At 41.2% G+C, this 57,808-nt stretch overlaps 3 protein-coding genes across 3 annotated transcripts; all 3 read left to right on the top strand.

Annotated features, from left to right (window-relative positions):
* The first annotated feature begins 10,822 nt into the window (after nt 1-10,822).
* LOC135744104 (tripartite motif-containing protein 16-like) lies at nt 10,823-14,205 on the top strand. The gene is made up of 5 exons (XM_065262077.2): nt 10,823-11,596; nt 11,832-11,927; nt 12,137-12,370; nt 12,463-12,664; nt 13,212-14,205. The coding sequence occupies exons 1-5, from the start codon at nt 11,006-11,008 to the stop codon at nt 13,733-13,735; spliced, it is 1,647 nt and encodes a 548-aa protein (XP_065118149.1). The 5' UTR covers nt 10,823-11,005; the 3' UTR covers nt 13,736-14,205.
* Nucleotides 14,206-24,612: 10,407 nt separating this feature from the next.
* On the top strand, nt 24,613-28,681 carry LOC135744102 (tripartite motif-containing protein 16-like). The gene is made up of 5 exons (XM_065262075.2): nt 24,613-25,302; nt 25,538-25,633; nt 25,843-26,076; nt 26,169-26,370; nt 26,904-28,681. Exons 1-5 carry the CDS (start codon nt 24,712-24,714, stop codon nt 27,431-27,433), a joined length of 1,653 nt encoding a protein of 550 aa, XP_065118147.1. The 5' UTR covers nt 24,613-24,711; the 3' UTR covers nt 27,434-28,681.
* Nucleotides 28,682-33,974: 5,293 nt separating this feature from the next.
* Nucleotides 33,975-50,962, top strand: LOC135744133 (E3 ubiquitin-protein ligase TRIM47-like). The gene is made up of 5 exons (XM_065262103.1): nt 33,975-34,722; nt 34,954-35,049; nt 42,324-42,557; nt 42,663-42,714; nt 50,146-50,962. The coding sequence occupies exons 1-5, from the start codon at nt 34,132-34,134 to the stop codon at nt 50,667-50,669; spliced, it is 1,497 nt and encodes a 498-aa protein (XP_065118175.1). The 5' UTR covers nt 33,975-34,131; the 3' UTR covers nt 50,670-50,962.
* Nucleotides 50,963-57,808: the final 6,846 nt, after the last annotated feature.

The raw sequence follows: 57,808 nt of genomic DNA, 5'->3' as shown, positions 1-57,808 counted from the left end.
GAATATCCGCCAGATGCTTGTACCCTTTCTTCAGTCGAGCAATGGGGTAGGTGTGATCTGCCAGAGCCAAGCATGGGGAGGTAAAGGCGTCTGCAATACGAAAGGTCTTCTTAGGACTGAAAGAGGTGGAGATACTGAATGAGACAGAGGATCCCTTCAGAGTTTGAACCTCATGTCTGATTGTGCGGAGAGCCAGGTCCTCAGGCTTTCTTTGTAGGCCTAGTTTGTGAGCAGCCTCGGCGAGGAGCATTGTTCGCTCGGAGCCGTCGTCCAGAACAGCGTATGTGTCTAGTGTCTTGTCTCTGTTGCGCAGAAGTACCCTGACGACTTTCAGCAGAACACGTGAATGCACCGATGGTCTGTCCAGGTAGAGTATGTCTGTTCCAGAGCTTACCAGGCAGCTCTCTGTCTTCGGTGGTTCTACCCTGGGACGCATGTTGGCATCGTGCAGTATCCTTAGCTGCCTCTCCTGACACAAGTCGCAGAGCCTCTTGAGGTCACACTGGGCTGCCTGATGGGCTTGCCCACATTTCCAGCATCTCTTGACTCTTATCCACTCTCTGATTTCCTCTCTGCTAAGTTTCTGAATTTCAGGGCACTTATTCAGGAAGTGGTCGTTGTTCTCACAATAAGGGCAATACGGGTTCGCCTTGCCTTTCTTTGTTGGTTTAAATGAGCTGTGACTCTCTTGCTTCCCCGTCTGACCAGGTACACGACCCTCTGCACCATGAAGTACGGTAGCTGCCGGCCGGCTGCGCCGCTTCTCTGCTTGGTAGCCTGTGGGCCCTCTGGCGGTATGGACATCAGAGAGGTTGTCATAGCCTTGACACCAGGACTCATGTCTTAGCCATTCTGCTAAATCTCGTAAAGTATGAGTATGCCCAGGACCATACAACATCTGTCGTCTGAAGTTTGCTCTCATCTCCGCAGGAAGCTTAGTGAGAAGCCGAGCCACATGAGAGCCACATCTTAGCTCCACATCACCGTCTGGTCCCAACGTCTGTAGCATGCCCACCAGTGACTGCACATTCAGTGAGAACTTTTCAAAGGCAGTTACGTCTCCTCTCTTGATCTCAGGCGTGTCCATGATGGATGCAATCCTCTTTAAGGCTACATGATGTGGTTGGCCAAACTTCTCTGTCAGGGCTGCCATTGTGTCTGTGTAAGGCAGGGGTGAGTTAATAAAGGAGTCGGCGATGAGACAGGCATCCTCAAGTTTCACATGATCCACAAGTATCTGGTACTTATAGAGCTCAGGGGCATCAGCAGGTAGCAGGTTTGTAAGAGCCAGTTTGAGCCTGGAGAACTCCATCGGGTCCTTATGGACGAAGAGGGGGATCCTTGGCGCTGGTCCCTGGTATTGTACTCGACCCAGTGACATGGATCCAGGTGAGTATGGTAGGCCTGATGAGCAGTGAGGGTGGCTCGTGTCGGCCTGGGCAGGAAACTGAGCATAGGATCGAACTCCAGTGTTGGGTGTAGGTGAGTGATATTCTGACCTTTGAGAATGAGGCTGAGCATAACCTGGAGCCCTGCTTTCTTTGTACTGAGGAGAGTCTTGTGGGGCAGAGTGCTGGCGAGCATGAGCTGGGGTGCTAAGTACTGTTTGATTTCTCATGAGCTGTAGCTCTTTCATCATCCTGTCTATGATGGCGATGACTCTGTGCTCCTCTTGGTCCCTTCTGGGCATAGGAGGGTACTCAGCAGTGGGCCATGGCGGAGGCGGTGGATCTTTATAGTACTCATCTTCATCCATAGCTGAGTAGTCATCCGTCATTGCAGGAGGGGGAATGGGCCACCGATCTGTGTACGATTTCTGCTGTTCTAATCTCTGAGCTTTGGTAGAGGTGGTCCATTGTTGTGGCGTCTGCCTCCTGACCTCTGTTGAATTGTCATAACAGTCCTGCTGACTTCCTTCATACCACTGACTGTAGTCTCTTTCATCATCAGTGTGATGCGCTTCAATACGGGGCGTAGAGGTTTGTGGTTGTGACAATGATAGGCTCGTGCCTCTAAGGCTCTCATCCGAGCCAGGGACGAACTCATTTCTTGTGCCAGGGGTTGCAGTCCCTCTTACATGAGACCGTGGGATCCACTCAGCCCCTCCAGGTGTGAAGGGGGGCATACTGTGTGGTGCTGGGCTAGACCTCGTTGGTGGCTTTACTCCAGTGACATAATCTTGTAAGTATGTTGGTTGTCTTATATGCCGTTTAGGCCTGACTGGCGTGGCCCATGATGCTTCATCACTCGGCTGCATTGTCCCAGCACAGCTGTTATCCGGCTCGAAGGACCATAAAATGTAGCGAAGGCTGACCTGAAGTGTAGGGGCGAGTTGCGTATGGATATAACAGTGTACCAGGGTGTCGGTCAGAACACAACAGACAGAGAGATTAATCAACTTGAGCCTTTTATTCGGCACACCAGAGAACATGTATCAGAGGGGAGAGCCAACATTCACTATGTAAGAGGAAGCACACAGCAGAATTCTGAATGAGAGCACAACTTAAAGAAGAGCAGAGCAGGCGTTGATGTGGGTCATGATAATGGTTGCAGTGGTCCTTTAACAGGGCAGTGCACAGGCTGAGGGATGCTCCTTTAATAGAGGTAAGTCAGAGCTGTATTCATGGGCTTTGTTGCATGGCATGTAGTAATGGAGATGAATGAGTGGCTGTATTTGAGAGTTTTCCCAGATTAATGCAGGTAGAGGTGTGAGATGTGGTTTCCCTGCAACACATAATCACAGGATTCCCAGAGTAACACTACTGCACTTAAACATTCATTACATTAAGAAATATCTATAGCTTCTCCCCTCATATATTATAAAAATAGCATATAAACAGACGTGTCTCAGATGACACATTTACATCATTATCAGTATTTATACATCATGTGTAATATAACTGACATTATTAAGCATGAACACATTGATGAACATTAATATAAAGTGAGTTCAATACAGCTTAATATGACTGTTTAGCTGATACCACGTGAGCACTAATAATGACGGACATTTAGAGTGAAAACATATACACATCGAACTAGTGTTGTCACGATACCAAAATTCTTGGTTCGATACCGATACTATGTCAATGGTTTCGATTCCGATACTTTTTCGATACTTTTCCTGAAAAGGGAGAAACACTCTCAAATCTCATTGCTGTAATATAAAATTAAAAACGGGACAACATTCTTATCATATAACACACTAATAAATGAACAGCAGATATATTAAACATTTAAGCAAAATATAAAATATATCATATCAAAATTTAAAAAATTAATTAGAGCAATGGCATTCAAGGTAAAAAAAGAATAATTTTACCAGCATTATCTTAGTTTTTCTCTAGTGAGCGTTAGCATAGTAAAAAAAGATAAACAAGTACTTAAACAAATGCATTGCTTATTATAGTGTAAATGTGAAAATATACCTCACTGAACGACATGAGGGTTAATAAATGACGTGTTTTTATGAACTTAAAGCACAACAGTATCTGGGTTCATTTACTTTTTACCACAGTAAAAGTATTTTCTTGTCAGCTAAAATGCTGTCTAATTTCCCAAGTCTGATAACTGTGAGGCGATTGTATTAACTTGGATCATTACAGGCAAAACGTGACAACACGCATATCAACAACAAAAGTCTAGAATTAATACTTTGGGATGATTATCAATCTCTCGTCGGCGTGTCGGTCCTTTAGTGCTTTGCTAGCGCCGTTAGCACGCGGCTCTGTAGCAACGCATATTTGGCTTACTTCACTTGTGTCCTTCGGGTTCGCATGTTTTTTGACTCGCATCCGAAAAAACCTCCACACAGCAATGCTGCTTGGCTTTCTTGTACTGTTAAACCGGAGCGAACGAGATGATGAGAGGAGGCGGAGCACTGCATTCACGTGCACTGTGTGTGCGGCGCCGTTTAAAAGAAAAAGAGAGAGAGCGAGAATGCGCAGCTGGTGTTTGCAGAGTTACATAAAAAACAACTCGCAGCTCGTCTAGGAGTATCGATTCCGCGGGACACGAGTATTGGAATCGTTTTAAAATTTCCGTATCGATATGTATCGAAATATCGATAATTTTGACAACACTACATCGAACTGTACTCACTCTGATCACACGCACATGAACACACAGCATCACAATCTGGTGCTTGTCTCAACAGCAAACCGATTCAGGTGTCCAGAATTCTTAACACAGCGAGACAAACATGCATTAATATGCAGCACCGTTTAGAACTAGCGCTCTTCCGCCGATGCGCCGTATGAGCGATCATCACTATCAAAATAAAAGTCCTCTTCCGTCTGAGTCTTTTGCACAATCGGTTTACTTGAACTGAGGCGCTAAAGCGATCTGTCACACTAATTTTCTAGCGCCAAAACGGTATTGTCTGAATTACGTAATAAAATGGACAAAACCTGAGAGCTGAGAATTTAAAATGTCATTTATATAGATCAGTGAGTGGTGGCCTATTACAGCGGGAATATCATAAATTTTTCAAACAAAACAATGCAGTAGCCAGCATTTTTTTGTGATTTTCATAAAAGTTTCACAAGACGCCTTCCAGGAAAATTTTCTTCTAAGAATATATAAACATAGAAATATATCAAATGAAAGAACAGACCCTCTGCTTTCAAACAAACAATAAACAAACAAAACAGGGAAAACAGTTTCATCCTATCTGTATTTTTTCTCTGCTTATAAACTCTTACATATGAGTATTTTCTCTAAAAATAAAAATTTTAGCTGAAATAATTCCATTTTTGTGAAGGGATTTTGTTAGAGATCAGATTCAGAGTGAATATCAAAAAATACATAGATTTTAAAATGAGTAAATAAAGTTTTGTGTTCAGTTTTTCATAAAGTGGGTAATCTAGTGGCACCATCTTGTGGAGAATCGCGGGATTTACAGATTAACATAACAATTCTTCAGAAACACGTTTTTTATGCAAATGTTTTTTTCTTTGACGAGATAACTTGTCAATGGCGGAGAAAAAGTTAAAGGTCCCGTTCTTTCTGTGTTTTTGAAGCATTGATTGTGTTTACAGTGCACAATATAACGTGTTCATGTTTCATTGTAAAAAATGTGGTATTTTCACACAATTTACTTATCTGTATACCGTAGGGCAGTGTTCTTCAATCCCAATCCTGGAGAGCCGGTGTCCTGCAGAGTTTAGCTCCAACCTTAATCAAACAAACCTACCTGTGATTTTCTAGTGATCATGAAGACATTGATTAGCTTGCAGGTGTGTTTGATTAAGGTTGGAGCTAAACTGTGCAGGACACCGGCTCTCCAGGGTTGGGAGTGAAGAACACTGCCGTAGGGTGACCATACGTGCCATTCTTCCCGGAAGCATCCCGTCCAGGATTTCGGTGCATCTTCCGGAAGTCGTATTTGTTGACTGCATACGCCATTCAGTTAAAAATATAAGATATACAATCGTAGTTTCATTCTTACCTTAAAATGTAACGGTTGCTTTACTGTAATAATAATAATAATCCTCTATGACGTATGCGGTCGACAAATACGAGTTCCAAAAGACGCACCCGAAATCCTGGACAGGACGGGTCTGGGAAGAATGGCACGGATGGTCAACCCTAGTATACCGCTGTTTTCACTGTCCTAAAAACGAGCTGATGTCTTCCTTGTTCTGTGAAGTCCCACCTTCAGAAATACGTAAAGAGTTCTGATTGTGTAGTTTGTTTAGTGTGTTGTGATTAAACAGCAGCTTAGCTTCCCGTTAGCGTAGCTGATGACTGAGTATTCCTGTGAGCAGAGTTTAGTCAAAAAAACGTTCTACTGACGTCATTAAAGCCGGAAGTAGAGGACTGCAGTCCAAACCGGCCGTTCGCTGTAGGCTTTAAAAGGGGACTTCTGTTAAAGAAAATATATTGCCTGACAGTGAACTTTGAGGTTTATAGTTTTACAGATATTATTTATGCTATTATAGCAACATTACACACTAACTAGGGTTTGAAAAATTGGATCAGAAAGAACGTGACCTTTAAATGTCTGTCTCACCTCAACAGTCAGGGCCGCCCTGCTGACACCTTCACTTAAGTCTGTTGCCGTCCTTCCAGCAAATAATTCATTTGTCTTGACACATTTGGGGGCATCTTTAATTTTATTCTTTAACTTATTGAATTTCGTTGCACATCATCACATTGCTGCAGTTGTAAAGCTAGAACTTGATTCTGATTGGCCAATGCTCAGTGAACGCGTCACCGGGCCTGACTGCGTAAGTTGTACGTAAGTTATTCCTATTCATAAATATTAAAATCACAGGCATTGGCGTTTCTTACTCATATTAATGACATGTTTTCAGTCATATTTTCTGACTCAAGACAGTTTACCCATTTACTTAATAAAATGATTATGATATTCAGAGAATTTCACAATATTGATCATTAACGCACCGGCCCAACCGAACAGCGTCCCACCGGAAATCTCCCGTTTAATAAAAATGAAAGTAAGCTTTTAGAAATTATTTTACTTTGAATTCTAATTTCTATTATAAAATATAATAAAATGATGCTATAAATAACACAAAACACTTTGTTACCATTTTTTTGAGACATGTTCCCTTGTAATACTGTGATTTTTTTTAAAGGAGCTACCTTGCGGTTTCATGTAAATACTGTCCCTTGTGAAAAATTAGCGTACTTAAGTGTATTGAAAGCATACTTTTTGTGTGCTTAAAATAATAAAAGTATACTTTTTGAGAAGTGCACTTGCTGATAATATAATATAATATAAATTAAAGACCACTTAAGCGTAATTAAATGGAATACACTTTAATGACACTATTTATTAACACACTTAAGTGCACTTTTTACAACTGCACTTTGTAAGAATATGTATTTAATTTTAACTTATATTAAGTACACTTTCATCATAATATTTATAAACACACTTAAGTGCACTTTTAAAAATGTACTTTTTAATAATGTCTAATTAAGCTTAATTTAAAGAAAGTACACTTTCATCATAATATTTATAAACACACTTAAGTGCACTTTTAAAAATGCACTTTGTAATAATATCTAATTAATTTGAACTTATAGTAAGTACACTTTCATTATAATATTTATAAACACACTTCAGTGCACTTTTAAAAATGCACTTTGTAATAATATCTAATTAATTTCAACTTTTAGTAAGTACACTTTCATAATAATATTTCACTAACACACTTAAGGACACTTTTTAAAAATGCACTTTGTAATAATATCTAATTAATTTTAAATTATAGTAAGTACACTTTCATTATAATATTTATAAACACACTTAAGTGCACTTTTAAAAAATGCACTTTGTAATAATATCTAATTAATTTTAACTTTTAGTAAGTACACTTTCATAATAATATTTCACTAACACACTTAAGGACACTTTTTAAAAATGCACTTTGTAATAATATCTAATTAATTTTAAATTATAGTAAGTACACTTTCAACATAATATTTATAAACACACTTAAGTGCACTTTTAAAAAATGCACTTTTTAATACTGTCTAATTAAGCTTAACTTATAGTAAGTACACTTTCATCACAATATTTCTTAACATACCTAATTACACTTTTTAAAAATGCACTTTGTCTAATTTAGTTTTACTTAAATGTAACCCTGGTTAAATAATTAAATATTATTATTTTAAAAGTGTGCTTAAATATAATAGAGACTATTCATACATCTACATTTATTTTATAAATGAGGAAATACATGTGAATAATTCAATCTGAATTATAAATCTGAAATGAGTAAACCAATCGGAGTGTTTAATTGTAAGCTCCGCCCCTTTTTTGCTTTCGGATCGCGTCTCAGTTCAGAGGAGAGATGCAGAGCGACAGAGACACTCGATCTAACGCGAGAGTGTTTAATTTGATTAAATATGACTCTTTAGTTCATATAAACTGAAGAGATCAGAATTTTACTTGCATATATTCAATGATACAGCGTGATTGTGTGGATTGAGCACTTTTTGAGCTTTCATTTTGACCTGGTGAGTTTGTTATAATTACCAATGTTATAATTAGCCATAAAAACGAATGTCAACACTTTAAATGTCATATCATTTTATTTGTTTAATCCATACGAGACAAAATAGTGTTATATTGTGATGTTATATGGGTTGGATTGTTCATTGCAGTGTGATTATGTAAAACCACATGGTGCGTTGTGTTCACTGCTGTTCGCTGACGCCATTTTGGTTGCACGTGCCTGTGAAAGACAAAAAGAGAGAGAAACACGTGAATGGACAGGAATTTGTCTAAATTGTCATTTATTATGATGATGGCACTTATGTATGTATTTTATTTGTTTCCTGTATTATGTATAATTTTAATCATTATTGATACACAATATTGAATGTTTTTTCCTTTCGTATGAACATTCCATGAGCTGGATTTTCCTAATTGATGGCGAGCCTCCCATTTCGACCTGATTGGATCACGAATCTAGAGGAAAGGACAATTTTCTATTTTAAATATTTTTCTTCAGACAAGTAAGAGGATACATTTCAGAAACTGTTTCCTTATTTTGTTTGTTTACTTTATTGAACTGAAACATTTCAGAAGCACAATTCTGATAATTTAAGACTGATCAATACTCCAATTGATAAGAACTTTGAACTTGAATACTGATTTCAGTGTGTTACATATATAATTTGTACCATCTTTGTACATTGATTGTGACTGTGATTTCTGTAAATGAGAAGTAATTTAGAGCGTGCACCCATAGTATATATAGTTAATTGTATTTTCATTGTTGTTACTATTTTTTGTGATTAAGCAAAGAAATAGAAAGGTTTCTCAATACTCAAAGTAAAATAATTTATTAATCAACTTACCTTCTGTCTCTGCTTGTTGCTCACTATCACTGCTACCTCCTCCTTCGTACCGTGCACCCTTCTGATCTTATTATTATGCCTGGTCCATAAGTAAGTGAGTTAATACCCGCTACATAAAGAAAGTACACTTTCATGGCAATATTTCTAAACACATTTAATAAATTATCATTAGACTGATGTGACCTACCAAAGACTTGTTAATTTAAAGTTCATGCAGTTCTTTTTTAGTTGTCTGTTAAAATGTAAAAAAATTATAACTTTGAGTTTATTTTTTTCTAAGGGATGTAATTATTCAATATTGATAGTTGTTTGTTTGATTCCAATTTAACAATATTAAAATGAGTTTTTTTTTGTTTGGACATATACAACTCATAATTAATTTATTAAATGTACTTTTGCAAAACAAAAAATCTGATTCATAATTTGACTACCAAACTGTTTTATTGTCAGTGTAAGCATTGTGGTTTTTGTTTGTTTGCAATGCATTAAACTGAAATGAATACATATTTAATTAACTAGATTTGTTTTTCAGTATTTTGAGAAGTACATAAATTTCACATACAATAGAAGTAGTTAAAGTACATACTGTAGAAAGATGCAATGAAATCACTTCACTGCACTGAAATCCCAGTTCAACTGATTGCATTTAATTTTATATATTGGAATTTATTTGGCAAACTTGTATTTGAAACATTACATTAAATGAGTAATTAAATGTACTGTTAATATACATTAACTTATTTTTAATTTCACATTAATTGCTTGACAGTAGATTGAACAGTGCACTTTAAGTATATTCTAAAAACACTAGAAGCAATTATGAAAGTAGATATAAAGTTGTAATAAAGTACCAATTAAGTTGTTCCAAAAAATCACTCTTAATGGCAACTTATTACATTTTATTTCAACTTAATATATGAGATATGTGAAATTAATTACACTTAATGTGCATTCAGTGCGCCGAAAAGATTGCATTTAATTCACACTTAAGAGTATTGTTAACAGACATTAAATTGCATTTTAAATCACATTAATTTCATGTCATTATATTGTGTAGTGCACTTTAAGTATATTTTAAAAACACTAGAAGCAATTATGAAAGTAGATATAAAGTTGTAATAAAGTACCAATTAAGTTGTTCAAAAAAATCACTCTTAATGGCAACTTGTTACATTTTATTTCAACTTAATATATGATATATGTTAAATTAATTACACTTAATGTGCATTCAGTGCGCCGAAAAGATTGCATTTAATTCACACTTAAGTGTATATACTTAAAGTGTATTATTTATGTAATAAGTACACTTTATAAAAGTACACTTAAGCACACTTTTTTTTCACAAGGGGTGGTATACAATGAAGGTAAGGTGATAAAGGCTCTTCTGGCTAAATGTTGATCATTTGTGTTGTTATGTTGCCCTCTTTTAATAATCTACAAACCTCCCACCTATAACACTTTGACCCAGATTCACAGACAAGACTTCAGCAAACTCCAGACTAAAATGTTTGTGCCGTCTTAACTGAAAACAACTTACACTGACTGACCTTAAAATATTTCACTGTCATTGTTTTGTGTCGTACTGCACACCAGTAGACTCCTGTTTTTATCTGAGACACATTTAAACTAAAAACTACTTAAATGTCATCATTAACTAAAACTTATTCCTGACTTAATCTCTGTCTGTAAAACCAGCTCATGTCTTTTTAAATATTATAGCAGCTTATGTTTGTTTTAATGCATTCATTTAAAATGTGTATAATCAATTATCTGTAGTTTAAACTTCTATTTATTTTTCTTTTCTAAATGTGAATTGTTTGTGTAAATAATGTAAACTAACTCACCACTAGAGGACAAACACTCACACTGACTTGAATTTTGAATCAGTTTAGTGACAAACATCAGAGGGATTTGATCTGTTATTCTCTTATTTCACCACAAAATTCACTCATATTTATGGCAGAGCATTTTCACAAAGGTTTGGCTACTCGAGACTGCGACTTTCTGTATGAGACTGACATCTAGTGGACTTGTTTATTATATGACTGACAGCTGTTTGCACACGTTTCATAAACACAACCAGGAAATGATTTGAGTTCAGAGAAACTGAAACTGTTGGGCTGTTGTGTGTTTAGTTTTATTGTTTGTAAGTAAATACGGTGAAATGGCAGAAGCGAGTATTTCAGTGATTCAGGATCAGTTCATGTGTTCAGTCTGTCTGGATTTACTGAAGGATCCAGTGACCATTCCCTGTGGACACAGTTACTGTATGAGCTGTATTACAAACTGCTGGAATCAAGATGATCAGAAGAGAAACTACAGCTGCCCTCAGTGCAGACAGACCTTCAATACAAGACCTGATTTAAATAAAAACACCATGCTGGCTGAAGTGGTGGAGATGCTGAAGAAGACAAAACTACAAGCTGATCGTCCTGATCACAGTTATGCTGAAGCTGGAGATGTGAAGTGTGACGTCTGTACTGAGAGAAAACACAAAGCTGTCAAGTCCTGTCTGGTGTGTCTTGAATCTTACTGTCAAACTCATCTTGAACAACATGAAGCTTTTCACACAGGAAAGAAACACAAAGTGATTGATGTGACAGGAAGACTTCAGCAGATGATCTGCCCTCAACATGACAAACTTTTAGAGATTTACTGTAAAACTGATCAGCTCTGTATATGTTATCTGTGTATGGTGGGGAAACACAAAAATCATGATACTATACCAGCTAAAGAAGAGAGGACTGAGAAACAGGTAAGAGATGTGATCTGTGATAAATGTTTCATTATATTGACACCAAAGCTACATTACTAAAGATCTTTATATCTTAAGGGTAACACATACATCACATTCCTTTGATTTATAAAGTTAAGGACATTGTGAAGATGCCATTTTTGACCTACTGTATCGCCCAGTGCTGAATTTTAACTTGTAAAAAATCACTCTATTGTACATTTATCTGTTTCATTATTATTTCCACATCCAACAGAAAGAAGTGAAGGAGATGCAGAGAAAATACCAGCAGAGAATCCAGGAGAGTCAGAAGAAGCTTCAGGAGCTGAGAGATGCTGTGAAGACTCATAAGGTGAGTTTTGATCAGAAGAACAACTGCTGTCTGCTGTTTCAGATCTGTTTCAGACTCAGTTAGGACTCTCATCCAATCAGTCAGTGAGGAGTTCAGTGCTGGATGACTTTCACTGAAGTTCACTGTGGGTAACAGACTGTGTGATGTACCAGTAAGAGCTGAGTGAATGCTGCTGATTCTAATGCTCCTCTCTCTGTGTGTCCTAACAGCGCTCTGCACAGACAGCAGTGGACGACACTGAGAGGATCTTTACTCAACTGATCCAAACCATTGAGCGAAGACGATCTGAGGTGACACAGCTGATCAGAGATCAGGAAAAGACTGCAGTGAGTGAAGCTGAAGGACTCTTGAAGCGACTGGAGCAGGAGATTGATGATCTGAGGAGGAGAGACGCTGAGCTGGAGCAGCTTTCACACACAGATGATCACATCCATTTCCTCCAGGTAACAGAGATCAGAGATCTTTAGGAAGTGAAGAGCATGTTTTACTCAGATGATATTTTCAGTGTCATGAGTTTATGTTTGTGTTTGTGTAGAGTTTCCAGTCTCTCTCTGTTCCTCCTGGATCTACAGACTCACTCAGCATCACTGTCAGCTCTCTCATCTCTTTTGATGATGTAGGAAAATCTGTGTCTCATCTGAGAGAGAAACTGGAGGATTTCTGTAGAGAAGAGAGAGAGAAGATATTTGATAAAAGTAAAGCACCTGAACCTGAGACCAGGGAGCAGTTCCTAAAATGTGAGTCTCAATAAACAACAAACAAACACACTGATGCTGATAAAGACATGAACAGTGATAATCTTAATTTCAGTCTTTTTAAACTCCTCTATAATGATACTCATGAATCAAACTGAATGTGCAGAATAAACAGAAAATAAATAACTGTGCTCGCCCACAATGAAACATAACTGTGAGATCAAATAGCAGTTCATAAATCAAGTTTCTCATGTAATATTTAAATTTCTGAAGCCATTAAGTTTTTCAATAAACAAAAATGATCCACACTTAAATTAAATTATGATAAAATATATTTTAAAGTGTACAACTACAGAACAGATGGACTTTGACAATGTTCACACATTCACAAACCTTTTACACACACAGGATTATGATGAATATAACAGTAAAACAATCAGATTAGATTCTGTCTATACTGTAAATGATCTCTGTTCACTTCTTAACACATTGACAGTCCTCAAAAACTAAATAAGACTTGAAGTTTTATTTTAATTATTGAAATGTATAATTTTACATTTAAATGATGTTTTTGATTTGTCTTCATCAGATTATCATCACTTCACTGCAGATCCAAACACAGCACATAAACTTCTCCGTCTGTCTGAGGGGAACAGAGTGATTACTAACACTAACACAGTTCAGCCGTATCCTGATCATCCAGACAGATTTGCTGTTTGTTATCAGGTGTTGTGTAGTGAGAGTTTGAGTGGACGCTGTTACTGGGAGGTTGAGTGGAGTGGTGATGTGTTAATATCAGTGTCATATAAGAGCATCAGCAGGAAGGGAGGTGATGAGTGTTTGTTTGGATTTAATGATCAGTCCTGGAGTTTGCGCTGCTCTGACTCCAGATGTTCATTCTGGCACAATAACATTGAGACTAAACTCCCTGTAGTGTTCAGATCTTCTAGAATAGGAGTTTATGTGGATCACAGTTCAGGATCTCTGTCCTTCTACAGCGTCTCTGACACAATGACCCTCATCCACAGAGTCAACACCACATTCACTAAACCTCTCTATCCTGGGTTTTGGGTTTATTATGGATCAGTGAAACTGTGTGATCTAACAATATAGATGATACAGAGAGTCTACAAATAATTTTGTCATATTATAAGTCTGAACATGATGAATCAACAACAAAGAAATAATAAGTCTTTCATTTTCTAATTAGTAATTTTAAATAACTGATTGTAATGTTATATTTTAATAATTGTATTTTGTCCTGTCAAACAGAGGTAGCTGTATAGTAGTTATTCACAGTTAATATTATTCATCTACAGCCGTTTATTCTTTTATGTGTACAAACAGCTATAAATAAAATGTTATACAAGACACTAAAATGTATGAGTTTGAATTCGAAATTAATCTCGATTCAAATTTCACATTTAGTTTGACATTAGTTTAATCCAAAATGTACAATGCTGAATATACAACTGTGGATTTATAGTAAACATTTCTAACAATATGTTTAAAGACAATCACTAAAGTTAATAAATGTCTGAATTGCACATTACTTAAAAATAATTACAATAAAACCATTATGAAAATCTGACTTTTTCTATGTTAAGTGCTATAATTCAGGGCTGGACTGGAACAAAAAAAATCAGCCCTGGACTTCATCCAAACCGGCCCACTATGCACGCACGCACGCACGCACGCACGCACACACACAGAGACACACAGAGAGACACACAGAGAGACACACAGAGAGACACACAGAGAGACACACAGAGACACACAGAGACACACAGAGACACACAGACACACACACAGACACACACACGTCTACATACATTATTCTGCATGTAAAATTACTGAATAAATTACTTCCATGTCCCAGAAACCTCCTGTGCAGTGTCTCATCTGTGTTCATGATCTGATGATGGACTGTAACTTCATAAACCTTTTCTGGATTTGTGACAGTTTCATCATGAGGAATCTCTCCAGGCCTGGTTGTCTTCCTCCTCCTTTTTGATGGTAATGCAGACTCAACTTCCAGCTCTATCTCTTTGTCTTGTCCCTGCAATTTTTCATTTGCCCACAGAACAAATTTCTCTGCGGCTGCATTGACCGAGACAAAGTCTCTTGACATGCTTTTCAGGCTTTCATGTATTGCCATAACCATTCTGTGGGCAGACAAAATATCCATCAGTTGTGTTTGGAGGTATTTGGACAGTGGTGATGTCTGCTGAAACAGGTTTGTGTAACACAGTCTCACCCCATTTCGTCAATATTTGACGACACTTGACCATTCGTCAATATGTGACGCGGAGGGTATACCTTTCGCGTCATTTTTTGACGAACTGGGGACTTCAATACTATTACGTCCGTTGCATTCTCTTCTCCTATTTTCGTACCAATTTCGCGTCGGTTTAGGGTTAGATTACGCAAAATTAAACCGTGTACGCGAAATTAAACAGTGTACGCGAAATTAAACAGTTGTCACCTGGCGTTGGGGTTAGAAACAGTTGTCACCTGGCGTTGGGGTTAGAGTTAGGTTTGGGTAGGGATGTCATTATGTAAATCTTACCCTAAACCGACGCGAAATTGGTAAGAAAATAGGAGAAGAAAATGCAACGGACGTAATAGTATTGAAGTCCCCAGTTCGTCAAAAAATGACGCGAAAGGTATACCCTCCGCGTCACATATTGACGAATGGTCAAGTGTCGTCAAATATTGACGAAATGGGGTGAGACTGGGTCAGTATCATCTCATACATAAGCAGAGCCTCAACAAATCCTCGTGCTTTAACACGAGCAGTGGTTTTCATGGTCATATCCTCTTGTATCGCTGTCAATGCAAGGATGACATCCACATAGAGACAATTATCTGGATTTCAAATGATCCAAACACTTTTTGGAGAGCATTATCTTTGGCCAACAACCTTGTCACGCCAATTGGTGAGAGTCGCCTCTGGTGCTTGCCCTGGCTCTCACTTTCCCACACATTCATCCTTTTTGTATGACTCGCGAAAGAACACAGCAATAACATTAAGAACTGCAAACAGTGAACCACTTCTATTTCATCCCTACTGACCGCCAGAGGCGGTGCTTAAGCACTGAATGATCCATCTCGCGCATGCGCAGGTCGAGTGTTTATACCAACAAAGTCACCCGTGACCCCTGATGCCCACGGAGAGTCTATAACTTCCGGTGACATCAGAGGATCTGTTCCTTTTCATCTTCTCGCTTCGCAGGTTGTTTTTTCCGCGCTAGCAAAAGACTAGGATATTGTGTTTCATTCGTTGCTGGTGGCCTTGTGGCATTGTATTGTCGGAGCAGCGAGTTGCTCGCCCTCCAAAGGCCGCAACGGAATCCACCGACAGGTGAGTTACAAACTTTTTACATAACTGCTCGTTTGGTGCATTTGTTGGTGACGGCTGTGTTTTCGCTCCCTCTCCCGACATTTGTAATCTAACGTTAACAGTTACCTTTATATTATTGATTCATCTGCGATTTATTGTTGTAACACGGACGCGTTTTTGGTTGATTGTTCAGCTGCGCTCGTGTAGTTACTTCGTGCCAACTCGGTTGTGCCGGTTTATTTTGTTAAACGTCTTTTTGCGCTTTAACTGCGCTTTGTGTATTTAGTACCAACTCGGTTGTGTCGGTTTTTCGTTTAAACGTTCGGCGCTTAACTGCGCTTGTGTATTCGTGCCAACTCGGTTGTGCCAGTTTTTTGTTAATCGTTCGGCGCTTAACTGCGCTTTGTGTATTTTGCAACAACTCGGTTGTGCCAGTTTTTTGTTAATCGTTTCGGCGCTTAACTGCGCTTTGTGTATTCGTGCCAACTCGGTTGTGCCGGTTTTTGTTAATAGCGCTTACCCTTAACTGGCTTCACAACGTTTGCGGTGACGGTTGTGCTTTCGCTCCCGGCACCGGTACTGCGTTTAGTGTCTTATTTTTTCGTTGCCCTAAGCTGGTGGAGGCAGTGCTTTCGCTCCCGTTCCCAGCATATTTGTGCCTCAGGGACTAGATTGGTGGCAGTGTTCCCGCTGAAGCTAATCTTTTTTCTTTTTTGCTACATTTGTTGGTGAAGGTTGTGCTTTCGCTCCCTCTCCCGGCATCTGTACTGCATTCTGTGTCTATTTTTTCGTTGGGATAGTTTACCCTTAGCTGGTGAAGGCAGTGTTTTCGCTCCCGCTCCCAGCATAGGTGTGCCCCTGTGACTAATTGGTGGCAGCGTTTCCGCCGAGGCTACCTTTTTTTCTCAGTTGCCAGCATGGTTGGCAACCACTCCTGCTCGGCCTGTATGGCTCCTCTGCAGCTTGAGGATGGCCATGATTTATGTCCCTCATGTCTTGGCTTTGAACATTTAAAGGAGGGTCTTTCTGACGACCCCTGCATGAACTGTGGTATCATGCCTCGGGCAGTGAGGGCAGCTAGACTGGCTGAGGTGGAGCAACTGTCGGGCTCTACTTCGTCGATTGGACATTTGACCCCAGCCCAGCGACTGGTTCCAGATCAGACTGGGCAGTCTAAACGTCAGGCTGCTGAGGCCGCAGGCCCCACTCCTGCAAAAAAGGCCAAGGGACCCCGGCTTGCCTCTAAAGTGGACCAACTAACAGCGGAGCTCAATACTATGAAGTCCCTCTTCCTGGCTTTCCAGTCCGGGACTGGAGCAGAGCCGCCAGATGATTTTGTCCCTTCGGCAGCCTCCTTGGAGTCGGAGGACGATGTGCTTTCCATGGCAGCTTCAGCTGGCCAGTTTAATGAATATGAGCCAGAGGTACTTCCACAGATGGGAGCCTCCCAACCTTCTGCGGCCGGCTCCCGGTCTTCAACCCATAGCTCTACTGGTGGTGTTGAGGACTGCTCTATGGGAGCCATCATTCGTATGGCTCTTGCTCGTCTCCAGTTGGACGTCCCGCAAACTCAGCCGGCTCCGGCCAGTGCTTTTTTCAGGCGTGTCCCAGCCTCCGTCAGCTTTACTGCGCCCCCATCGGAGGAGTATTTGAGGGAGTTGCAGGCATGTTGGAGGGATTCTAAGGCCCTCTCTCATGCAACGTCCGATGGCCGGACCCTGGCAGCCATGCAGGACGCACAGAAGTTCGGATTGGACCGCATGCCAGCAGTTGAGCCGACAATAGCGGCTCTTATCATCTCACCTGATGAGGCTTTGAGGCCGGATGCTAGGTGCCCTCGCCCCCAGTGCCGGGTTACAGATGACCTGCTCTGTAAGGCCTATGATGCAGCGGCTCGCATGGGACGCATCGGTAACTCCATGTCCCACCTGATGCTCGCTTTGTCAACTTCCCTGCAGGAGACTGAGTTGGATGCCTCTGTCCACAGCTTTAGCGATGCTTCACTACAAGCATTCGCATTGATGTCTAGGGAATTGGGGCGGTTGATGTCTACTCTTGTGCAGGCTCGCCGCCAGGTATGGTTGGCACAATCTCCTCTCACTGAGGCCTGTAGGAGAACCCTCCGCAGTGTTCCGGTGGAACCAGGGGAGCTGTTTGGTTCCGCAGCTCTGGAAGCGCTTGAGCGCACGGTCCAAGCCGGACGGACTCGACAGCAGCTGTCCGGGCTTCAGAGAAGCGTTCCGCCTCCTAGCAGGCCTAGAGGTCCTCCAGCTGTCCCACAGCGCAGCTCTCGTCCACAGGCTCACCCCAGGGGCTACCTAAGGTCTCTGCGCCCACGTCCACAGCCTGCTCAGCAGCAGGCACCGACCTTTCGGGTGCCTGACCGGCTGCCCTCAGGACAACCTCAGTCCTTTCCGACCCGTCGTGCCTCTGGAACCTTTAGAGGCCGGGGACCCCGGCGCTGAAGCCCGGGGGTCGGCCGTCGGCTGTTTTTCCCAGCAGCAGCTCAGCTATTGGGCTGCCTCCACCAGGGACCCATGGGTGCTCTCAACCTTAACCCACGGGTACAAACTTCAGTTCCGACGCCGGCCCCCAGCCCATGGCCGGGTCAAGATGACCATCATAAACGACCCGGCAAAAGCCCAAGCCCTCACCCAGGAGTTGTCCGCCCTCCTGGACAAGGGTGCCATCGAGCCAGTAGATCCCCTATTGCACCCCGGGGGGTTCTACTCAACTTACTTTCTGGTAGCAAAGAAAGATGGCGGACTCCGTCCTATCCTCGACCTGAGGGGTCTCAACAGGTTCCTGAAGGTTCTGAGGTTCCACATGCTGACCACTGCAGAGGTTCTACGTACAATTGCCAAAGGAGAGTGGTTTACGTCAGTAGACCTGAAGGATGCCTACTTCCACATCCCTATAGCTCCACACCATCGGCAGTTTCTGCGGTTTGCCTTTCAAGGGCGCCATTTCCAGTTCCGAGTGCTCCCATTCGGTCTCTCCCTCTCCCCTCGGGTGTTCACCAGGTGTGTGACCGCAGCCCTTTCGCACTTGCAGTCGCGGGGCATGAAGATTCTCCCATATCTGGACGACTGGCTCATCTGTGCGCCATCCCAGTCTCAAGTGGCACTGGACACGTCGTGTCTTCTCTCCCATGTGGCCCGCCTGGGCCTCCGGGTGAATTTTACAAAGAGTTGCCTGGTTCCATCGCAGGGCACGCTTTTTCTCGGTATGACTCTAGATGCAATCACCATGAAGGCTCGCCCATCACCACAGCGGGTGGACGACATCCTCCACCTCCTCCTCCTGTTTCGGGAGGGCAGGCAGTTACGCTATGTGGAGTTTTTGCGCCTCCTAGGGAAGCTGACGGCTGCCGCTACCGTGATTCCTCTAGGACTGCTGTCGCTGCGTCCCCTCCAGAGGTGGTTGCACGGCTTTCATCTAGATGTCCAGTGGCACCGACACAGGAAACTCAAGGTGTCACGTCGTTGCCTTCTTGCTCTGGCCCCATGGAGAGTAAGGTCATTTCTCCTGCAGGGCATGCCCTTGGGTTCCATTGCATCTCGTCGGGAAATCCTCACAACAGATGCTTCTCTCTCGGGGTGGGGTGCTGTGTGGCAGAATCGAACAACTCAGGGGCTGTGGTCTGTCCGGGAGCGCTCACAGCACATCAATGTTCTGGAACTGCGGGCTGTGCACAGGGCATTGCAGGCCTTTCTTCCCTTCCTGGGAGGCCGGCATGTGCTTGTGCGATCAGACAATGTCTCAGCTGTGTCTCACATAAACCACCAAGGAGGCACCAGGTCTGCACCGCTGCTGCAGGCGTCCCAGGACCTCCTGCTGTGGGCAGGGCCACACCTGGCCAGCCTGAGGGCGATGTATTTGCCTGGGGAGCAGAATCAGGCGGCAGACTTACTCTCCCGTTGCAAGCCTCCGCCGGGAGAGTGGCGGCTTCATCCGGATGTGGTCCTCAGCATCTGGGACATCTTCGGCAGGGCAGGGGTGGATCTCTTTGCCTCAGAGGAATCGACCCATTGCCCCCTCTGGTTCTCCTGGACGGAGAAGAGCAGCCCTCTGGGCCAGGATGCTCTCGCACACGATTGGCCAGAGGGTCTCCTCTATGCTTTTCCGCCAATCCCTCTGATTCTTCCAACACTGCAGAGAGTCCTCCAGCAGGGTCACAGGCTACTGTTGGTAGCCCCCTTCTGGCCGGGAAGAACATGGTTTCCACTGTTGTACAGTCTCTGCAAAGGTTCACCGTGGCGCCTCCCAGACAGGAGGGATCTCCTGTCTCAGTTACAGGGCCGAATCTGGCATCCCGATCCTCATCGCCTGCAGCTGTGGGTCTGGTCACTGCAGGGCCCGACCCGCTGCTGACTGAGTGTTCAGATGGCGTCTGCAATACCATATTGAATGCAAGGGCGCCTTCTACCCGGGCGCAGTATGAGAACAGGTGGCAGCTGTTTACTACATGGTGCTCAGACAGGGATGTGGACCCTGTGCACTGTTCAGTTCCAAAGATTCTAGAGTTCCTCCAGTCACTCTTGGATGGCGGCCGGTCCCCGGCTACCTTGAGGGTATATGTGGCAGCTATTTCCTCTCGACATGCTCGGGTGGACAACGACACTGTGGGGTGTCACAGATTGGTGTCTCTTTTTCTGAAGGGTGCATGGCGGTTACGCCCCCCACGAGCACAGCGCGCCCCAGCCTGGGATCTGCACCTGGTGCTCGATTCTCTATGCTCACCTCCCTTTGAACCCCTGGCTCAGGCAGAGCTGAAGTGGGTCTCTATTAAGACTGCCTTTCTCCTTGCTATCACGTCAGCGAAGCGTGTTGGGGAACTTCATGCGCTCTCTGTGAGTAACTCATGTTTGCGGTGGAACTCCGATGGCTCAGGGGTTACCCTGTGGCCGAATACAGCTTTTCTTCCGAAGGTTTTGTCTTCATCCAACCTTAACCAACCTATCCACCTGGCGCAATTTACTCCCCCAGAAGGGGAGGATAGATTACAGCGGCTGTGTCCCGTACGGGCTCTCAAAACCTACGTGGTCGCGACTGCGAGTATAAGGCAGTCAGACCAGCTCTTCCTCTGCTATGGTGGTCCTAGAAGGGGCTGTGCTCTCTCCAAACAGCGGTTGTCTCATTGGGTGGTGGATGTAATCACCCAGGCATATAAACGAGGTGGTCACCCCCTGCCATCCGGGGTGAGGTGCCACTCTACCAGGGCGGTCTCAACTTCATGGGCGGCCCTGCGCGGCGTGCCCCTGGAGCGCATCTGTGAGGCGGCATCATGGGCATCCCCAAGTACCTTCTCCAGGTTCTACCGGGTGAATGTCGCCACCCCCCCATCCACTGGAGGTGGTCCTGTTGCCGGACTCTGTGCTCTCCTCTCAATAAGGTATGTGCTAAATTCCTCGTGACTTTTTTGGTATATGTCATCCAGTGCTTAAGCACCGCCTCTGGCGGTCAGTAGGGATGAAATAGAACGAGAGTTACGTATGTAACTACGGTTCTATGAATCCCGGATGACCGCCAGAGCGTTCTGTCACTCAGAATCACTGTGTACTCGCGAGAAGATTCTGTAGGAACAGATCCTCTGATGTCACCGGAAGTTATAGACTCTCCGTGGGCATCAGGGGTCACGGGTGACTTTGTTGGTATAAACACTCGACCTGCGCATGCGCGAGATGGATCATTCAGTGCTTAAGCACCGCCTCTGGCGGTCATCCGGGATTCATAGAACCGTAGTTACATACGTAACTCTCGTTTCTATTACTGTTTGGGTTATGTCAGTCAGAACTAGGTTGAGTACATGCGTATAACACCAAACATGCACTTCATTTGGTGCCACTTTGGACATCTGAGTAGAAAAGCCTTTGTATTGGCCTTGCATATTATGTGCACCATCTGTAGTATGTCTGATGCACTTGCTCAGATCCAAATTGAGCTTCTCATATAAACTCTTAAATATGAGTATTTTCTCTAAAAATAAAAATTTTAGCTGAAATAATTGCATTTTTGTGAAGGGATTTTGTTAGAGATCAGATTCAGAGTGAATATCAAAAATACATAGATTTTAAAATGAGTAAATAAAGTTTTGTGTTCAGTTTTTCATAAAGTGGGTAATCTAGTGGCGCCATCTTGTGGAGAATCGCGGGATTTACAGATTAACATAACAATTCTTCAGAAACACGTTTTTTATGCAAATGTTTTTTTCTTTGACGAGATAACTTGTCAATGGCGGAGAAAAAGTTAAAGGTCCCGTTCTTTCTGTGTTTTGGAGCTTTGATTGTGTTTACAGTGCACAATATAACTTGTTCATGTTTCATTGTAAAAAATGTGGTATTTTCGCACAATTTACTAATCTGTGTACCGTAGGGCAGTGTTCTTCACTCCCAATCCTGGAGAGCCGGTGTCCTGCAGACTTTAGCTCCAACCTTAATCAAACAAACCTACCTGTGATTTTCTAGTGATCATGAAGACATTGATTAGCTTGCAGGTGTGTTTGATTAAGGTTGGAGCTAAACTGTGCAGGACACCGGCTCTCCAGGGTTGGGAGTGAAGAACACTGCCGTAGGGTGACCATACGTGCCATTATTCCCGGAAACATCCCGTCCAGGATTTCGGTGCATCTTCCGGAAGTCGTATTTGTTGACTGCATACGCCATTCAGTTAAAAATATAAGATATACAATCGTAGTTTCATTCTTACCTTAAAATGTAACGGTTGCTTTACTGTAATAATAATAATAATCCTCTATGACGTATGCGGTCGACAAATACGAGTTCCAAAAGACGCACCCGAAATCCTGGACAGGACGGGTCTGGGAAGAATGGCACGTATGGTCACCCTAGTATACCGCTGTTTTCACTGTCCTAAAAACGAGCTGATGTCTTCCTTGTTCTGTGAAGGCCCACCTTCAGAAATACGTAAAGAGTTCTGATTGTGTAGTTTGTTTAGTGTGTTCTGATTAAACAGCAGCTTAGCTTCCCGTTAGCGTAGCTGATGACTGAGTATTCCTGTGAGCAGAGTTTAGTCAAAAAACTGTTCTACTGACGTCATTAAAGCCGGAAGTAGAGGACTGCAGTCCAAACCGGCCGTTCGCTGTAGGCTTTAAAAGGGGACTTCTGTTAAAGAAAATATATTGCCTGACAGTGAACTTTGAGGTTTATAGTTTTACAGATATTATTTATGCTATTATAGCAACATTACACACTAACTAGGGTTTGAAAAATTGGATCAGAAAGAACGTGACCTTTAAATGTCTGTCTCACCTCAGCAGTCAGGGCCGCCCTGCTGACATCTTCACTTAAGTCTGTTGCCGTCCTTCCAGCAAATAATTCATTTGTCTCGACACATTTGGGGGCATCTTTTCTCTCTCTCAACTTCTCGGCCCCTCCTTTACACTTAGAGATTTTATTCTTTAACTTATTGAATTTTGTTGCACATCATCACATTGCTGCAGTTGTAAAGCTAGAACTTGATTCTGATTGCCTAATGCTCAGTGAACGCATCACCGAGCCTGACTGCGTAAGTTTGTACGTAAGTTATTCCTATTCATAAATATTAAAATCACAGGCATTGGCGTTTCTTACTCATATTAATGACATGTTTTCAGTCATATTTTCTGACTCAAGACAGTTTACCCATTTACTTAATAAAATGATTATGATATTCAGAGAATTTCACAATATTGATCATTAACGCACCGGCCCAACCGAACAGCGTCCCACCGGAAATCTCCCGTTTAATAAAAATGAAAGTAAGCTTTTAGAAATTATTTTACTTTGAATTCTAATTTCTATTATAAAATATAATAAAATGATGCTATAAATAACACAAAACACTTTGTTACCATGTTTTTGAGACATGTTCCCTTGTAATACCGTGATTTTTTTAATGGAGCTACCTTGCAGTTTCATGTAAATACTGTGGTATACAATGAAGGTAAGGTGATAAAGGCTCTTCTGGCTAAATGTTGATCATTTGTGTTATGTTGCCCTCTTTTAATAATCTACAGACCTCCCACCTATAACACTTTGACCCAGATTCACAGACAAGACTTCAGCAAACTCCAGACTAAAATACATGTTTGTGCCGTCTTAACTGAAAACAACTTACACTGAGTGATCTTAAAATATTTCACTGTCATTGTTTTGTGTCGTACTGCACACCAGTAGACTCCTGTTTTTATCTGACACACATTTAAACTAAAAACTACTTAAATGTCATCATCAACTAAAACTTATTCCTGACTTAATCTCTGTCTGTAAAACCAGGTCATGTCTTTTTAAACATTAAAGGAGCTTATGTTTGTTTTAATGCATTTATTTAAAAATGTGTATAATCAATTATCTGTAGTTTAAACTTCTATTTATTTTTCTTTTCTAAATGTGAATTGTTTGTGTAAATAATGTAAACTAACTCACCACTAGAGGACAAACACTCACACTGACTTTAATGTTGAATCAGTTTAGTGACAAACATCAGAGGGATTTGATCTGTTATTCTCTTATTTCACCACAAAATTCACTCATATTTATGGCAGAGCATTTTCACAAAGGTTTGGCTACTCGAGACTGTGACTTTCTGTATGAGACTGACATCTAGTGGACTTGTTTATTATATGACTGACAGCTGTTTGCACACGTTTCATAAACACAACCAGGAAATGATTTGAGTTCAGAGAAACTGAAACTGTTGGGCTGTTGTGTGTTTAGTTTTATTGTTTGTAAGTAAATACGGTGAAATGGCAGAAGCGAGTATTTCAGTGGTTCAGGATCAGTTCATCTGTTCAATCTGTCTGGATTTACTGAAGGATCCAGTGACCATTCCCTGTGGACACAGTTACTGTATGAGCTGTATTACAAACTGCTGGAATCAAGATGATCAGAAGAGAAACTACAGCTGCCCTCAGTGCAGACAGACCTTCAATACAAGACCTGATTTAAATAAAAACACCATGCTGGCTGAAGTGGTGGAGATGCTGAAGAAGACAAAACTACAAGCTACTCGTCCTGATCACAGTTATGCTGAAGCTGGAGATGTGAAGTGTGACGTCTGTACTGAGAGAAAACACAAAGCTGTCAAGTCCTGTCTGGTGTGTCTGAACTCTTACTGTCAAACTCATCTTGAACAACATGAGAATTTATTCAAAGGCAAGAAACACAACCTGATAGACGCCACTGGACGACTTCAGCAGATGATCTGCCCTCAACATGAGAAACTTTTAGAGATTTACTGTAAAACTGATCAGCTCTGTATATGTTATCTGTGTATGGTGGGGAAACACAAAAATCATGATACTATACCAGCTAAAGAAGAGAGGACTGAGAAACAGGTAAGAGATGTGATCTGTGATAAATGTTTCATTATAATGACACCAAAGCTACATTACTAAAGATCTTTATATCTTAAGGTAACACATACATCACATTCCTTTGATTTATAAAGTTAAGAAAATTGTGAAGATGCCATTTTTGACCTACTGTATCGCCCAGGGCTGAATTTTAACTTGTAAAAAATCACTCTAATGTACATTTTATCTGTTTCATTATTATTTCCACATCCAACAGAAAGAAGTGAAGGAGAAGCAGAGAAAATACCAGCAGAGAATCCAGGAGAGTCAGAAGAAGCTTCAGGAGCTGAGAGATGCTGTGAAGACTCATAAGGTGAGTTTTGATCAGAAGAACAACTGCTGTCTGCTGTTTCAGATCTGTTTCAGACTCAGTTAGGACTCTCATCCAATCAGTCAGTGAGGAGTTCAGTGCTGGATGACTTTCACTGAAGTCCACTGTGTGTAACAGACTGTGTGATGTACCAGTAAGAGCTGAGTGAATGCTGCTGATTCTAATGCTCCTCTCTCTGTGTGTCCTAACAGCGCTCTGCACAGACAGCAGTGGACGACACTGAGAGGATCTTTACTCAACTGATCCGATCCATAGAGAGAAGACGATCTGAGGTGACACAGCTGATCAGAGATCAGGAAAAGACTGCAGTGAGTGAAGCTGAAGGACTCTTGAAGCGACTGGAGCAGGAGATTGATGATCTGAGGAGGAGAGACGCTGAGCTGGAGCAGCTTTCACACACAGATGATCACATCCATTTCCTCCAGGTAACAGAGATCAGTGATCTTTAGGAAGTGAAGAGCATGTTTTACTCAGATGATATTTTCAGTGTCATGAGTTTATGTTTGTGTTTGTGTAGAGTTTCCAGTCTCTCTCTGTTCCTCCTGGATCTACAGACTCACTCAGCATCACTGTCAGCTCTCTCATCTCTTTTGATGATGTAGGAAAATCTGTGTCTCATCTGAGAGAGAAACTGGAGGATTTCTGTAGAGAAGAGATAGAGAAGATATTTGATCAAAGTAAAGCACCTGAACCTAAGACCAGGGAGCAGTTCCTAAAATGTGAGTCTCAATAAACAACAAACAAACACACTGATGCTGATAAAGACATGAACAGTGATAATCTTCATTTCAGTCATTTTAAACTCCTCTATAATGATACTCATGAATCAAACTGAATGTGCAGAATAAACAGAAAATAAATAACTGTGCTCGCCCACAATGAAACATAACTGTGAGATCAAATAGCAGTTCATAAATCAAGTTTCTCATTTAATATTTACATTTCATAAGCCATTAAGTTTTTCAATAAACAAAAATGATCTACACTTAAATTAAATGATAATAAAATATATTTTAAAGTGTACAACTACAGAACAGAGGGACTTTAACAATGTTCACACATTCACAAACCTTTTACACACACAGGATTATGATGAATATAACAGTAAAACAATCAGATTAGATTCTGTCTATACTGTAAATGATCTCTGTTCACTTCTTAACACATTGACAGTCCTCAAAAAAGTTTTTATTTTAATTATTGAAATGTAGAATTTTACATTTAAATTATGTTTTTGATTTGTCTTCATCAGATTATCATCACTTCACTGCAGATACAAACACAGCAAATAAATATCTCTGTCTGTCTGAGGGGAACAGAGTGATTATTTTCACTAAAAGAGTCCAGCAGTATCCTCATCATTCAGACAGATTTGATCGTTGTCGTCAGGTGTTGTGTAGTGAGAGTTTGAGTGGACGCTGTTACTGGGAGGTTGAGTGGAGTGGTGATGATGTGTTTATCTCAGTGTCATATAAGAGCATCAGCAGGAAGGGAGTAGGTGATGAGTGTTTGTTTGGATATAATGATCAGTCCTGGAGTTTGTGCTGCTATTACTCCAGATGTTCATTCTGGCACAATAACATTCAGACTAAACTCCCTGTAGTGCTCAGATCTTCTAGAATAGGAGTTTATGTGGATCACAGTTCAGGATCTCTGTCCTTCTACAGCGTCTCTGACACAATGACCCTCATCCACAGAGTCAACACCACATTCACTGAACCTCTCTATCCTGGGTTTTATGTTGATTATGGATCAGTGAAACTGTGTGATCTAACAATATAGATGATACAGAGAGTCTACAAATAATTTTGTCATATTAGAAGTCTGAACATGTTGAATCAACACAAACAAATAATAAGTCTTTTATTTATTAATTAGTAATTTTAAATAACTGATTGTAATGTTATATTTTAATAATTTGTATTTTGTGGGTGGTAATGCTGCAGTGGATAAGTCACACGCCTTTGGTGTGAGAGACCCGGGTTTGAATCCACTGTGACACACCATTGTGTCCCTGAGTAAGACCCTTAACCCCTAGTTGCTCCAGAGGCGTGCAACCTCTGACATATATAGCAATTGAAGTCGCTTTGCATAAAAGCGTCAGCTAAATAGAGACAGAGCGCTGTTATGCAAATTTGAAAACCACGCCCACCAGACAGCTTATAAAAACCTATTTCTGTTTTTTTTTGGCTGTTAGCTGTACATATTGTCACACAGCAGCTTTTAGGCTTTTTGGTTTTTTGTTATACGCCAGAAATGAAAAGGAGGCAGCATCTCGCAATAAGTCTATGGAGACGGTTGGATTGTTTTCCCCCCAGTGGGCGTGGTTTTCAGGTTATGTCGCGCCACGTTCTGTCTCTATGAATAAGTAATAAGAGTTAGGGTTAAACAATATTGATTATGCTATTCAAGATGTACATTTTCACTTTAATGCGGATGATACTGTCATGTATTGTGGTGCACCTTCGAAACAGCAAGACTTGCTTTAGATTCAAGCGGCTTTTGATGTTATTCAGTCTCGGTTTCATACATTAAAACTTGTCCTGAATGCAGATAAAACTAAATTTATGTTAATTTCAGGCTAAAAAAAAGATCAAAGACAATTTTATTCCTGTCCAGACGTCACAGGGCAATGTGATTGAGTTGGTAAAAGAATATAAATATCTTGGCATTATTATTGATGATAAATTATCTTTTGCGTCTCACATAAATAACTTTAAGAAAAAATTGAAGATGAAGCTTTGATTTTATTGTAGAAACAGGTTTTGTTTTTTGTTTAATGTAAGAAAGAGGTTAGTTTCTGTACTTGATTATGGTGATGTGGTGTATTAGTTTGCTTCTTCTCAACTCCTTTCTTTGGATGCTGTTTATCACAGCGCTTTAAGATTTATATCAGATTGTAAGCCTTAAGTCATCATTGTAATATAGAGTAGCCTGGCCATCTAAGGAAAATTAATTTTTACTTGATTATTTATAAAACTATTTTGGGGTTGTTGCCTTTGTTTTTAGGTTGTCTCATAAATAAAAAGTGTTGGGAAATATTCTCTTCAGTCTGATAAATGTTTTACTCTCTGTGTTCCATCTGCAAAAACTGAAATAGGAAAAATGGCATTTATGTACGCAGCACCATCTGCATGAAACTTACTCTAAGCACAATTGAAATTACAAACTCTGGTGCCTATGGATTATTTTAAATCTATTATTGGGTCACTCGAAGAACACTCATTGATTTGCAATAGTTTTAAAGTGTTTTACTGTTCCGTGTTCTCACCACGGAAAGGGCAACCCAGTGTACAAAAGGATGTTACTCTATTCCACACATAGATACAGTTGAAAGAAAAAGTATGTGAACCCTTTGGGCTTACTTCGATTTCTTCATAAATTGGTCATAAAATGTGTTCTGATCTTCATCTAAGTCACAACAATAGAGAAACACAGTCTGCTTAACCCTTGTGCATCCTTGAGGACATTTTTGTCCTTTTCAGTTTTGTTTTTTTGATAACTTTGCCTGCGTTAATGCTAACTGCATAATATTTGCCACAGGTGTGCATTTTTATTGGAATTTTAATATTTCACCTTCATTTCCTTTAAAAAATCTATTTTCTACTAGGTACACAAAATTCTTCCTCTCAGGACTTTTTGGACAAAAATGTCCCCATTGAAACCCATTAAAACTGCAATTTTTAATCCCGGTGCCATTCAACTATAAAATGATGCAATCTTTGTTAACAGGTTTTCATTCTGTTGGCAAGGCTTCAAAATTTTAATTTTTACTATTTTTTTACCAGATGGTGCCATTTTTTAGATTTGGCATATAAAGCTAATCATTGCTTTATTGTTGTTTTCTGCTTATGCATATTATAGAGCCAATTAGATATATTATGAAGCTATAATTGTGTGGGTGTGTTGGTATGGATGTCAGAGTGTGGTTTGTATGTGTGTACTGAAAATTTTATGTGTGTGTGTACCTGGTAATTATCACGTTGTGGTGACCATTTGTCCCCACAAAGATAGGAATACCAGTATTTTTGTGACCTTGTGGGGACATTTTGAGGTCCCCATGAGAAAACAAGCTTATAAATCAAACAGAATGATGTTTCTTGAAAATGTGAAGTAGTAGAAGGGTTTCTGTGATGGTTGGGGTTAGAGAATGGGGTAGGTAAGGGGAATAGAATATACAGTTTGTATGGTATAAAATGCATTACGTCTATGAAATGTCCCCACAAAACATGGAAACCAGAATGTGCGTGTGTGTGTGTGTGCATGTGTGTGTGCGTGTGTTAACAGTTTGAATGAAAAAAATATATTGTACTGGAAATCACAAGACTACAACCGCTGCAAAGGAGGTGTCGTTTTTGTTCATAAAAAACAACAGTGGCATTGTGTAAACAAACCAGCATTTGAAGGGTTAAAATTCTGAAAATTAATGAATGTTTGGTCATTGTGATTAGAGCTGATGCTGGTTAAAAAATTGGCATCAGTGAAAGTGGGAAAAAAATATTAATCTATAATATTTTTATGACACTTTTTTGACATGGACATTTTTGTCCTTTATGGACCTGAGAGGTAACTTTTTTTAATCTGATACTGCATAAAAAATATGAATGCATTAAAATTAATGTTGTTGTTAATCATTGACATATCCAAGGCTGTAATACTCAAAGAAAAAAAATCTGCTTAGCATTAAGTAAATTGAAAATAATTAAAAATTTTCTTTTTTTCATAAAAAACAGCAGTGGCATTGTGTAAACAAACCAGCATTTAAAGGGTTAAAATTCTGAAAATTAATGAATGTTTGGTCATTGTGATTAGATCTGATGCTGGTTAAAAAATTGGCATCAGTGAAAGTGGAAAAAAATATAAATCTATAATATTTTTATGACACTTTTTGGACATGGACATTTTTGTCCCCTGTGAACCTATGTGTAACTTTTTTAAATTGATGCACAAGGGTTAAACTAATACCGCACAAACATTATACGTTTTCATGTTTTTATTGAACACAACATGTAAACATTCATAGTGCAGGGTGGAAAAGTATGTGAAACCCTAGGATTATGACTTCTCCAAGAGCTAATTGGAGCCAGGAGTCAGCCAACCTGGGGTCCAATCAATGTGAAGCTGCCCTGTCCAATAAAAAACACACACCAGTTTTGAGTTTGCTGTTCTGAAGAAGCATTGTCTGATGTGAACCATGCCTCGCACAAAAGAGCTCTCAGAAGACCAACGATCAAGAATTGTTGACTTACATAAAGCTGCCTGTGAAAACACAGCTAAGGTCACTTTTGTAATTTACTTTTTTCTACTTAAAATCATATTTTATAATGTAAAGAACCTTTTGTAAAAATATTAGCTCACATATTTATGACCCAGTCTGTGAAAGTCCAGCTAAAGACATTTTTTGTGATTTACTGTTTCCTACATAAAATTATTTCAAATTCTGTAAAAATATAACCTTAATATTTTTAATATTGACTGAGTCATATTCAAAATCAAACCTTGATTGTCCTAATCTCATTATTAGATTATGAAACTGGATTTCACAGACAGATTTGTGTATTATTATTAGTAACATGTAACTTTACAGCATCATGTCTGTGTTTTGAGGTACATCTTTGTGCTCCTGGAATGAGTTTTTGATCTGAGCTTGCATAAGATTTACACTTTTGTTCAGAAGTTTAGAATCGCTCATTTTTTTTTATTCATATTATTTTCTCACCATTGTATTATAATATTTCTGTTTTTCTCGATTGCTAAAACACTCTAACCAGGCTTTTGAACAAAATTTTCAAAACCATAACGGAATTTTTCAAGAAGCACAATCATTTTGCTGAACTATAAACACTACTCCCCTGCTTTAACACATGAGTCAGATTTGGTGAACTGTTACTACTATACACACAAATCCCTACATTTGGTTATATGGAAAGCACTAGAATTCAATACTGTTCACTCAAGTCAGCACAGCTTGGGCTCAATTAGCAAACATTTACCAAGGTGGAAACACTAAGAGCCAAAATTGAACACACATCAATCAGATCCTTCAATATATAGATAAAAGGGCCCGAATCAGTTCACAGAGCTTTGAAACAATGGATCCACAGAGAAATTCGTCGAATAGGTCGAGGAGAAGGAAGAGGAGGAGGAAGAGGAGGAGGGAAAGAAGGAGGACGTGGGGAAGAGGGGGGCGAAGGGCAAGGTGACAAGCAGTCTCAGATGAAATTCGAGCCACTCTAGTTGACCATGTCCTTGTCCATGGTATGATTATGAGGGAGGCTGAGCAAATGAGTAAAGCCTAATTTGAGTCGCTTCACTGTTGCCTCCATCTTCAGATCCTTCAGGGAGTGAAACCGATAGATGTACTTACAGTAGACTGCTCTCTACAGTAACTTTAGTGTGCATACACTGTTGGACTATGACACTGGAATAAAGAAATGGATCAAATTGCCTTCCATTTGGATATTGTTTTGAATTTATTGCACCAGTGTGTAATAGTATGTTGTAGTGTGTGTGTGTGTGTGTGTTTTTGAAAGCTTGTGTGTGATGTCTGAGGGAAAAGTTTTGAGTGTAGAGCTTCATTTTGACCTGAAAATATGATGTTTAGAGAATTGGGTGAGACGTTGTGGATTTGTGTTTACTGTTTTGAGAATATGAGGCATAGTTTCAAGAAATGTGTTTAAGCAACCGAGGAAAAACTGTAACTCATCAAAATATAGAATAATACAAATGTAGCTATAGGAATGAGAAATTTAGTGACAAAATACAAAACAGATTATTTTATATTTTAGCTCCAGTCACTTCTGCCACCAACTTTTTCAAAATTTTAAGCATTTCTATTCTGATTTGTTGCTTTTTTCAATATTCCAAAGGCATGCATATAATTTTTTTTGTAAAATTTCAGTATTTTTGTAAAAGTAATCAATATGTTGGGACAAGAACTCTGACAAGACACCATAGAGAAAATATCAAAATCAGTTTTGGTTTGCATAAACCGATATGCATAGTTATAAACTTAATAAATTAATAATAAAAGTACATAATTTAAGTTACATCTTTAAATAAATCATCATAGCGTTTCAAAAATAGTGTAAATTACAATCATAAAAAAATGAGCAACAGTTTCAATCACAAACCACAAAAGGAGCGATTTTAGAATATTTAGAGATGAAAGAGTTAAAGGAAAACACCATCATTTGTCAATATTTCGTTCTTCCCTCAACTTAGATGAATTAATACATACCTCTCTTTTCTCAATCCGTGCATTTAATCGTCATACAGCGTAACCATTTAGTGTAGCACCGTTCATTCATTAGGATCCAAATAGGGATGAATTTAGAAGCCACCAAACAATTCCATGTTTTCTCTATTTAAAGACTCTTACATGAGTAGTTACATGAGTAAGTATGGTGGCACAAAATAAAACACTGTGATTTTCTAAGCGGATAAAAAACTGTATGGTGGAAGATCACTTAAACACGCAGTAAAATCATCACTCCTGACTTCAGCAGTTTGAGCGAGAGGAGGAGCAGTCAGGAGTGATGATGTTACTACACCAGAGATCAAAGTGATGCAAACTAAAACTGCTCTTTTGTAAAGTGTTGATAGTTGTTCACAATCTGAGAAAGACAAATAAGCTACAATAATACAAAATTGTTTTATATTTTCTTTCTTTTTTTATTGTGCACACAGACCTAAACAGGCCTTTAACAGTTAAAGTTTTTAATAAAAATTAAAGTAAGCTTTTATAAATGATTTTTCTTTTTTAATTCTTATTTCTATTATAAAATATTCTCATGTAAATACTGTGATATACAATGAAGGTAGGGTGATAAAGGCTCTTCTGGCTAAATGTTGATCATTTGTGTTGTTATGTTGCCCTCTTTTAATAATCTACAAACCTCCCACCTATAACACTTTGACCCAGATTCACAGACAAGACTTCAGCAAACTCCAGCCTAAAATACATGTTTGTGCTGTCTTAACAGAAAACAACTTACACTGAGTGATCTTAAAATATTTCACTGTCATTGTTTTGTGTCGTACTGCACACCAGTAGACTCCTGTTTTTATCTGAGACACATTTAAAATAAAAACTACTTAAATGTCATCATTAACTAAAACTTATTCCTGACTTAATCTCTTTCTGTAAAACCAGGCCATGTCTTTCTAAACATTATAGCAGCTTATGTTTGTTTAATGCATTCATTTAAAAATGTGTATAATCAATTATCTGTAGTTTAAACTTCTATTTATTTTTCTTTTCTAAATGTGAATTGTAGAAGCATTTTCACAAAGGTTTGGCTACTCGAGAGATGACTCTGTATGAGACTGACATCTAGTGGACTTGTTTATTATATGACTGACACACCTGTTTGCACACGTTTCATAAACACAACCAGGAAATGATTTGAGTTCAGAGAAACTGAAACTGATGGACTGTTGTTTGTTTCATCTTTCTTTCTTTGAGAACATACAGTGAAATGGCAGAAGCGAGTATTTCAGTGATTCAGGATCAGTTCATCTGTTCAATCTGTCTGGATTTACTGAAGGATCCAGTGGCCATTCCCTGTGGACACAGTTACTGTATGAGCTGTATTACAAACTGCTGGAATCAAGACGATCAGAAGAGAAACTACAGCTGCCCTCAGTGCAGACAGACCTTCAATACAAGACCTGATTTATATAAAAACACCATGCTGGCTGAAGTGGTGGAGATGCTGAAGAAGACAAAACTACAAGCTACTCGTCCTGATCACAGTTATGCTGGAGCTGGAGATGTGAAGTGTGACGTCTGTACTGAGAGAAAACACAAAGCTGTCAAGTCCTGTCTGGTGTGTCTGAACTCTTACTGTCAAACTCATCTTGAACAACATGAGAATTTATTCAAAGGCAAGAAACACAACCTGATAGACGCCACTGGACGACTTCAGCAGATGATCTGCCCTCAACATGAGAAACTTTTAGAGATTTACTGTAAAACTGATCAGCTCTGTATATGTCTTCTGTGTATTGTGGGGAAACACAAACATCATGATACTATACCAGCTAAAGAAGAGAGGACTGAGAAACAGGTAAGAGATGTGATCTGTGATAAATGTTTCATTATAATGACACCAAAGCTACATTACTAAAGATCTTTATATCTTAATGTAACACATACATCACATTCCTTTGATTTATAAAGTTAAGGACATTGTGAAGATGCCATTTTGGACCTACTGTATCGCCCGGGCCGGATTTTAACTTGTAAAAAATCACTCTGTACATTTTATCTGTTTAATTATTATTTCCACATCCAACAGAAAGAAGTGAAGGAGACGCAGAGAAAATACCATCAGAGAATCCAGGAGAGTCAGAAGAAGCTTCAGGAGCTGAGAGATGTTGTGGAGACTCATAAGGTGAGTTTTGATCAGAAGAACAACTGCTGTCTGCTGTTTCAGATCTGTTTCAGACTCAGTTAGGACTCTCATCCAATCAGTCAGTGAGGAGTTCAGTGCTGGATGACTTTCACTGAAGTCCACTGTGGGTAACAGACTGTGTGAAGTGTTACCTTTTTAGAATCCACCTCGGCTATCTTAACGGTAATTGTAACAGTTCACTCGGGTTTGTTTACATGCAGTGATAAGCAGACAAAGTTGTTCCAAAGCACTTTCTCCATCGTTTGCTTATCAGTTTTACACCATCTGAACGCCCGGGTGGCAGAACAAAACTTGCAAATAAAATTTTAATAAACATAAAAGCAGCTTGTATTTCCTTCAGTGTACCACTATCATTAACGCACATTCAAGCATAGCGCTTTCCACTACATTACCCAGAGTTCAGCACAGTCTGCACAACAAGCCCCACTACAAGCCCTACAATACCCATTTTCCCATAACACTACCCCCACTCTGGATGGTGATTAAATTTTAACACCACTCCAGTACCATTACATGGCTGGCTTGCACAAACTTTACATTTTCACAATAACATTTCAACAACAGTTTCACAGTGCAAATAACAGGTAGAAATGCATTCAACACACTATCTTCCCTCTTTTTTTAGTCCATCATTTTTTTCTTGTAGTCCATATAATTATAATTCCCTTATATGAATTCATGAACTCCACACTGGAATTTTCTTTTTCTTTTTTTTGACCAACAAGGTGGGCAAACAGTCCATTAGGTGGGGAGCTAGCATGGTGCCGGGGGATGCAAAGACAAAGTCCATTTCACACAGTCCATTTTAAAGTGCAATAATCCACTTTGGGCGCAGTGCATTTAACCCCATAAGGAGGATGCTCTTGTTCTTTAGATGTGTATTCACCTGGAAGAAGAGAGAGTCAAACAACAATGAATGACAATGCATGAATTTCACTGCAATGCATGCCACGAAAATAGTGCAAGTTGACAAATTCAGCTTATTCTCTTAGATTAGTACATAACAACATGAACCACTCGGGTAACATAAGAACACATTCAACATTTGATTTGTTTGAACAACATTCATATGCTTCAGTTTTTTTTTTTTAAATAGAACTGTGCATTATTAACAAAGAGTATATTTTCTTTCTTGTCAGTTATTTATCTCAGTTAGTCCATTTACCAAACCGCTTTGCTGGTCTCTTGGTTCGTTGCGGCCTTCCCCCCTGTTGGCCGTAAACAGTCCCTGTTATAATTTGTGGCACCATGCTGAACCTCCTCAATCTCAGCTGTTGTTGTCTGCAGACAGCAGGTGTGAATGTTTCATCCTGGCTACTGCTGTCCAAAAGTTCCCCAGAGAAGAGACTGTTTAGGTTCAGGTCAAGACTGTTGGGATCATTTTCCAAATTGGGAGGGGAAACTTCCAGAGGCCCCAGTATTCTGAGTCTTTGAACAGCCAGCTGTTTTCAAGTGGCTGCCGGGAATGATAAGGTTTGAGCTAATCATGATGAACAACTTTCACTTTGGCCTTTGGACTTTTCTGAATCCGGTCATCAGATCGTCCAGGTGCCCCAGGACGAAGTAAGAACCCTCGTATGATGAAAGAAACCTTCTGATCCTGTTCTTTACTTGTTTAGTTCCCTTTATGAGGTACCACACAGCATCACCGATCCGCCCGCTCTCAGGTCAGATGATCAGCTGCTCCTGACTGTGCCCAAAATTAAGTGTAATTTCAGAGGGGATCGTGCCTTCGCTGTGTCTGCCCCTAAGCTATGGAATGATCTGCCTTTGCATGTTAAGCAGGCCTCTTCTTTATCTGTTTTTAAAACCCTTCTTAAAACTCATCTTTTTTCCTTGGCTTTTAACACCCAGTAAGTGATTTTATTGTTTTAACCTGTTTCTGTTAATGTTTTTAGTGTGTGGTCTTAATTGTATATATGTATATTTCTTCTGTACAGCACTTTGGTCAACTTTGGTTGTTGTAAAGTGCTTAACAAATAAAGTTGGTATGGTATGATATATTGTGTCCTGGCAGCTGTCTTATCATACTGCTTTTTAGCACGCTCCACAGATTGACCTAGCACATCCCTGGCAATTTGGTGTGCCAGCTCCAGCCTTTACTTCAGATGGACAACATATTGAGGGGGTGTCTGACCAGAGACTTCATTAGGGGGCATTCCTGCTACAAGGTCAATGGGTTCTGTTAACTCTCGACCAAAGAGCATCATGTTTGTTGTAAACCCCGTTGCACTGTGGCGAGTAGCTCGGTAAGCCATCATGGCATAGGGCAGGGCTATTCAAATCTTACCCTGGAGGGCCGAGCACTACAGAGTTTAGCTCCAACCCTAATCAAACTTAACCACCTGTGATTGTCTAGTGATCATGAAGACCTTGATTAGCTTGATCAGTTGTGTTTGATCAGGGTTGGAGCTAAACTCTGTAGTGCTCTGGCCCTCCAGGGTAAGATTTGAATAGCCCTGGCATAGGGGATCATGAGGTCCCATTCTCAGTGACAACATTCTGAAGTAGTAGCCAGGATCTTTTGGAGGGTGGCATTAAACCATTCGACTTGCCTGTCAGATTGCGGGTGAAAAGGTGTCTTCCAGCAGGTTGCACATAGCTTAGAAAACCTCAGATTCGAAGTTAGATCCTTGGTCACTATGCAGTGCCATTGGTGCTCCAAAGCAACACACCCATTCTGCCATCTTCCCTCATCTTATACCAATATATTCTGGTCTGTAACCTGGACAGTGTTCTCTCCACTCCAAAATGTCCACCCACAGGTCCATCGTGCATATGGTGCATGCCATTTTTATGAAAAACTTGTGGCAGAATTATTTGTGGATAGAATTCAGGGCCTTCAATCAGATAGAACCGTACTAGAATGTTAACCTTTAGATACAATCGTTTCCACTGGCTCCAGTATGCTTTTGTCACTGGTCCAAAGGGCGACACCTTTTAATAGGCGCCATATCTGCATCAGCAGCCTGGGCAGAGCACAACTCTTCAAGAGTCCACCCAAAAAACAAATTGGCACCGATGGTACTGATGGGTTGTATAACCCCCACTGGACAAAACTACAGGGTTGAGGATACAGGTGTATGGTCTTTAGGGCTACTGTCCAAGTTGCATTGCATGGCTTGGTGGCAGAGCATTGGATTAATAGAATGGGGCCCCTTGAGATTGCAAGGGCAGGTTGAGCGGCGAGCTTCTCTAGCCACCATGCTAATTGCCCCTCTGGTTCTGTCATTCTCATAAGCCACTGTAGGCTACTAGGGTCTGTTCATGCGATAAAAGGTCTGCCAAGCAGGTATTGGCGAAAACGCGATGTGAACTCCACTAGAGCCAACAGCTCTCTCCTGGTGGTGCAATAATTTCTCTCTGTTGGTGTTAAACTTCGGCTACCGTATGCTAGCACCTGCTCTTCTTCATGCTGGAGTTGAGACAGCACCGCCCCAATTCCGAAGTCGATGGCGTCTGTGTCAAGAATTAAGTCACTGCTATACATTGGGTAGCTCAAAACAGGATCAGTAGTGAGTAGCTCTTTAAGCCTGTCAAAAGCTTGGTGGTGTTCAGAGGTCCATTGAAATCTGGCATTTTTCCTTTGGATGTTGTGAAGGGGTTTAGCGATTGTGGCAAAGTCTTTAACAAATCGTCTGTAATATGAGGCAAGACCTACAAATGGTCGAACCTCATTGACCCCTGTGGGTTGTGGCCACCTCTAATTTTCTGCACCTTCTGTGGGTCGGTGGCAATTCCCTGCTTTTAAACGATGTGCCCTAGGTAGGCTACCTGGCGGCGGAAGAGACAACACTTGGAAGGTTTGAGTTTTAAATTAGCTTGGCGTAGCCTTTCAAACACCTGTGCCAGCCAGTGGATCATTTCCTTCACATCCTTTCCCAGCACTATGATATCATCTAGATAGACTAAGCATGTTTCCCACTGCATTCCAGCCAGAACACGATACATTAGGCCAGGGGTGCCCAACCCTGTTCCTGGAGGGCTACCGTCCTGCAGATTTTAACTCCAACCCCAATCAAACACAGCTGAAGCAGCTAATCAAGGTGTTCAAGGTTGCTTGAAAATTACAGACAGGTGTGTTGGAGCTGGGTTGGAACTGAAGTCTGCAGGACGGTAGCCCTCCAGGAGCAGGGTTGGGCACCCCTGCATTAGGCGTTGAAACGTCGCTGGGGCGTTGCAAAGCCCAAACGGCATGGCGTTCCATTCAAATAGCCCCTTCCTGCTACAGAATGCAGCGACTCGCTTAGCCTCTGGAGTTAGTTCCACCTGTTAATAGCAGGATCATTAAATCCAAGGTGCTGAACCATTTTGCTGTTGATAATGTGTCCAGCGTGTCCTGGATTTGTGGGAGTGGGTAGGCGTCTTTAATTGTGCGCTCTTTAAGGGCTCGATAGTCCACACATAGCCGATATGTTTGGTCTGTGTTTTACACCATTACGATTGGTGAAGCCCAGCTGCTGTTGCTAGGAGAGGCTACACCAGAATCAGAATCTGTCGGTCAGCATCTCTCTGCTTCTCAAACGCCATTCTATGAGAGGGCTGTTTTATAGGTGGACCCGGCCAGGTCTCAATGTCGTGCTGGACCACGTTTGTATGACCGATGTCTGTTGGCCCACTGGAGAAAACATCGGGACAGTCGTGCGGATAAGGCCTGCAGGTGACACTGATGAGGTGGTAGTCTGCATTACCTCTGCTGGCTGAAAAACGGCAGTAACAACTCCCTTCTTTACCTTCACATTCGCAGGGCCAGGGTTATAAAGCCTGATGGGAATCAGATTTTCTGGCTGGGCTTTGACTACGATTCTCGCCACAACAACCTGATGCCTTTCCATGAAGCCTTTGGTTGGACTCAGCAGTACATTGCCCCTTACGTGCTGTCGGAAGTGTGCATTGCCTGGCACGATATATTCACTTCCCGCTTCCAGAACAGTTGTGCACTACATGAACTTTAGGTTTATTCTTTGGAGTGAAGTTAGGTATTTGCTGAACAAAAAGTATGATTTTCCGACGGCCAAAGTCAAGACGTGCTCTGGCTTGTTCTAGGAATGGATGTCCAAGAATTGCCTTTGAGTCTTCCATTACATCTGCAACAATAAAGTGACACTGACTCTGTGACTTCCTATCTGTACCAGGACATCGACTTCACCAAGAACATCAACATTCAAAGAGCTTATTCCTGCAGGGCCTGTATGGTCTCATAGCAATGGCAAGGCAATACGTTTCTCAGAGCGTCGCTATCCAAAAGAGCACATATTTCCATGTTATACAGCAGTGTATATAATTTCAGGGCTGCTGCCTTTTACTCTGAGAACTTCAGAAGTAGGTTGAGTTTCTGAATGCTGCGGTAAAGCTGGAGTTATTTGCTGCAGGTTAAGCCTAGGTGAAGGACAGTCCCGTCTCATATGGCCAATGCCCTGGCAATTGTGTCAGATAATTTATTATTATTATTATTATTATTATTATTATTCCCAATTGATTTTTCCTTGCTTAGAGAGTCTTTGTGGTCAGGGCTTAAACTGTGGTCTCGGGTGTTTTGGTCTCCACTCTGTTTTAATGAACTGAATTTTCATTTTTATTTTGTTCAGGGCATTCCCGGATTGCAGCCGCTCTAGTTCTACATTCTGTATGTCTTACGGCAGACTGCATGAGTTGTGTTACACTAGTGGCTGTTCGGCGTGTGGTTTCGTACCTGGGTGCAATCTCATAGGCGCGAGCCAGTGTGCGCGGCCGCTCTTTCAAAAGTCTCTTTACAATAATCCTCATCTCCCATAGCATTAGTAAACACCTCAACACTGATAGAATCCTGCTCCTTCTCAGTTCAATCTGCATAGACAATGGAGACTTTTTCATATATGTTATCTCTTAGCACATGAAGTAGCTCACCTGCTTTGCGGACCCTCTGTCTCAGATCTATTCCAATAGCAGCAACGTGTTCTGATGATGGGCCATAAGCAGCTTTAATTTCTTCCACTATGCGGGCGTAATTCCATCGACCTGATCTGGGTTTTTTATGAATCACAGCTCCTGCTGCACCTACTAAACAGAACCTCATCTGCACAGTCATTGTCATATCAGACCAGTGATTAGCTCTGGCTCAATCTTCAAAGCGGTTAAGAAACTTTCTCCATAAAGTGGAGCCATCAAACTGACCTGGTCGAAACATGGGAATTCTCTCTTTAACTGTACTGCTTCCTCCCCACTGTCTGATGACAGATCACAGGACATCTGATGGTTTTTTTTCTGAACAGTCTGGGCCTATTACGCTTAGGGAGACAAAGTTCATCATTTAAATACACAACATCACTTTCAACATCATGTACGTAATGCTGAGCTGCAGAGATAGCATGTTGGAAGAGTTTGTGATTCATTTTTTGTGTTTCTTGGAATGTAAGTTTATCTGTTTGTTTTTTGCTTCCAGCGAGTTGGAAGTTTGAGTTTGCTGGCGTGCTCACATAACACAGTGTGTCAAATCCACTATCCTGTATAACCCTTATTTTCCATCACACTTTTAAAAGGGTTTGTTTCTCTTCTTACTGTTTGTTGTAATCCAGATGGATTATAAGAGTGTGTGAGCATTGTGACTGCCACTGGCTGCGAGCATGCTGTATGTTCATAATTCTGCTTAAATGGATTTTATTGTCAGTGTTTACTGTTTAAGCATCCAGTTCATTTAGCCAGTCCACAAATGAAATTGACGTTTGTTTCTTATCATGCTGTGTTGACATCGTAGGACTCACATAAACACTCATATTTATATGGGAGAATTTCCGTCTTGACGATCACAAATGTCAATTTAACTCACCACATGCAAGATCCCGGACGATGCCCCCAATTTTACCTTTTTATAATCCGCCTCGGCTTTCTTGACGGTAGTTGTAACAGTTCACCCCGGTTTGTTTACATGCAGTGATAAGCAGACAAAGTTGTTCCGAAGCACATTCTTTTATTTCCAACGAAACAGTCTCCATTGTTTGCTTTTCAGTTTTACATCATCCCGGGTTGCAGAACAAAACTTGCAAATAAAATTTAAATAAACATAAAAGCAGCTCGTATTTCCTTCAGTGTACCACTATCAGTAATGCACATGCGAGCACAGTGCTCTAGACTACATTACCCAGGGTTCAGCACGGTCTGCACTACAAGGCCCACATTCTTGAAGAGACAATACCCATTTCCCGTAACAGATGTACCAGTAAGAGCTGAGTGAATGCCACTGATTCTAATGCTCCTCTCTCTGTGTGTCCTAACAGCGCTCTGCACAGACAGCAGTGGACGACACTGAGAGGATCTTTACTCAACTGATCCGATCCATTGAGAGAAGACGATCTGAGGTGACACAGCTGATCAGAGATCAGGAAAAGACTGCAGTGAGTGAAGCTGTGGGACTCTTGAAGCGACTGGAGCAGGAGATTGATGATCTGAGGAGGAGAGACGCTGAGCTGGAGCAGCTTTCACACACAGATGATCACATCCATTTCCTCCAGGTAACAGAGATTACTGATCTTTAGGAAGTGAAGAGCATGTTTTACTCAGATGATATTTTCTATGAAATGTTTCAGTGTCATGAGTTTATGTTTGTGTTTGTGTAGAGTTTCAAGTCTCTCTCTGTTCCTCCTGGATCTACAGACTCACTCAGCATGTGTGTATGTGTTGTCAGTCCTCTAATAAACACAAAAATAATTAGGCGCTTTTTGATGTTTTTTTTCTAAAGTCTGTATTTAAAAGTGTATAACTCTGGCCCTGAGTGGTAACGAAACCTACAGACAGTTATGTTTGATTCCAGCTATTGCCAGCTTACAGAGGAAAAAGGAATTTTTTCTCTATCATAATAAATGCAAAAGTTATTTTACTCCAACTGAAGGGAGGAATAATACCCTTTTTGTATTTAATTTCTGCCTAAAAATATTTGAAGTGCTCCCATAACCACATACAGTGGAATAAATGGAATATATATCATTTTAAAGAAAACCCTTTGAAGTTACATAAAAAGCTGCTGTTTGTGACAAATAGTGTTATTTATGTTGTTTTTCATATGATGAAGCACCAAATTTTCTTTTTTTATGTTGTAAACACTGTCTGTGATAGTGTATAACGTCTCGGTTACGGATGTAACCCTCGTTCCCTGAAGGAGGGAACGGAGACGTCACGTCGTGACCGACGAATTGGGAACTCGCTTAGAGAGACCAATCTGCTTCGTATACTACTAAAACGCCAATGAACTTGGCATTGAGATATTTGCATAATGCTGGCGCCGCCCCGCCAGGTGCGTATATAAGCAGCAGGTGCAAATAGGGAAATTAGCTTCTTTTCGCTGAGAAAGCCGGGAAAATGAGACCGGCCGATAAACAGCAGGTGGCAGCACCTGTGGCGACGGGACGTGACGTCTCCGTTCCCTCCTTCAGGGAACGAGGGTTACATCCGTAACCGAGACGTTCCCTTTCAGTCGGTCACTACGACGTCACGTCGTGACCGACGAATTGGGAATCCCTACCAAAACGCCACTAGGGGCTGACCTCTTCCAGTGTCTGCGTAAAGCCCTCCGGTTCCACTTAAGGAGGAGGAGATAGGTTTTAAGGCAGAAGGCCGGGCACTAGATGTTCCTTTAACCCCACAGAAGTGCCAGCGACTGGGAAGCGCCCTACCTGAGCGGGATAGGAACGCTGCGGAAGCCACCACCCGTCTTAAGGGCTAATGGTGGGCGAAAGTCAACCATAGTTGAGGAAAAAATGACAGCCGTGGCTGTGTAAGCAAAGCAGTGCTCTGCTAAGGGAAACGTGGGCTGGTAGGATTAACCCCACGGAAAAATACTCACAAAGGAACCCGGTGGGACACAATGTGGAGCCCGAGCCAGACACGTAGGTTCGCGAGGATACAGCTAGTGAAAGGCTGACAGCCAATGCTCCGCAACAAAGGCTGCCAAGGCAGCGGAGGAAGAACAATTCAAACCATTACGCATTTTTGTTCTAAAGGCCTTCCATACTGACACAGTTATGAAGCATCAGTTGGAGGCTGCAAGCCGACCTGCGAGACTGCTCTCCGTGCTCCCCCTGGTGAGGAAAGAACACGAGAGGATACAGGCTCGATACGAACACTGTAAAATCTAGTGAACGTATTAGGTGTCGCCCAACCAGCAGCTCTACAGATGTCTGTTAGCGAGGAACCACGAGCTAAAGCCCAAGATGAGGCAGCACTCCGTGTGGAGTGCGCTCTCAAATTAAAGGGGCAAGGAATACCCTGAAGATTATAAGCCAGGGCGATAGTATCAACTATCCAATGAGACATCCTCTGCTTAGTGACAGCTTTCCCTTTCTGCTGGCCACCATAACAAACAAAGAGCTGGTCTGAGGTCCTGAGGCTTTGCGTGCGAACCACGTAGAGTCGCAGTGCGCGTACGGGGCACAACAAAGCCATGGTTGGGTCTGCGTCCTCCGGGGGCAGCGCTTGCAAGCTCACCACCTTATCTCTGAAGGGAGTGGTGGGAACTTTGGGCACGTAGCCTGGTCTGGGTCTCAGTGAGACAGCAGGACCAAACTAAAAGCACGAATCGTCAACAGAGAATGCATGTAAATCCCCTACTCTCTTCATGGAGGCCAATGCTATCAGGGTCAGAGTTTTCATTGATAAAAACATCAGACTCGTAGACTGCAAAGGCTCAAAAGGGAGACCTGAAGGCTTCAGCACCATGGACAGGTCTCAGGAGGAAAGAGGGAGGGCGCGAGGGGTTAAGCCTGCGAGCGCCTCTTAAAATGTAATAATTAAATCATGCTGGCCAACTGATCTGTCGTTGATAAGTGAGTGATGAGCAGAAATAGCGGCGATATCAACTTTAATGGCGGAGGGACAGCCTACCATCTAACCTATGTTAAAGATATAAAAGCACAATGTTAATGGGCATTCTCTGGGGTCCTCGCGTTGCGAAGAGCACCGGGTGACGAAAAAGGTTTCTTTAAGCGCGTAAGCCCGTCTTGTGGACGGTGCTCGAACCGCGTCGATGGTGTTAGATACCGCTTGCGATAAATCACCTAAACCTTGCGCGCGCTCAACGACCATACATGGAAATCCCACAGGTCGGGGCGCGGGTGCCATAATGTGCCCCTTCCTTGAGAAAGAAGTTTTTCCTCAGGGGAAATCGTCAGGGAGGGGCTGTCGCGAGGAGCATTAACTCTGAAAACCAATTCCTGGTAGTCCAGTACGGGGCGACTAATAAAAGGCTCTCCTCGTCCTGCCTGACTTTGCACAGTGTCTGCGCAATAAAGCTCACTGGAAGGAATGCGTATTTACGCACCCCCCGCGGCCAGCTGTGTGCCAACGCATCCACGCCGAGGCTGCCCTCGGTTAGTGAATAAAATAGGCGACAGTGGGTATCGTCCGGCGACGCAAACAGATCTATCTACGCACAACCGAACTTCTTCCAAATTAGCTGGACCGTCTGGAGGTGGAGTCGCCATTCGCCGGGGGCGCAGCTCGGGAAGCGCGTCTGCCGCTGTATTGAGCGAACCCGGGATGTAAATGGCACGAAGGGACCTCAGATGCTTCTGACTCCAAAGGAGGAGATGACGAGCGAGATGCGACAGGTGACGAGAGCGCAAAACCGCCTTAACGGTAAATAACGCAACAGTCGCAATGTTATTGGTGTCGGCTAATACATCCTTCCCTCGCATCTCCATAGCGGAGCGTACAAGTCCCAGATATACAGCGCACCGCTCGCGGCAGTTGGGGTGCTATGCACACCCCTGAGACTGCAAGCCCGTCATACGTGGCTGATCATCCCGTGCTGAGGGCATTGCAATATACAGAATGCCAGGAGACCCCTCAGGGGCATTTCTTCTATCGGAAATGCCGGGTCTACCACGGGGAAAAATTTAAATGACACGCAGGTGCAATGTTTACACGGTGTATGTCGGTGTGCCACGCTCTCCTCGAGACTCGATCGTAAGCCAACGCTGAAGCGGTCTCATATGAAGCAGCTCGGGTGGCGTCACAGCCGCAGCATGCTGTCATATGTCCAGGAGCTTCTGAAATTGTTTCAGAGGGACCGCGTACTTCCCTCGAATTAAACCGAGGCAAGTCAGAACTGACTGGTTGCGCGCTCTTGTTAAACACGCCAATTAGTCGATCGAGTCTTATTTCCATACTGAGAAAAAGGATCCTCTGCACGGGGCAAAGTTGCTCTTTCCCAGTCGACCTGAAGACTTAAACGAGCGAGATGCCGAAGCATTAACTCTCTGTGTTCGCGCACGTCTGCCAAGAACGGGCTATTATAAGTCGACGTAGAAAAAAGCAGAATGCGAACAACGCTCTCTCTCTGACATTTTAATGCCGTGACTAGCACATGGAGACACGGAGAGAGAGAGACAGCTCGAATGGTGTACTTCGTATTAATATGCCCACCCCACGACGCAGAGCGAAAAACGGTCTAAAGCGAGGGGAGATGGACACATAAAGTACATGTCTACAGGTCTAAGGCTGCAAACCGATCTGAATATTGAAATACGAGCCTCGGCGTTATCATCCAAAAAGAACACCTTCGTAGAGCCGGTGCGTAAATCAAATCGATCGTAACCCGCCGCGTATTTTGGGTACTATGAGATAAAGGCTGGAAAAACCCTATCATCATCATCTCGGTAAGAGGGACCGGCTCGAACATCCTTCGCCAACAGGATATCGACTTTTGCACGCAGTACATGTGCATCGGACGCTTTCACTACAGTGAAACGAAAGCCCGAATTTTGGGGTGTGCCGGATTCGTAACCGAGGCGGATCGTGCGTAAAACCCAACGAAACGGGCTGGGAACTGAAGCCAAGCACCCAGGCACCGTACGAGGAGAAATAACGACACTACCGAAGTACCCGCGGTGGGGCAGCGAAGCGAGACAGGTGGGACTGCCGGTGCGTCTGCTGTGACAGCATAAACATCTACAGTATGTGTGTGTGACACTGACCTGAGCCCGCTGAGGGTGACGGTCGTCTGGTCTCCTCTGCGGAGAGCGCAGACTCCGATGAGGGTGCTGGTGGTCCGGTCTCCTCAGCGGAGAGCTCGGACTCCTCAGGTCACCCGCTGGCGATAGAGGAGAGGTAGGGTGAGCTGGTGTGTGCCCGCTCACGGCTCTCTCGATCCTCTGGAGACCTGGAGAGGGAAGAGGAATGCACTCTATGTGTGGTTAGTGGGTACCGGCTAAACAGCCGGTGGAACATATGCAAACCAAGGATTTTCCACCCGACCCTCTATCGGGGGAAGGAGCTCCATCTCCTGAAGAGTGATCCTCTGCCAATCCGGGTCGCCCTTCACTGGCCACTTAAACTCCCGATTTTCACGGGAAGCGGCTAAGCGGGCGGGGCGAGCTGCTGACGACCGGTTCCCCTGCGCTGCCGAGATGGGGTCCGAGGAGGGGAACGGAGGTGGTCGCCGCAGGACGCCGACGGCGAGAGGCAGACTGAGGAGCCGGCGTGGTGGACCAAGGGCAGCTCTGTTCCGCCGTGGCATGACCTAGGAGATCGCCTCAGTCTGTGCAGCGGAGCTGTACGACTCCCCTGGCTCGCCGAAGAGGCCGGTCTGTGAGACAGGAGCATTCAAGTTGTTCTCGTCTGCGTCCGTCATGTCAGCCAGACACAGCCAAAGGTGGCGATCTTGAAACACTAAGGTGGACATCGCACGACTGAAGGTCGCGGCCTCCCTGGTAAATCCTTTGTGAGCCTGCAGCAACGTTATTACGTGCAGGGCTGAAGCCGCCTCTCCGGCATGCCTGATGGGCAGCGTCCGTAACCAGACGACTGTCTACAAACACGGGAGGGAAGGGTTGGGTGGTCCCTCCAGGAACGCATCCCGCTCCACTGAAGGGGTCCCCGCCCTTAGCGGCTCCGTTGGTGAGGGAGGTGAGGGGTGAAAGCTGAACGGCCGGACGGCCGCAAATCACGTCAGCTCTTCGTGCCGTCGGGGAAGAAAGGCACAGGAGGAGAGGACCGAGAGGCCCGAGCAGCTCCGAAGTACCAATCATGTGGGCGGGACGGTTCGGGCGGAGAGGGGTTAACCTTTCCAACTCTACCGTCTCCGCCGCTCGCGGGCACGGCCGCCATCTCCGGAACGACTCTGCCTCGGAGGAAAAATGGACACCCCTCTGATGCTGCAGAAGTGACGGGACCAGCAGGAGGTCCAATGGATTCGGCAGACATCGTAGAACACGACTCTGCAGTCTCCACCGGAGCCTCAACCGGCTGAGGATGAGAAGGCCGGTAGGTGGAGGACGCATCCTCCGTCCTACTCAGCGTAGTGACGCGAAGGGCGCCCTGCGAGCGCTTGACAGCCGCACCATGGCGGCGTCAGCACTGCAAAGGCGCGGACAGCGTTCCCGTAGAAACGACAGTCGTCTCCGCAATCCAAGAGGGTTATGCTCTCACAGAGAGAACAGAAACTCTCCACGAACGCAGCCCCGGAGTGCTCGATGCCTGAGCACGAAGACAGCGCTCGTGACCGTCACTGGAACCCTTATACTTCTCGCATCCAAGATCGCACGGGCGAAAAGCTATCCTGAAAAGGACGCTGATCCCCGCATATACGAGAGAGTGGCTGCCTTTAACAAGGCACAAAGCTCTCTCGTATCACTCTTTTAGGGAAATTCACTCAGATGCTTAGTTGATGAGCGCACAGGAAGGCAACGCACACACTAAACTCAAAACAATAAACAGATGTAGAGCCGTGGAATAAGCGAAGCGTCCGCTGTGATACTGCTAGTTCAACCAACTTCAGCAATCAAATCCCAACAGAGTAAAGTAGCTTCTCAGTAGCAGATAAAGCCGGCTTTCGAAGCGAAAAAGCTAATTTCCCTATTTGCACCTGCTGCTTATATACGCACCTGGCGGGGCGGCGCCAGCATTATGCAAATATCTCAATGCCAAGTTCATTGGCGTTTTAGTAGTATACGAAGCAGATTGGTCTCTCTAAGCGAGTTCCCAATTCGTCGGTCACGACGTGACGTCGTAGTGACCGACTGAAAGGGAACTCTGGTTCTGTGTGCTCTAGCAGACTGCAGACAGTTCTGGTTGTTAGCAGCAGCAGACAGTAAACACCCAAAAAAAGAATGAACTCTTTAGCATGTCGCATTCAAAAGTTATTCTCATTTTACTGAAGGGTGTGAAAATACATTTTTCATATAAATATTAATTTTTTGTTTTGCACATATACTAAATAGCAAGGGATTATATATGCACACAACCAAAGAAAATGCTGTAAATGGACTCATTTTTTAGAGTAGGACCTAAAATAAAAGATGATGTATCATTTGTGGCTATCTGTGCTATCTGAGGCAGATCACACTCAAGTTTCCCATATGTTTACAAAAGACCATATTTTACCTCATTATTCATTCGACGATTGTTGAATATGTGATATTAATAGAACAAAAATAACGATGTAGCTTTATTCCTGAGAGTGAGAGCTTTCATTTGATATAAGACTTGCCCATGTTGGTCATACTTGAAAAATATGAAATACGTGAATATTAAAATCATATACAAAATTGTGGGGGGGTGATAGTGTAAATTAAGTGTAAATAACTTTCTTACAGTGAAAGATATCTCAAAGTGATGCATATCTGCAGAAAGTAGAGACTCTAAGCTTTCAAACAGTATCTCATATGTGGTACTGGGTCCATGATAGACCATTAAAAATTACAGGAATATTTTATATTAAGTCAAAATAAGATAATTCTGGACCCGGTACAGGGTCCCAGAGTTAAAGAAGTTAAATTTCATAAGCCATTATGTTTTTCTATAAACAAAATTTCTCTACACTTAAATTAAATGATAACAAAATATATTTTAAAGTGTACAACTACAGAACAGAGGGACTTTAACAATGTTCACACATTCACAAACCTTTTACACACACAGGATTATGATGAATATAACAGTAAAACAATCAGATTAGATTCTGTCTATACTGTAAATGATCTCTGTTCACTTCTTAACACATTGACAGTCCTCAGAATCTAAAATAAATAAGACTTGACATTTTATTTTAATTACTGAAATGTATCATTTTACATTTAAATGATGTTTTTGATTTGTCTTCATCAGATTATCATCACTTCACTGCAGATCCAAACACAGCAAATAAACGTCTCTGTCTGTCTGAGGGGAACAGAGTGAATACTGACACTGACCCAGTCCAGTATCCTGATCATCCAGACAGATTTAATCATTGTCCTCAGGTGTTGTGTAGTGAGAGTTTTAGTGGACGCTGTTATTGGGAGGTTGAGTGGATTGGTTGGGTGTTTATCTCAGTGTCATATAAGAGCATCAAGAGGAAGGGACGGGGCTATGAGTGTTTGTTTGGATATAATGATCAGTCCTGGAGTTTGCGCTGCTCTGACTCCAGTTGTTCATTCAGGCACAATAAGATTGAAACTGAACTCCCTGTAGTGCTCAGTTCTTCTAGAATAGGAGTTTATGTGGATCACAGTTCAGGATCTCTGTCCTTCTACAGCGTCTCTGACACAATGACCCTCATCCACAGAGTCAACACCACATTCACTAAACCTCTCTATCCTGGGTTTTATGTTGATTATGGATCAGTGAAACTGTGTGATCTAACAATATAAATGATACAGAGAGTCTACAAATAATTTTGTCATATGAGAAGTCTGAACATGATGAATCAACAACAAAGAAATATTAAGTCTTTCATTTACTAATTAGCAATTTCAAATAACTGATTGTAATGTAATATTTTAATAATTGCATTTTGTCCTGTACAGTAGTCATTCACAGTTAATATTATTAAGCAACAGCCATGTCTTTTATGTGTACAACCGCTATAAATAAAATGTTATACAAGCCACTAAAATGTATGGGTGTAAATTTGAAATGAATCTCAATTCACTTATTTTTAAGACAGACATTTAATTTAGTTAACATTAGTTAAATCCAAAATATACAATACTGAATGTACAGTGGTGGATTTATACAAAATATTCTAACAATACCATTAACCACTTACCTGTAACTCCACCCTTTTGAGTGGGGGGTGAAAAGTTGATGTGTAGCTTCAAATTAATATAACTTCGGCATTTTTTGGTCTAAAAGACTAATCTTGGTCTTGTTTTAAAGAAGACAATGTAAGGTTTTTCACTGATGTTTCTGGATGTGAAAATATTTAACAGAAAAATTGTTATAGCAGTTTAAATTTATTATAATAATTAAAAATAATGCAATAACATATTAATTTGATAAATAAAATTATAAAAATGAAAATGTTTCACAAAAGTAATAATGTAAACATGAGGCCATATGTCTCAAGCAGTTGTGATCCAAATTTTAAGATAAAATCACAAAAAATGAGGTTTGTGTAACACTTTTAGTGGTTTTACCAACAACGGCCACTAGATGTCAACGGTTTGCTGCATTCTCTTGTCACAAATTGATGAAATACTGTCACTGCATTATTATAACTGCTAAAACGTTTTGAAATATGAAAACTACATTCTTGGAGCTTTCCAATGATATATAGTTTGTCAACATTTTTGAAGATTTATAATATGATATTAGAATTATGAATATATAAAATTAATATGCATTCCTATGGGGGGTGGGGTCATGTATCTAAAAACTGTCACTACATTATTTCCAGGGTGCGATTTGTGAAAAAAACAGAGGGGGGATGTTTTCAGAGGCGTCGATTTCGGCGACGGTGGGTACTCACCATATTTCGTCATGAGTTATTTTTAACCCACCACTAGTTTTTACTTTTTTGACTGTTTTCAGTGGTTATGAAGAGCAATATGAGAGAGAAATTTGGTAATCATTGTCCGACCTAACAAAAATCCATTATAATATAATTTTTTTTTTTTATATATATTTCTAATTAAAATATTTCTAATATTCAGAAATGCGCTCTCCGCTCACGAGCTCTGATCGGAACAAACCCGAACCTCACTGTCTGCTGAACTTGCGCAGAAACATCAAAATAACCAGCTTTTTAAAATGGTTTTAAACCTAAACATTTAGACTATTTTAGTGCAAATTATGAGCTTATTGACGATTTTTTATCATTCTTGACATAATGCGTCTGTTCACAGCACATTTCAAAACATTTTAATTCATAAAAATAAATCATGAGAACATTAACTTCATCACTGCATTTGCAGGAATTGTAAAAAAATTCTTAACTCATGAAGCAGCCTAACGCAATATTTTTACACTAATAGTTTATCTTTCCCCACACATATGAACTGTGATCATGCACAACGAAAAAACACGCAAGAATTAAATCTTGAATGGCAAAACTGTATGGCACAACGTAGTGTCAACTTAAACATATATGAACAATGTATTGATTGCAAAGTTAAACCATAACAGTAGAAACAGCTTTACTGCTGCTTTTAAAGTAATAACATTAACTTTACACCGCAATGCTGAGCTACAGTGAAATGATAGAAAAGACAGATGCATTATGTCAATTAGCCTCATTTGCGCAAACTGGACGCGCCCGCGCCTCGCTAAACGCCTCATCTGCATTTATCATGTGTCACTTCTGCCATTCTCAGTGGTGTGACTGGGACACTTACTCTGCTTGTCATCATAAACAGATTATCAGATTGTGATGTTTATTCTCGCTTTATTAATATGCGGATGAATATGCTGCCTTCCATCGTTTCGACACACAGCTCCATAACCATCTCGCATGTGTTGATAGGCTTTTACTCGTGAGGTGTAACCGGGTCTGTAACCAATCAGGTAGCGCCGTGGGCGGGACATTGAGCAAGTCTTCAGAGTGGTGAATACAGAGAGGCTGCGCGGCAGCTGTATCAGAGCCAGCCAAAGCAGCGCATTTTAAAACAAAATTGACTTTATTCAAACCACGGATCCGTGATAAGTTTTGTGATCCGTCTCGCCACTAGTGTAGTAGCACTGATCACTTTGAGGGGGGGATAAATTTATCCCCACCGGGGATAAAAATAATTAAGCAGAGGCAGGGATACATTGACCAGAAAGGGGGAAATCCCACGCATCCCCCCCAGCAAATCGCACCCTGATTATTTCTATCATCAGATGACCTTGAAATATAAAAACTACATTCTGAGAGCTTTCCAGTGATATATAGTTTATCAAGATTTTTTAGGTTTACATTAGGGGTTTAGTGCTAGACATATGTAAAAACAAATTGGGCCTACATGTTGGCCTGTGACCTTTTAGAAATTAACTCTCACTACGTCATTTCTTTCCCAAAATTTTGATGAAATATGAAAACTACACTCTAAGAGCTTTCCAAAGATATATAGTTTGACAAGATTGTTTAGGTTTAGAACAGGGTATTAGTGCTATACATATGTAAAAACAAATTGGGTCCACCTGTGGCCCGTGACATTTTAGAAACTGACTCTGACTACGTCATAATTTTCCAAAAATTGTGATGAAATATGAAAACTACACTCTTAGAGCTTTCCAAAGATACATAGTTTGTCAAGATTTTTAGGTTTAGGATAGGGTATTAGTGTTATAAATATGTAAAAACAATGTGGGCCCGCTTGAGGGCCCGTGAACTTTTAGAAAATGACTCACACTATGTCAATATTTTCCCAAAATGATGATGACAAATGAAAACTACACTCTTAGAGCTTTCCATTGATATACAGTTTGTCATGATTGGATAAAAATTAGTATGCAAAACACTGAAGTAATTGTAGGCATCCCACCGGTGGGACAATGCCATTTAGCAGTACATAAATGTTTTGAGGCGCACTCTCTTTAAAATTGAATCAATTACTCTCCCTACATAATTTATTTTATAAAACACTGCTGAAATATGTATTCTAGAGGCTTAGATCTTTCCAAAAATATATAGTTTGTCATGATTCAATAAACATTTACATCCAAAATATTGAAGTAAACCTAGGTGTTCCTCTACAGGAACAGTGACAGTTATGAAAGTTTGCATTGTTATTTTCATGTATTGCTGTATTACTGTAATGTGAACCACATTAATGTCAGTACCATTACTATTTATTAAAAAACGTTCAAATGGGTGAAGAAATCATAAAATACCCAAATCCATTCTTACCAGTATCACATAGACCATACTGTCAGAAATAAATGGTCCCTAGCTGAGGCAGTACACTTTCATAAAGTGCACCTAGTTCATATTAGTACCTCAGGGGTATTGGGTATCAAAGAGTGCATAACAGGTATAACAAGTGTATGTAGTACATATCTATATCTACTTAAACCATTTTTTACCTTTTTTTTCTGACAGTGCAGGCTTTATGACCTGATGAACTTGTATTTGGCTGTGTGGTAACTTCTGTCATGGTCTCTGTTTTTTCATGATGAAATACCAAGGATTCTTTTCTCATATCTATGGTTAGTTCATTGACACCTTGTTTAAAGAAACTCCATAATGCTTCAATCTGTGCAGCCTGAGAAACCAACAATGAAAAGATTTTAAGTTTGTTTAGTTTGGAGAAAACATATGTTTTCAAGAACTTCTGACCTACAGTAAAAGATTGCTCTTCTGCACATTAACATTTTATTGATTTGACAAAGGATTACATTAATAGAGATGTACAGTAATAAAGAGGTAATTAAATAGGCAAAATTAACAGTTAAGGGAACAAAGAAACTCTCCGCTGCTCAGCTCTGATTGGTCGATTCAAACTTAGATGTGCCTTCCCACTTATGTAAGATAAATATTGGCGAAAACTTTGCCCTGTTTTTGCTTTTCTCTCTTTATCTCTCCCTATTGGTTGCCAGTCAACAAACTCTCCCAGCACCCCTCCCCCATATTTTATCTTAGAATATAGCTGCGTTTAAGTCAGTTAAGTAAGGTGAATGTTGGTTTATGCAGTCTCTCTCTCTCTCTCTCTTACCCATTTAGTTTTTTATCTAAATCAACAACTCCCTGATTGGAATGGTGATAAAACAACTCAGTTCCCTTAACAGGGTGGTGAAGAAAAAATCAACTTGATAATTGTAATTATTAATGAATGACTCATCATTATCAAAATGATAATTGGTTGTTTTAAACAACACTATTCCAAACCTCTAAATGTGCTACATTTTATGGTGGAGAATGTGGGCAAATTTCAAACTTTTTGCTTGATCAGACCAGTACTCTGGGGACACCAAAGATTTATTTTACATGTTAAAGTCTCGTTAAATGTCCCCTTTAACACCAGGGATTTTACTGTTAACAGAAGATAAAGAAGTTTAGTTTTATGCCTTAGGCAGGGTGTCTGATTTGATCCAGAAACATTTTTAGTTATACTGGTTGAAAGTCTCCTCACATCCTGATAGCAATCACTATGTTAAGTTGTCTAAATGTGTTTATATGTGACCCGTCACGGAAACCAGTGACACAAGTCGGCAGACCAACTTTCGAGATAATGAGAAATAACTTTTTTTCAAAATTGGTTATTTTTGTTTTTTGCAGAATCTTTTAGTTGAGATCACGAACAGAATTTGTTAGTTGAGATCACGAAGAAGCCTCTCCATGTTTGAGATAGCATTTTTGTATATTTAAAGGGGACAGAGAATGAAAAACCATTTTTACCTTGTCTTTGTTGAATAATGGTAGTCTACCCGCATTCACGAACATACAAAAAATCCTATACATGCTAAACATCTCAGTGTCATAGAAATTCCTCTTTTAGAAATGTCAGCCAGAAAACGTCCCAATCTGAAAAACTGATGCTTATGACATCACAGGCATCTCACTGCCCCTTCACTTTAAAATAATTGGCTACATTTTTTTGAGTGGCAGCAAAGTCGGCAAATCAGTAATGAGATTGCAAATTAAGCCAGTAGGGGGAGCCAAATAGGTACAAAACCACTTGTTTAAAATCCCCCACCCTAATAGAGCTATCTGAGAGAGGTTTTTAGAAAGCTTCTAAGGCATTACAGACCCAAACAATTTTTTTTGTCTACATGTCACATAAATACCCCTTTCAATCATTCTATGTCACCTTCAAAACGTACATTTTGCAGTTGAAATCGGTGTCATTGTCTGTGTGTATTTACATACTGGATAAGCTCCTTTTGTTTGTTTTGTTTTTGCGCCCGCCCCCCAAGGGAACAGCATGGCTACTTAATAGGGATAGTTAATAGGGATAGTTCACCCAAAAAAGACCTCTGTTCATATTCGGAACACAGTTGATGTAAGATGTTTTAACGTTAGATTTAGTCTGAGAGCATTCTGACCCTCCATTGAAAATCTATGTATGGTTTCCATGCCCAATAAGGTAATAAAAACATCATCAAAGTAGTCTATGTGATATCAGTGGGTCAGTTAGAATGTGTTAAAGCATCGAAAATAAGTTTTGGTCCAAAAATAGCAAAAAATACGAATTTATTCAGCATTGTCTTCTCTTCCGGTTGTGAACCGTGTGAAGTCGCGTGACTGCAGTGACGCGGCTGACGTGTTATCCTCAGACATGTTTGCAAAGTTTTTTTTCAAACTTACAGTGTGCGTCTCCCTCAGACTGTGAACGAAGCTTGGGTGAAAAAAAAGCTGGAACGCAACAGATAACAAGTCGTACGTCAGCCGCGTCATACGTCAGCCTGTCACTGTTTTCTCCCATTTGAGTTTTTTTGAGTACCTACCTTCAAATGGCCACAACTTCTCAAAATTTTATATAATTTCTATGTATTACACATCATTAAAAAGCTTGGAGACTAAACTTTCAGAATATGTGAACAACTCAAAATGCCCCAGATCCGACTTGTGTCCCTACTTTTCATGATTGGTCACATATATCTGTGAAAGGCGTAGGACCAAAAAATTCAACAAATCATTGAACTCTGAACGCAATAATTGGACACATACTCTGTGAACGTGTTTTGCATGCCCTGTTCATACAGACATCATACGTCATCAGCGCATTCACGTGCGCTCACCTCCCATCTGTAAACAGAGCCAAACAAACTTTCCCGCTGAATTGACAACCTGCACAGGAGCCACAAAACGAAAGACATTTTCTTAAACAACAACAGCAAAAACCGTCTGGATAAGCAAAGACCAAAAACCCAAATTAACCCTGCGTTAGGTTGTGCCCTACTATTAAGTGCATGTGCAGATATGCAATACAGCTACATGCAGTAAAATTTGCTACTTATGTAATGTGTAGGATGGCATGAACAGTTTATGTGTTTAGTGTAGAATCTGTGAATGATGTGTTATAATACAGCATCTGTTCAGTGGTGCTTGTGCTGTGTAGACTAGGGATGTGCCCGAAGCCGAATACGTTATTCGGAAGAGCATGGATAATGACTTCAAAACGAATAACGAATTCATCCGAATAACAGAAAAAATATTCGGCCAGACATAATCACATGTTTACTGGAACAGCGCTAAATTATTAACCCCTTAAAGCACAAACAATGTGTGTGTGAAGTGAATGAGTGTAATCTATAAAATTACATGAATGACATTTTCTGGTGGTGTCGCTCATTTAGAAACGGGAGCTGTTTTGGAATTAGTTTAAAAACGCTGCTAATATCAAATTTACTGTAAAAAATGACCCTTTTATTTTTTATTTAATTACACAAGACCAGCAAACCTTGATAAAATGCTGCACTCTGATAATGAAATATTCGTTAATAACGCTGTGTCTCTGTGTGACTTCGCTCACAGATGATATTTTAATTATCTCAAGTTAAAGCAAGCTTCATTGTCAATAGGTGAATATAAAATAAATAAGTAAATAGATAAAAATATGAAAATGTAAAATTTTTAAAGCAAAATTTA

Source organism: Paramisgurnus dabryanus, chromosome 6, assembly GCF_030506205.2.
Source record: "Paramisgurnus dabryanus chromosome 6, PD_genome_1.1, whole genome shotgun sequence".
Lineage (NCBI taxonomy): Eukaryota > Metazoa > Chordata > Actinopteri > Cypriniformes > Cobitidae > Paramisgurnus > Paramisgurnus dabryanus.
This window is presented reverse-complemented; position numbering and strand designations above follow the sequence as displayed.

Bases quoted from the DNA above. Each gene is read 5' to 3' on its own strand.
- LOC135744102 (XM_065262075.2), top strand. From the start codon at position 24,712: ATGGCAGAAGCGAGTATTTCAGTGGTTCAGGATCAGTTCATCTGTTCA. The intron at 25,634-25,842 runs GTGAGTTTTGAT...GTGTCCTAACAG, and splicing joins ATGCTGTGAAGACTCATAAG to CGCTCTGCACAGACAGCAGT. The intron at 26,077-26,168 runs GTAACAGAGATC...GTGTTTGTGTAG, and splicing joins ATCACATCCATTTCCTCCAG to AGTTTCCAGTCTCTCTCTGT.
- LOC135744133 (XM_065262103.1), top strand. From the start codon at position 34,132: ATGGCAGAAGCGAGTATTTCAGTGATTCAGGATCAGTTCATCTGTTCA. The intron at 34,723-34,953 runs GTAAGAGATGTG...CACATCCAACAG, and splicing joins AAGAGAGGACTGAGAAACAG to AAAGAAGTGAAGGAGACGCA. The intron at 35,050-42,323 runs GTGAGTTTTGAT...GTGTCCTAACAG, and splicing joins ATGTTGTGGAGACTCATAAG to CGCTCTGCACAGACAGCAGT.
- LOC135744104 (XM_065262077.2), top strand. From the start codon at position 11,006: ATGGCAGAAGCGAGTATTTCAGTGATTCAGGATCAGTTCATGTGTTCA. The intron at 12,371-12,462 runs GTAACAGAGATC...GTGTTTGTGTAG, and splicing joins ATCACATCCATTTCCTCCAG to AGTTTCCAGTCTCTCTCTGT. The intron at 12,665-13,211 runs GTGAGTCTCAAT...TGTCTTCATCAG, and splicing joins CAGGGAGCAGTTCCTAAAAT to ATTATCATCACTTCACTGCA.